The sequence below is a fragment of the Euwallacea fornicatus genome, chromosome 19 (assembly GCF_040115645.1).
Source record: "Euwallacea fornicatus isolate EFF26 chromosome 19, ASM4011564v1, whole genome shotgun sequence".
NCBI classification, from domain to species: domain Eukaryota; kingdom Metazoa; phylum Arthropoda; class Insecta; order Coleoptera; family Curculionidae; genus Euwallacea; species Euwallacea fornicatus.
Genome location: NC_089559.1, coordinates 3903124 through 3975212, shown reverse-complemented (window position 1 = coordinate 3975212; position 72089 = coordinate 3903124). Strand labels below are relative to the sequence as shown.

Here is a 72089-nt window from a genome sequence, read left to right as displayed (position 1 = left end):
TCGAGCGCTTTGCATTCGCGGAAATTTTAACGCCACGGATGCCGAGACGGACGCTAAATGGGCGGAGTACAAAAACACGAGAAAAACACTCCAGAAGGAGATCAAAAAACGCAAGAAAAACAACTGGATTGAGTTGTGCAAAAGGCTCGAAGAAGATATCTGGGGTGACGGTTATCAAATCGTCATGAGGCGACTCAAACCCGGAAATCGCTTCGAGCTGACAGCAGGAAAAAAGTTGGAAGTCGCCCGACATCTGTTTCCCAGAGGCAGCGGCTATATTCCAGACAAAGTAATGCCCGTCGTCTTTACACCTTTCTCGCGAGAGGAAATAAAGGCGGCCGTTGGCAAATTAAAGACCACAGCATCCCCCGGACCCGACGGAATGGGGGCGGAAGCGATCAAATTCAGTCACGAAGCCCACCCCGAAGTGTGGCTTCGAGTATTAAATCAGCTCCTGGAAAATCAGGAATTCCCAAATAGCTGGAAAATAGCCAAACTCATCCTTATTCTCAAACCGAATAAGGATTGCAATCAACTTGGGTCGTACAGGCCAATTTGTCTGATAAACGCAGCGGCCAAATTGCACGAACACCTCATCAAGAGTCGGCTTGAGGAGGAACTGACGGCAAAACATCCGCTGTCCGACATGCAATTTGGCTTCCAAAAGGGCCATGGAGCGCGTTCTAGTCGCGGCCCGCGAAGTCGATAATAGACGACGCGGAGAACGGTGGAGCGCATTAATCACCTTAGACGTGAAAAATGCGTTCAACAGCGCCTCATGGGTATTCATAATAAATGAATTGGTGCGGAGAAACGTCTCCGCATATCTCATAAATATAATAAAGGATTACTTTAAAAACAGAGTAATCAACACAGACAAAGAAACCAAGTTCAACATGGCGATGGGCATACCGCAAGGTTCGGTCCTTGGCCCGTTGCTGTGGAACGTGATGTACGACCCCATTTTGGAGGCGGGGCGAGCAGCGGCGGTTACGCCAATCGGCTACGCGGACGACATTGCACTAGTCGTTCGGGGCGCCGATAGGTCCGAGCTAATGATCGGAGCGGACGAGGCAATAAACCGTTGCGTGCAATGGCTGGCCGACAATTCGCTACGCATAGCTCCGGAAAAAACAGAAGCAGTCATCCTGAGCGGAAAAAGAGACAGGAGGGATTTATTCTTCCTGGCGGGGGACGTCCAGATATGGCCTCAAAAATCCATTAGATATTTGGGAGTCCAATTCGGACAAAACACGTACTTCGGCCAACACGTCGAAGACATCTGTTCTAAATCAATGGCCAAAATGGGGCAACTCCAAAGGATTATGCCGACGCTAAACGGACCCTCGTCCCAAAAAAGGCACCTACTTTATGGTGTCGTGCAATCAACGCTGCTCTATGCGGCCCCGATCTGGTCCGGGAAAATGATGAGAATAAAGAAATACGTGCACATGATGCTCAGCGCGCAACGAAAAGCACTGCTGAAAGTCATATGTGCGTATCGCACGGTATCGTACGAAGCCGTACAGGTACTAGCGGGAACCCCTCCTATCGACCTCCTGGCAGAGGAAAGAACTCACCTGGGGCAGCTCCCCAGGGTGACGGGAGCCGATAGAAGGGAGGCCAGAAAAAACACCATTCGAAAATGGCAAACGCGCTGGACGCATCTAAGCGACAAAGGACAGTGGACCAAGAAATTGATCCCTGACCTAGAAGCCTGGATAGCATGCAAGCACAAGCGGCTGAATTATTACTTAACTCAGGCGTTAAGCGGCCACGGAAGTTTCAGGTACTTCACGCACCGCATCGGGAAGACGGATCCGGAGTGCAGATTGTGCGGTGTCGAAGACACCGCGGAACACTGCATCTTCCGGTGCCCGGATTTCCAAGCACAAAGGACAGTGTTGCGGGAATGCGTGGAAGACCTGACTCCGGAGAGATTAATAGAACAAATGCTAACAAGTAAAGTAACTTGGGACCGCTGCGCGGAGGTCATCGTAGAAATGGTCAAAGAAAAAGAACGAGTGGAACGTCTAAGCGAGTAATCCCGCGGAAAACGCGCGACAAACTAACGGCAATTCTTTGCAAGGCAAGTTACTTGCCAAACCAGTATGATGAAGAAAAGACAGCGCCACACTCACATTACCGACATAGCCTAATCGGTAAATACATAACTCAAGTCACCCCAAAACCCCCACATCCCGGAACCATAAATAAAAATACCCCTGTTGTCTCGTTTAATTTCTACAACCTCCCCCCCTCAACTGCAAATAAAAGATACCTCCCTGCCTGAGTTTTAATTGCCACCCACTCTAATAAACTAACTCTTCTTCCCACAACTCACAACACAACACATCCACTCTCACAAAACACAACACAACACATACCCTCGCACTTCACGAAACAGCACACAGACACCCACACTAAAAAATACAACACAAACACGGGGATCGATAATAGAAATATTACAGATTCCTACACGCAACACAACACGGTATCGATAATAGAAATACTACAGATTCCTACACACAACACAAACACAGGGAACTAGCAAGAGAAGTTGATAGAGAGCATCACACAAACCACACAAAACCCCCCCCCCAAAAAAAAAAAAAACCCAGGCGCTGTCCCCTCTTCCAACTCTCACTCGGAGAAACTGGCCACATAAATCTAAGGACTCGAGTGATCGAGCTCCAAATTGCTTGCCAATCAAATGGGCAAAATAAATTACGCACCAAAAGCCAGATCAACAACACCGAAACTCTTCCTGACCCTCGAAGTATACCCCTCAAGGACAGTCCCGACCCACGAAGAGTAAATTAGATCAAGGAGGTTTTTAGTGGGTAAGCGTTCTAGAAACGAATCCCACACGTCCTCCACCTTAGATCGGATGGGTGTCTTTTGAAGATTTTCCTCGTTAAAAAAAATTAAAAAAAAAAAGGTATGTATTGGTTATATCTTTTGCACCAACTTTAACAAAAAATTAAGCAAGATAAGAAATGTTTATTTATATTTTATCAGAATTTATAAATTCTTGCCCTCCGGATTAATGTTATCTGAGGTGTTCTACCATTCTGACCACGCTAATATCGTATAGAAATGCCAAGAAGTGTCATTTCGTACTTTAACAGATGTCGAATAGTAACTTTGTTACAACAGGTTCTATCACAAAATGAAGTGGCAGAAAGTGTAGGAGTTAATCAAAGTGATGTTTCAAGAATTAATAAAAAGTTTCGCGAAACCAAATGATGTCAAGGATCAACCAGGAAGAGGTCGGAAAAAGCTTACCACTGCAATACAAGATCGTCAGTTGTCAATAATTGCTAGAAAAAACCCAACAAGCACAGCGAGTGCTTTATCTAGAGAGCTTGCATGGCTTGAGGGAGTTACTGTGTCGAGGCAAACTGTGTCACGTCCATTGAAGTCTATTAATTTACATTGCCGGAGACCTTTGCAAGTTCCAAAATTAACAGAACAGCAAAAACGTACAAGGTTACAATGGGTACGAGAAATGGTGGACCAAAATCAAAACTGGGAAAATGTCATGTTTTCAGATGAAACACGAATAGGCCTAATGTCGGATTCTCGACGTACCCGAGTCTGGAGGGCTCCAGGACGACAAGCCAGATTAGCTACAGCTCAGCCCCCTGTCCCATTTCAAGGGGGTAGTGTAATATTTTGGGCTTGCATAATGAGAGGTGCTCGAACACGATTAGTTGTTATCGACAGAACAATGACAGGACAAGTTTACATTCAGGAGGTATTAAACCCAATTGTCCGTTTATTCCGAGGGGCAGTTGGTGCAGATTTCGTCTTCTTTGATGATAACGCACCTCCACATCGAACAATGGAAGTGCAACACTTTTGTGACGAAGAAGGAATAACTCGATTACGATGGCCTCCCGCATCTCCGGATATGAGTGTGATCGAGCATGCTTGGGACTTTCTAAAAAGACGGATAAAGAAAAGATATAACCCTCCCTTAACGTTAATAGAATTGAGAATAGCAGCAATCGAAGAATGGGAACAAATTCCACAGGTCTACCTAGATAAACTAATTGGTAGCGTGCCAAACCGTCTTAGAGAGTCCACAAATGTCCGAGGAGGAAATACAGACTATTAGGACCAATATTTTTCCCTGTTCCTAATTGTTATACTTAGATTGTAATATTTAATTTTCAAATCTTATAAATCAATTTTCTATTATTTGTTAAATTTAGTTGTAATAAAAGTAAATAGTACAGAAATATCTTTTCCATGTGGTCGGAAGTAAGTCCTGATTAACTTTAGAAATAAATATTACTTGGAAAGTCTTTTGATTTTACCAAACATTCATATGCAATAATTTTGGACATATGTGTATGTCCAACCCTCCCATAAGATCGGCTAACGGATGGGCTAGGAAGGACGACGAAAAAGCCGAAGTGCTTGCTTCGCATCTGAGCGAGCTATTTAAGCCAAATGAGATGGATTCGGAGGACGAGGCGGAATTAAGAGCTGAAATAGACAACTTCCTGGTCAGTCCGTTGCCAATGGATCTCCCTATCGCCCACGCTACCCCAGCAAAAATCTACAACATTATCGCCAAGTTAAAAACTAAAAAGGCATCAGGTTATGACTGGATAACCCCCAAAATGCTCAAGGGACTTAAGCGTAAGGCAATTGTTTTCATCACCCAACTGTTCAACTGCATACTGAGAACCAGCTTCCACCCGACCCAATGGAAAACAGTGCACATAATTATGATCCAAAAACCGGGAAAGCCTGCAGATCAACCTTCATCCTATCGGCCAATTAGCTTGCTTCCGGTGCTGTCGAAGGTGTTCGTAAGGCTTCTCTTAAGGAGAATCAAGAACGAACTTGTTGAGAATGAAATCATCCCTGATCACCAATTTGTGTTCAGGGAGGGACACTCAATAGTTGAACAGATCCATCGGATTACCCATAAAATAAGTGAAGCACTTCAATTTAAACAGTACTGCTCGGGCGTGTTCTTGGACATTCAGCAGGCCTTTGACAGGGTTTGGCACGTGGGATTGCTGTATAAGATAAAACAGCTAATCCCAAAGTAATACCTGATACTGAAGGCCTACTTATCTGAACGAGGTTTCTACGTACAGGTCGGTGAGAGCCATTCTCGCTCATGTGGAATGCACGCTGGAGCTCCCCAAGGATCTGTCCTGGGGCCATTCCTCTACTCCTTGTTCACTACGGATGCGGTCCAGAGCGACAGTGGCATGTTGTCAACCTTTGCAGACGATACGACATTCCTAACCTGTGACCCAGACCCGCACATCGCAACTGTCAATACCCAGGAATACCTATATCACCTGGAGGAGTGGACGAGTAGATGGAAAGTTCGAGTAAACCAAGGCAAGTCAACCCCCATAACGTTCACTCTGAGAAGAGAAACCTGCCCACCGGTGAGCATCTTCAACCAGCCAATTCCGCAGGCTGATAGCGTGAGGTACCTGGGAATGCACCTTGATCGGAGGCTGACGTGGAGAAAGCACATACACACCAAAAGGGTCCAATTGAATAGAATTATCAGAAATTTGGCCTGACTCCTGGGCTACCGCTCTCAACTAGGACTAAGCAACAAAGTCCTAATCTATAAATGTATTGTCAAGCCAGTCTGGACTTATGGTATCCAGCTTTGGGGAACCGCTAGCAACTCGAATATAGAGCTTCTGCAGCGATTCCAGTCAAAGACTCTGCGCATGCTAGCGGGAGCTCCCTGGTACGTGAGCAATCTTACTTTGCATAACGACCTCAAAATGGAAACCGTGAGAGAGGAAATCCGGAGACAGGCCAGAAGGTACATGATCCGGCTAAACAATCATCCCAACCACCTCGCGCTGAATCTCTTAGACTCCTCTCGATATTCCAGTGGATTGAACAGATTCAACCCACTGGAACTTAGCGACAGGTTCGGCACCTAATGGGAGGAGGACCGAGATGTCGGTCACCCTTCAATCATTTATATTTTGTTTTGTTCTTTGTAAGTTCATATATAAAAGTTGCTGAATGTCCTTGTAATTAATATGTGAGAAATTGTAACATGATTAAAATAATTAAAAAAAAAAATGTGTATGTCGGAGATTTATTAGTTCTTAAGTTTAGAAATGTAAAATTTGAGTTAGCAATAAGGTTGAAGAGCAGACTGAGAGGTTTATCGTGGAGATAAAGCACTGTCGAACGAGGTCACTATTACCGACGCAATTAAGGGCCATGTGTGAAGTTGCGGTCCGTGGGAAAACCAGGATGAACAGGTACCATTCCCTTGAGTCAAGAGGACCACGGGGAAAGGGAACTGTGAAGAAGGCAGTAATTGAAAAGAAGGGAAAGGTAGCGGTCGAGTAGTAGTGAATTCGTTAGCCTTGCCTTACTATCAATTGACATAATAAAACATTATAATTATCAATGATGGAGAACATTCCTAATGTTACCCCGACATATACAGGGTGTCCTCGAATTACGTGGCCAAAATAATACCGCAGATTGTTTGAGTGAAAATAAGTCGATTTAACTAAACTTCCCTCAGTCCAAAAGTTGATAATTATGGAGCTACAGGGTGTTAAAGTTGAAAAAAAAATCACATTTTCTTTAATATCTTTCGATTTCTTTGAGTTAATTTCACGAAATTTCATATTTGAGGGTGTTTTAGGATACGAAATTCAAATTTATTAACGATTTAGTTGTTTCTTCTAGGCGGCGCCACAAGCGACCATTAGGACACATTTAAATCTCTGTAACTTTTTCGTGCCACGGTGTATATTATTTTGGTATTTAAAAACCTTTTTCCCTACCTTTTATACTTAGAAAAGGTATACTTTATTGACGTCGCTAGAAGCAACGGTTTTGGAGAAAAACGCATAATTCTAATGCGCTGCATATTTGCGTTGGCGCTTTTAAGTAAATAACTCAGTTGGCTATGTTTTTAATTGACATTTTAACACTTGAATTTGTTTCTCAAATGTCAGTGTTTTTATTTAGCCCTCAGTTTTTCTTGTCAGTTTCGCTTCTTGTTCCTGTAAATATCCATAAGTATGGCCAATAAATTCACTTATTCTGAAATGGTGGATATGCTGTTAGTTTATGGACTTTGCCGTTGTAATAGTCAAAAAAGTGTACGAGTTTACAAGGAAAAATATCCTTTCCGTAGAATTCCAAATCGGAAAACTTTTGTTAATATTGAAAGGCGTCTCCGCGAAAATGGCAAGTTTGAACCTAAGCATGCAGATTCTGGACGCGGACGAACAATAAGTTCAGTAGAAATGGAAGAAGAGGTTTTGGATGCTGTTCAAAGAAATCCAAAAGCCAGTACACGAGGTGTAGGACTGCAATTGGGAGTTTCGAAATCACTAGTTCATAAAGTTTTTCAAGAACAATTGTTGCACCCCTATCATATTCAAAAAGTTCAAGACCTACAATTGCCCGTGGATTCTGCTCAACGTTTAAATTTTTGTCGGTTTATAATCCACAAAAGAATCGAAAATCCAAATTTTAGTAAGAAAATTTTGTTCGCAGATGAAGCTGTTTTTACTAGATACGGTATTTTTAATATGCATAATGAACATGTTTATGCTTATGAAAATCCTCACGAGACAACAGTGACTCATTATCAGCATCGATTTAAAGTAAATGTCTGGGCTGGAATAGTAGATAATTTTATTGTTGGTCCCTTTGTAATGCCAGATACGCTGAATGGTGATAACTACTTGAACTTTTTAGTACAAACTCTACCTATCTTATTAGAAGATTTGCCTTTACTCCTTCGTCGTGATCTTTGGTTTATGCATGATGGCGCACCTCCTCATTTTACTTTAAATGTAAGGCAACATTTAAATGAGGAATACCCACAACGTTGGATTGGAAGAGGAGGTGATGCACCTGTTAATTGGCCGGCTCGATCACCAGACTTGACACCTTGTGATTTTTTTTTATGGGGTGCCTTGAAATCAAAAGTTTATGCATCTCCAGTTCATACGCGACAAGAATTGGAGGCAAGAATAATTCATGAAGTGGAATTATTGAAGAATACCCCTGAAATATTGTTTACAGTACAATGTAATTTCTTAAAAAGAATGAACTTCTGCATACAGGAAAATGGTAAACACTTTGAACATTTGTTATGATAGCAGATTAAATGAAAAAAAATTAAACCAACAATTTACATAAGTTAATTTAATTAATTAGTAAGTGTTATTCTCGCTTGTTGTTGTTTCTTTGTTAATTATTATTTTTGTTTTCTATTTAATAATATCTGATTTTGAAAACTTATTGTTATACCTTTACTAATAATTATTTTTGCAAAACTTAATTTTTTTTAACGGAAAATAATTTTAAGGTAATTTGCATGCATCATCAGGCTTAGATGCATTTTTCTCCAAAACCGTTGCTTCTAGCGACGTCAATAAAGTATACCTTTTCTAAGTATAAAAGGTAGGGAAAAAGGTTTTTAAATGCCAAAATAATATACACCGTGGCACGAAAAAGTTACAGAGATTTAAATGTGTCCTAATGGTCGCTTGTGGCGCCGCCTAGAAGAAACAACTAAATCGTTAATAAATTTGAATTTCGTATCCTAAAACACCCTCAAATATGAAATTTCGTGAAATTAACTCAAAGAAATCGAAAGATATTAAAGAAAATGTGATTTTTTTTTCAACTTTAACACCCTGTAACTCCATAATTATCAACTTTTGGACTGAGGGAAGTTTAGTTAAATCGACTTATTTTCACTCAAACAATCTGCGGTATTATTTTGGCCACGTAATTCGAGGACACCCTGTATATAAAAAATGAATCTTATACTAAGGTTTTTAAACTAATATAAAAATTATTAAAAATATAAACATATGAACCAATAAAATTAAGTTAAGCTGAAACAAGTATGAAATGCATCAAGAAAAAAGTACTTTAACGCATACGAAAACGTCGCTTTTTGATCATTCGTTAGTTGTAAACAACAACCAACAAGTAGCGACAGATTCAATGCGATCATTTTGAATTAGTTACTCCTTCACTAAAACAAAGTGAGAATTAAAGTTCATATAATGGCGCCAAAAAGGAGAGAATTGACTATTGAAGAAAAAAAGCGTTATTATTACATTTTATAAAGAAGGTAAATCCGCAAGAGAGATAGGAAAATTGATGTATAGACACCATTCAAAAGTGGCATATACTATAAATAAATATAAAGTTTTAAATACGATTCAAAATAAAAGACGATCCGGCAGACCTTTAAATCTCAACGTCAGAAATTAACGCTTTATTATGAGAACTATGAAAAAAAAACATTTGAAAGTTCGACAAAAATCGCTAGAGATTTGAAAACTGCAATAGGGACGCCTGTAACATCAAGAACAGTTAGAAACAGGTTAAGAAAGGAAGGTTTCAAGAGCTCGTATTGCAAGTCGTAAACCCTTAATTAATCAGGTGAATAGAAAAAAAGCGATTAGATTTCGCAAATGCTGATATGCACAAGTCATATGAATTTTGAAAAACCGTTATATTTTCCGACGAAAGCAAATTTAGCGTTTGGGGGTCAGATGGATGCAAACTAGTTTGGCGAAACGATGGAACAGCGTTAAATAAGGAAAATCTGCAACCTACTGTGTCTGAAAACAGTTCAGACCTTTCTGGAAATTCCAGATTTCTGCAATAAAGTATACTAGAAGTTAATAGACCCGGAGGACCAATAAACCCGCGTTATTATCAAAGCATAAAATTCAAAGTGTAGCAACAGTACAGTTTACTGCTGGCTAATAAATGTATCTGGAATTTCCCGAGAAGTCTTAGAACCATACAATGTCGACCGCATATGAGTCATTGTCCAAGATTCAACATCTGGGAATGCAAGAGGTACATATTGGTAACCGTAAATTCAGAAACCGACAAAGAGCTGGTTCCTGGTTCCTATAAAACCCAAGTTTATGGTCACTAAAAGAAATTGGACTGAGCGACTATGGGAATTTCCAACCGCCTTGTTGGACTAACGGTTCAACCCCCTCCTGTAGGGGTGACCAGGATCTGGGGACAGGGGGGAACCGAAGAGACCAAGTCAAGTCAGTTCCGTCTGTGTTTTCTGAGGAGACTCACTTGCAATCAACCCTCGCATCGCTCAGTGAATATACAGTGTACCAGCATAACTTACAGTGCATATACAAACAGGGTGTGGTTTCATCACTTAAGGGACTCAATTACGAAATCTTGCAACCCAATCAAACTAGTTATTTTTGGAAACAGCAGTGGCTAGTTATTCTTCAAACATCAACTAAGTACAGTCTTTAGATTGGATCAAAACGCATCAACAGTGCTAAGAGCTTGGAGAGATTGGTCTAACGAAGGGTCAGTAAATCGTCATCGTGGTAGTGGGCATCCAAGAATGACGAACCGTTTGAAACAATTCCGTCTCTTGGTGCTAACTGGGTAGCCACCCTCAATCGAAGGGTCTGCCTTAGTACGACGTATCGCAGAATTCGAAGTTTTGGACTAAATTCATATCGTCCTATGGGTGGATGAGTGGAGAAGAATCGCGTTCAGTGATGAGAGCCGATTTTGTTTATGGCGATCTGATGGACGGTTACGTGTTAGAAGGCGCAGAGGAGAGCGATTAAATTTGAACTTTTTGGAAAGACGTTATTCTGGTTTAACACCAGGTGTCATGGTTTGGGGTGCCATCCAGTATGGTAGTCGGTCTCCTCTTGTTTTCATTTATGATAGATTAAATGCTCAGAGGTACATTAACAGTGTCTTAGAACCAGTTCTTGTACCATACATGCACGACCATCCTGGAAGCACATTTCAACAGGATAATGTGCCACCACATGTAACCAACGATACTTTGAGTTATTTGGAAGCTGAAAATTTGAATACTTTGCCTTGGCCAGCTCGGTCTCCAGATTTGTCCCCAATAGAGCATGTATGGGATATAATAGGTCGGAGACTTTAACGTTTAGCTCGCCCTCCAGAGACCATAGATGAACTCCGCGAGCAGGTGCAGATTGCCTAGGATGCAATACTACAGGAAGATATTGACAATTTAATTTTAAGCGTGCCACGTCGCTTACAGGAATGTATTAATTTAAGAGGCGATAGCACCCATTATTATATTATTATTAAATTTTTTCACTTATTCGCAATAATTTTCTTTTGATATTTTGATCGTTTTTATCTATTACCCGATCCAACGTAATGCCAGAATTTCAAACGTGTACGATGTGTTTTTCTTGGTGTTGCGGTTTTTTTGAAAGTCAGTGTATAACCATTTAAATTTGTTAAAAATAGTTCATTTTTCCAATAGTGAATACACAGACATAGTTTTGGCAAATGGTACCTCTAGTGAAAATGCTGTTGAAGCTTGCAAGATTTACTTACAAAATTTCGAGGCGTCAAACTTCTAACGAACGCATTTTAAGGCATATTATTGAACATCTTCGGAAATATGACACATTTCAACCGGTGAACCCATAGAAGTTGAAGACGACATTTCGACAGGATTGTAAATCTCGAACAAGGAATTTTTGAAAATGGTGAACTCCAACCAAAAACTAATACGAGAAGATTGGCATTTCCATCCAGGACATCTCATTTGAAAATATGGCAAATATAAAAACAACAGCAACTGTATCCTTACTATGTACAGAAAATGCAATTTTTGAAACTCAAAGATTTGCCATGAAGACATCAATTCTGTGAATGGGATTTTGCTAAAAAGCATGAACAACCAAATCTCACATAATTTGTTTTCAACTAATGAACCTGGATTTAATAAAAAAGATATCTTCAACATGCACAATACACATATCTGAACAGAGGAAAACCTGCATATTATCCAACTAAATAATTTCCAAGAAAGATTTTGAATTAATGTATGGGTAGGCCCATAAATGGACCACTTGTCGAACCTCACGTAACGTCTAGACGGCTAAATTGGTAAACGTGTTTACAATTTTTATCAGATGTTTTGTCCAATTTATTAGAAAATTTTCCACTGAATATTCGACCCAACATATGGTTTCTTCTGGACTGGGCACCTTATCGTAACTCACGAGTAGTGTGAAATTGACCAAATGAAAAATTTCCGAGACGATGAATTGAACGAAATGGACCGCCAAATCTCCGGGCCTGAACCCATGCGACTTTTTTTTATGGGAGTTAATGAAAAGTGTAGTTTATGCGACTACAATAAATTCAATCGAAGAGTTGGAAGACTGTGAAGAACATGTTGCTATATCGCTTCGAAATAAATCAATAATGTTGGAAAGAGTGGCAGAATCATTTCTTCCGCAGTTGCAGTGTTGTTTTAAAAATAATGGTAGTTACTTTAAACACTTTTTATGAATAAATTAAGTTGAACATTTTCTGTATTTACTTAAGATGATCTTTTTTTATTATCACGAAACCCTATTCAACAATATTACAATATGAAGATACTTTATAAGTTAATCTTGTGTTTTAATTAAAAAACTAAATCACCAATAATCATAAACATTTCAGACGTTACTTATATTATAATACATTACAAAAACCTGCCAGCCTTTTTGCAATTGTTTTTGAAATGTATATGTACAGTGGCTCGCATTAATATTTGGATAATATGGTATTATATTTTTTAAAATATTAGGTTTTTTGCTAACTCATTATTAAGTAACATTATTTATTGTGTAAACATTAGTTACAACAATGTTTCTAGTATATATAAATACATTTTTGATCTTTTAAATTTAATTATATACAAAGATACTATCGAACAAAGAAAAGAAGACATAATTTTGCTATCGCAAAAATATTCGGACACATACCAGGAACATAATATTTGTAAACAAAATTTATACAGGGTGTTTGGTTTACCGATACACATCCGAAAGAGGGTGATAGGTAAGTTGATTGTAAACGTATTTGACCATATATACTATTATACAAAGTGTTACGCATTTTCAGATATCGCCATTTTTCCGAATTTTACCAAATTCGCTGTTTACTTCCGTCTAAGTTACAATAAAAATTTAATAGAACATTTGTTGTAACTCTATCGATTTTCGCATAAACTTGAGTATATATTTTATCGACATCGAACATGTAGTAGTATCTACATATGAAAAAAAATGTGATGCTTTAAAATTACAAAAATTAATTTCTCTAATATCAAACTTGACTTTGTAGGTAAATAAAGAGAAAGATGCAAATGGAAGAGTCGTTCAAATATCTTTAAAAACTTCTTTGATCATTGTTCTTTCGAATGATTAATTGTTTTAATAATCTTCACAATAGCAACGCATTGTTTAAATAATCGAAACGAACACACGCATATATGCAGAAACGTGCCTATATTGACTGGATTAAAGAAAAAAAAAGTTGCACTTATGCTGCTTCTGCGGAATAGATGTAATTTGAATATGGGATATCTACGAATATGTGCGCATTTTGCAGAATTTTTATTCGTGTTATAAAAGACACTTTCATATTGGCTTAGATAGTACTACTAACACTTTGTTTTTAATTTAGGCTAATGCTGTTTTTGTAAAACACGCCTTAATTAATAAGGAAAAATTATGAAAACGGAACAAAACGAAGCGAATAAAAAGAAATATCTTTCTGACTAAAATGCTTTATCCCCACGGACAACTTTGGGTTGGTGCAGGTTTGCAAGACATTCCAAGGCTTTTAGTGGGCACATTAGCCAGTTGCCGAAACAGCAGGACGGTTGTCTTTTTGAAGAATTTCCTTGTAAAAAGAGAAAACGATTAAACAAACGATATTCATTATAATGTAAAGAAAATTTCTAGTAATTTGAAAAAAAATTGTTATAGGCAACACTGCAAGTAACTTACAGCAAATACATCTATTTTATCTTAAATTTCCGCAGTTCTAGAAAAATTTTTTTACACGTAGCAACACTGTATTCAACAGGCTCTCGTGAAATTACAGATCTTTCCAAAAATTGTACAATTTACAGTAAAACTTTGGATTTTTTACAATTTTTCCGAAATTTTATATATTTTTATGATTTTGTCAGTTTGTAGAAAATCTCGTTTTCTTCACGTTTTTTCTAAATTTTCGATTTTTTTGATATTTCCGTAAACATTCTGTTTCTTTCACGTTTTTCCGGAATTTTTTGTTTTATTGATAATTTTCTAAATATTTGATTTTTTGGGAATTTTTAAGGTTTTTAACTTCAAATTACCATCGAAGCTCTCGATGTTTTTACGGTTCTTTTCAATTTCCACGCCTTCATTAAAACTTGCAAATATTCTCAGATTTTTTTAAATGTCTGTTTTGGAAAAAACCCAACATAAATCAGTGGCATTGCTGGGTTCTAATTAGGCCTTAAAGACGTTGGGACAATTCCAATATACATCTGCTGCATCACACCCCGAGATGCAGCATTTACCCCTACGTGCCTATACCCGGCCACAGTGATGGCACTGGTTCCTTGATTTATCGCTCTTTTAATTTATGGGGGGCACCAATAAAAATACCAAAGGAACCAGCGAGCCACATCTGGGCTTTGACCGTGGAGATCTTTGGGAAAAAGCTTCCCACGAACCAGGGGGTGGTGTCGGCTGACATTGGTCAAGGGCATATCGTGATGATTTCCCTCCAGCCCTACCATCCCTTAGAGACAAAAAATCCAACAGATCTTAAAATCATTATCTCAAAACAGTGTTCGCGAACGCTCTCTCTCCCGTTTCTCGAACACTTCCCGATCCGTAAACGTAAAACTCTCTGTCTCATAACTTTATCAAAAAAACCAGTGTTTGCGAACGGAAACGACCCTCTTGCTCTCAACTCTAATTCTGTTATACTCTAAATATTCACAGTCGGTCAGTCAACTCTCTCTCCCGTTTTCTCATATACTTCCCAGGTCCGTGAACGCGGAACTCTGTCTCAAACCTCTGTCCCGTAACTCATATGTAAAATACCTCTCTAACCGTACTTATAAACCTTCTCAGATCTCGGGCAACCCAGTATCTACTGTAAATCTGTAGTGTATATAAAGTTATAAAACTGTAGTGTGTACAATAGAGTGATATTTGTAGTGTGAAGTAAATTCATTAGTTCGTGCTACGGCTATACGGAGTGATACAATCGAGGCTTCTGTACGCAGCCTCTGCTTGGGGTCAAGTTAGGAGTGTCCGAAAGTACAGAAACATGATGCTGAGCGTCCAACGCAAGGCACTGTTGAGAATCGTGTGCGCGTACCGCACGGTATCACTGGACGCAATTCTGGTACTGGCCGGCGTACCCCCCATCGACCTATTAATAGAAGAGAGAATTGAGCTGCATGGCAAACCACAAGTGACCGAAGCGGACACGAAGGAGGTGCGTAAAACCACCATCGACAAGTGGCAGGCTCGATGGACGCGCCTCCAGGACAAAGCACAATGGACGAAACGCCTAATCCCGGACCTACAAGGGTGGATCGACTATAAACATCGACGGCTAAACCACCACCTGAGCCAAGCATTCAGCGGACACAGATGCTTCTGACACTTCACGCACCGCTTGGGCAAGACAGAGATGAACTGTGATATCTGCAATGTCGACGACATAGCAGAGCACGTCATTTTCACTTATTTTCACTTGTCCCAAGTACGACGATCTGAGACAGAATCTGTTCGAGTGCGTGAAAGACGGTCGACAAAATCCGCAGAAGCAATTAACACCGTAAACACTTATCGACAAGATGCTCCAGAGTGCCGATAAGTGGGACGCAGCCACCGAAGCGATCATGAGCATGATCAAACGGAAGGAAATTCAAGAACGGACAAAGGTCCAATCAAAACCGAAGGCCTACACAAACAGCGAGGAGGACTCTCCATCAAGCGAAGAGGACTCCCAATAGACGACAGCGCAACATAGCTGTCTGAATTCAATTCAGACGTTTGGGAAAATTCCTAATTTGTGTAACAAGGGTACATAAAGACAAATCATAAGGTCGGGTAAAGGGCTTAACGTGACTCAAGTACTAGGTCTGTTTGATTTATTGCCCACAATAAAGGAATCTTCCAAAATACTCCACTCCAACGGGCGATAGGTGATAGCCAACATCTGGTGTTTGCAATCAAGTGAAGCAAAACATACCAGATGTCAACAAGGAATAAATCTTAAGTTATCCTTGAGTAACACCCGAACTAAGGGTGGAGCGGGGAAAAAAGTAGGTTGACGGGAAGAAGAGACGCTGAACGAAGACCAGACCGTGAGGTGACCGCACTTGAAAAAGAAAGAACTTCAGTTGCAACCCCAGAGAAGTGAGGCACAATCAACTATGTGTTAATTTAAGAACTTAGTACATAAATAAAGATAAAGTAATTAAATATTTCAATTGAGTACAATTCAGTTTTCTCTCGGCCTGACAAAAACCGAGAGTGGTCCTTTGGAACACAACAAAAATACCCAAGAACCAGCCGCGGAAGCAAGACCCACTGATTAGCACCATTGTCCAGGGGATTTTCAAGATCTCTCTGGTACATATTGGTCCTTCGAGCCGGATCGCCCAGAACACCAGGAGCTTATCCTGATTCCTACAGCTTCCAGTACATAAAGGTGAAAGGTGTGTGATAGTGAAGGTGCAGTGGAAAACTAAGTGCTAGTGAAAACAGGAAAGTGTGAAGACCCTTTAACGTAAGTCGATTCTGTTTATTTCAACGACTATCCATTCAACATGGCTCCCAAGGGATCTACTGAAGAATGAATTCGCAGAACTGTAGCTAAGGGTAAACTCACTAGGTTACAAACCTGGTTAAGAAACGACTTGCCAGTTGATTTAGGTCAGTACACTGTTCGACAGACCGAGCTCTCAGATACTTATAAAACATATTCACTCATTCAAGAGGAACTAAAACTCTTAGATTTCGACAAATATTGTGAGGATAGAGATTGTGTTGAAGAGCAATATTTTAGTTTAGCTGCGACATTGACAAACGCAATTAACCAATTTCGAACTGAAGGTACATCACAGGCAGACAACCCTCAGACAGAAAATGTCTCGTCAGGTGCTATTAGTAGTTCAATTAAGCTACCGGAGTTAAGAATACCCACATTTGATGGCACTATAAGTAACTGGCAAGGCTTTTCTGAACTTTTCAACACGTTGATTACAAATGATCAACATCTATCTGATGTCAAAAAGTTAATATATTTAAGGTCATCGCTCAAGGATGAACCCGCTCGCTTGTTGGAAAGTTTAGAAATGGTGGGTTCAAACTTTGAGATTGCTCAGAGGATACTGCGGGATAGGTATGAAAACAAGAATCTAATCGTGAATTCGTACATTAAAAACGTGCTGAACGTACCAACAGTAACAAGATCAAACGCTCAAAACTTGTGGGAATTTGTGACCCAAGTAAGGTGCAATATCGGAGCTCTAGCAAATTTCAATGTAAGCGAAAGGTTAGCAGATCTGATTTTCATACAAATTCTAACTCAAAAATTAGACTTCCACCTCAAGCGTTCTTTCGAGAGTGAGAGAGACAATTCGGAATACCCCACATTGACGGAATTTATCGATTTCTTAGAAAAGAAATGCAAGGTCCTTGAGAGTTTATCAACTAGTGACAAGACTTCCAAACCTAGGGAGTCACATTATCCATCGCATCACATTTCTTTAGATAATCGAGATCAAGCAAATCATTTTAAATGTTTTTTGTGCAAAACTCAAACCCATAGAATCTACGCCTGTTCGAAATTCCTCAGTCTCTCACCGGAAGAACGCAGCAAGGTCGTAAAAAATGGAAGGGCCTGCAACAACTTGCCACGGGTCATTGGTCAATTAATTGCAAGTCTGCGTCGACTTGTAAAACTTGTCATAAAAAACATAACACTCTTTTGCACCTGCCCGATAGCTCAGTCGAACAGACTAACCCTTCAAATCTAGCACGAGCGAGAGATCACTCTCAGTCCTCACACGTCTCTCGTAGTAAGGAGCACCCCACACATTCTATAACCACAGTTTCACAACAAGGTCAATCGCACACCTGCATTGATAATCACCAACCACCCGCAAGTCTTTCAGTGTCTTCACAAAGTCATGAGGTTTTATTAGGTACAGCCATTGTCATGCTGTACGACAGTCATAAACGACCAGTTGAGGCACGCTGCCTATTGGACTCGGGAAGCCAATTGTCGTTTGTGACCGAAGGGTTAGTAAAACGACTAAACCTTTCTACCCAAGTCAAACCCTTACAGATTACAGGAATATCACAAAACTCCTCAATCACAAAGGAAATCATAGACCTTTATTTCTATTCTCGATTAGATAGATCACAACAATTCAAAACGACTTGTGCAGTCTTAAAGAAGATAACTTGTCAACAACCTCAATTCCCGATAAATCCACACTTGATCCCCGTCCCTCACAACATACAGTTGGCAGACCCTACATACTACAATCCTGCTGAAATTGAGATACTGTTAGGGGCTGACATCTACTACAATCTTATTACTGATGGCAACATTAAGCTGGGTGCTCAGCTACCAGTGTTACAAAACACCCGTCTGGGGTACATAATTGCGGGAAGAGTTGAGCAAACAGTCAAGATAAATTCAAATTGTTGTACTCTTCACTAATCTAACAACAACAAGGTTAGCTTCACTTCATTGTAACTACTCAAAATTAAATAATTTAATTAAGGCATTTTGGGAAATTGAGGAAGTAAAAACACAACTCCCAACAAATAAATTCCTCACACCCGAAAATCAAAGGATTCAGCAATTGTTCGAAAGCACAACCAAAATACTACCAAATGGGAGATATCAAGTCGACCTGCCATTAAAGAATAGTAAAGAATATCAAAGGCTTGGGGATTCGTTTACTCAAGCCAAGCGTCGTTTTCTTCATACGGAACGAAGACTTAACAAAGATCAGGATCTGTTTAAAAAATATCAAAATTTCATAAATGAGTATGTATCTTTAGGGCATGCCAACTATATTCCTTTCTCGTCAGTTACCAATCCTCCTACAAATAGGTTTTTTTTACCACACCATTGTGTCATACGAAATGACAGCGCTACAACAAAACTAATAGTGGTATTTGATGGGTCCATGAAAAGTACAACAGGGGTGTGTCTAAACGATCTAACACGCAAGGGTTACCCAATACAACCGGATCTGTTTGATATTCTAATCAAGTTCAGAACATTTCGATATGTGTTCACGGAAGACATTGAAAAAAATGTTCAGACAGATCCTTGTCAATCCTAATCACCGATTTCTACGAACAATTCTTTGGCGTGACTCCCCAGAGGAACCTCTAAAATTTATCGAACTAGCGACCGTGACGTATGGAACTAACTGCGCACCGTTTTTGAGCACCAGGTGTCTCCAAGACATAGCAACAAAAAATCAAGAGCAGTACCCATTCGCAAGCAAGGCTCTTCTAAATCATTGTTATGTCGATGATATATTGTTCGGCAGTAACAACTTAAACAATCTCCTAGAGGCTCACTCCCAACTCACAAGTTGTCTAAAAACCGCACATATGACACTACACAAATGGAGTTCCAACTCTACCGAATTCTTAAAGATTATAGCGGAAGAAAATCCTAACCCCAATTATGTATTAATGCCTGAGGGCTCATCAAATAAGGTGTTGGGTTTAAGTTGGAACCCAAATATAGATAGCTTCAGCATAATCATACCAGGAATACGGATCAAGGAAAAATATACAAAGAGAGAAATTTTAGCAACTATTGCGTCCATTTACGACCCAATTGGAATAATCAACCCAATAGTAGTGTCCGCCAAGCTTATAATGCAGGAGATTTGGAAGAATAACTGCGATTGGGATGACACCTTGATTCAACCCACTTTTGCAAAATGGAAGGCTTTTTTGAGCACAATATCAGCACTTTCATCCCTATCTATTCCTCGGCATGTATTTCGTAATGATCTAACGCAAAGAGTCGAAATACACGGATTTTCTGATGCCAGCATGAAGGCCTATGGAGCATGCATATACAAATGAGCTTTCTATCGAAATGGGAAGATATCTTGCAATTTGTTAAGTGCGAAAAGTCGAGTAGCGCCCCTAAAGGTGAGCACCCTCCCTAAATTAGAACTCATGGGTGCCGTGTTACTGTCAGACTTAACAGAAAGGATTTTGTCAATTATAAGGCAGCTAATGCCACGAATTGATTCCATTAATCTATGGACTGATTCAGAAATCGTTCTTGCATGGTTACAATCAAGCCCAGCGCGGTGGACAACATTCGTGGCCAACAGAGTGTCTCACATACAACAAAGCACTTCTAAGGCACAGTGGCGCCATGTCTGTTCAAAGGAAAACCCAGCAGATATCTTATCAAGAGGATCCGTCCCGTTTGAACTCCTAAAGTCACACTTGTGGTGGAATGGACCGCCTTTCTTGTGTGAGCACAACATCAATTTAGATAAATACAATTACGTAACGCAAAACTCACAACCAATACCAGAGGAGCGAAAAGTTGCCGCACACCTCGTCCAGAACTCAAGACATGAGTTATATGAGACATTTGCAAAATTTTCCAGCTTCACTAAGGCACAACGCGTTCTTGCATATTGTTGGAGATTCATCAGAAATGCAAGGGGGGAGAAAAAACCTAACTCAGTGATCCTAGAAGTAGAAGAATTAAGGGTTGCAGAGCAAACCTTAATAAAGGCCATTCAAGCTCAGCATTTCATTACTGAAATTGAGCGATTAAAAGGTAACCATCCCATCTCTAAAGGGCTAATTCAAAAATTAGCCCCATTTCTTTGTGAAGACCAATTGCTTCGAGTCGGTGGCAGATTATCAAACGCTCCTGTATCGTACAATCAAAAACACCCAATAGTCTTGCCATCCAAATGTCATTTAGTCAGATTACTCTTAGAAAGGGAACATGTAAGATTGTTGCATTCCGGACCTCAAACTGTACTGTCCAATATAAGATTGAGATATTGGCCGCTTGACTGTCTGCGGGAAGTTAAAAGAGTCATACACCGTTGCCTCACATGTTTTAAACTAAGGGCCACTGCCGCTAATCAATTAATGGCTCATCTCCCAAAGGAAAGATTACAAGTCACCCGTCCATTTCCTAATGTCGGAGTGGACTATGGCGGTCCTTATTCAATCAAATCTTCAAGGTTAAGAAAAGCTAGCATTACTAAAGCGTATATTGCAATTTTTGTTTGTCTCTCCACACGCGCAGTTTACTTAGAATTAGTGTCAGAGCTCAGTACTCAAGCATTTTTGTTAACGCTGAAAAGATTTATCTCTAGACGGGGCATCCCGACCACTATATTTAGTGACAATGCAAAGAACTTCCTAGGCGCTCGAAATCAACTCAAATCACTGTACGATTTTTTAAAATTAAAAGCAAACAAGGACTCAATACAGACCTTTACTAGTAAGACTCGGATCTCTTGGAAGTTCATACTGCCTAGGTCTCCCCACCATGGTGGAATATGGGAAGCAGCTATAAAAAGTGCCAAGTACCACCTAATTAGAATTATGGGAAATATGGCCTTAACCTTTGAGGAGATGAGCACCATTCTCACTCAAATCGAGGCAGTTATGAATTGACGTCCGCTCTGTCAATTATCTGACGACCCATGTGACCTGAACTGCTTGACTCCTGGGCATTTCTTAATAGGTTCAAACTTAATGTCATATCCAGAACCAGACCTTGAGGCTGTTTCGCAAAACCGGCTTTCAATTTACAAGAAATGCACTTGGGTTCAACAGCAATTTTGGAAATGCTGGAGTAAAAGTGTTCTAACCAACTTCAAATCAGACCTAAATGGTCAAAGGCAACAAAAAATATTGAGATCAATGACATCGTACTTTTAAAGGATGAACAAACTCATCCATTAAGATGGCCCTTGGCAAGAGTTGTTGAGGTATTTACAGGCAAGGACAACTTGGTACGAGTTATTAAGGTCAAAACTCAAGGAGGGGAGTACACTAGAGCAATCACAAAAGTATGTAGCCTGCCACCTAGCCCGTAAGTTAAACAACCATATATATCATACGTCAGTCATAATGTAATATCAATAGCAATAAGTTTGGACTTCATTATTTAAATTAAGATTATTGTACATTCGTCCAAGGGGGGGAGTATGTCTGAATTCAATTCAGACGTTTGGGAAAATTCCTAATTTGTGTAACAAAGGTACATAAAGACAAATCATAAGGTCGGGTAAAGCGATTAACGTGACTCAAGTACTCGGTCTGTTTGATTTATTGCCCACAATAAAGGAATCTTCCAAAATACTCCACTCCAACGGGCGATAGGTGATAGCCAACATCTGGTGGTTGCAAGCAAGTGAAGCAAAACATACCAGATGTCAACAAGGAATAAATCTTAAGTTATCCTTGAGTAACACCCGAACGAAGGGTGGAGCGGGGAAAAAAGTAGGTTGACGGGAAGAAGAGACGCTGAACGAAGACCAGACAGTGAGGTGACCGCACTTGAAAAAGAAAGAACTTCAGTTGCAACACCAGAGAAGTGAGGCACAATCAACCGTGTGTTAATTTAAGAACTTAGTACATAAATAAAGATAAAGTAATTAAATATTTCAATTGAGTACAATTCAGTTTTCTCTCGGCCTGACAAAAACCGAGAGTGGTCCTTCGGAACACAACAAAAATACCCAAGAACCAGCCGCGGAAGCAAGACCCACTGATTAGCACCATTGTCCAGGGGATTTTCAAGATCTCTCTGGTACAATAGCGTATCACACTGTCAAGACACTGATGAGACGTCCCTCGGGACAGTACCGGGTCTTGGCAGTTAACAAAAGAGAACGGGTTTTTTTTAGTGGGTAGGCACTCGGGGACCGTCGGTTAACGCCGGAGAGTGTTCCTCGGGTGAATCCCACACTACCCGGCCGCCAGAACAACATGTTGAGTGTCTTTTGAAGATTTTTCTCCTCGGGAAAAAAAAAGTTTGTGCTACGGAGTTTGTTTTCCCCGAACCCTTGGACCCCATATATCTCAATTGACGAAGCAGCGTCTGGTCCTTCGATTCGTAACAACTTTCACCAGCGAAACGGAGATACCTCCTCGGGTGCTTTGTGAGGCAGTCGATTCTGTTAGGCAGAGACTTAAACCCCCCAGACCTAAACAGTCTGTCCAAACTATCGACTTTTTAGTTGTCTTAGCATTTCAGTCGAAACTTCCACACTGCTTCATGTGATTTCAAAATTCACAGTTTTATTGAAATTTCTAGAAATTTTCGATTTTTTTTATTTTCTGGAGCAATAATTGCTTACCAATTGGAGGAAGCAGTGGAAATCCGGCTGTGGGGTATTAGAACAAAGGCGACTATCAGGACTTTAACTTCGTCATCTTTGTCCAGTGAGGTTTCATTTTGGAGCCCATCTAACGCAGAGAATTTCGTACACCATCACGTTAAACAGGATGGAACTTAAAGGGTTACCTTACAGTTTTATCACTTTTATTAAAGTCACGGCTCTCCTGAGATGCGTTTGCATGTACATTCTCTTCATTGTCCTGTAGATCACTCGCTGGTGTGTAATCGGTAATCGGCTAGTAATTAACAGAATTTCTCCTATCCTTATCTTTATAACTCAACGTAATTATCTAAAAATTCCACATATCACGTAAACCGTTTCGATAATAAACCACATTCAACAGCCTCACCAGCTTTTAGAGATTAATTGATTTCCGGCTAAAATTGTGATCATATCTGGTTCCAGAGCGGTTGTTCTTTATTCATTTTACTTAAAAATTGCTCATTCAAGTAAATACCCCTCTAATATTCTTTGACTTAGATTTTTTTCAGAAGCACCTAGAGAGATTCTAAACACCCCAAAGAAAGAGTGAAGATGCGAGGAGAGCGCAGCTTGGCTGTAAGAGATCTTGATCATTTTTAAAGTAAACAAAAAAAATTCTGAATCTTAATAAGGTGGGTTGATACGCAGTGTTTAGGCCAAGGGCTTTTAGTCACTGCCTAACAGAAACGACTGCCTCACAAGGCACCCGAAGAGGTATCTCCTATTTTGCTGGTGTGAGTTATTGCGATTCGAAGGACCAGACGCTGATGCGTCAATTGATTGTAAACGGGGTTCAAGGGTTCGGGGAAGACAAACTCCGTAGCACGAATTAAGTAATTTACTTTATACTATAGATATCACTCTAAGTTACACTACGATTTACAACTTTATATACACTTTTTATACATATATTTACAGAGTCGGTATTGGGTCGCCCGAGATCTGAGAATGATACGTATAAAGGTTGAAGGGTGTCTTGTAAAAGAGTTATGGAGTAGAGATTGAGGTAAAGTTGTGAGAGAGGTTTGATGGTGTTCCGCTTCAGGGATCGAGCAGTGTCCAAGAAACAGGAGAGAGAAAGAGAGAGAGAGAGGGAGAGAGAGAGAGGGAGAGAGAGGGGGAGAGAGAGAGAGAGAGAGAGAAAGAGAGATTTCGCGAGCACTGGTTTAGAGTTAAGTTATATGAGAGAGATTTTGAGGGAGTCCGCGTTCAAGGATCGAGAGTGTCCACAAAACGGGAAGAAGCTTTTGCGAGTATTGTCGTTGAGAGAGTCCTTTTTTTGGGAGTCCTATGGGAGACCAATCCCAACTGACACCGCCCCCTAGTTCTGTGGAAAGTTTTTTTTTCTAAGAATCTTCACGGTCAAAACCCAGATGTGGCTCTCTGGTTCCCTTGACAGATTTATCTGGTGCCCCCCATAAATCGGGACAACGATAATTCAAGGAACCAGTGCCATCACGGTGGCCGGGTTTAAACACGTGAGGGTAAGTGCTGCATCGCGGGGTGCAATGCAGCAGATGTATTAGGGATTGTTCCAACGTCTTTAGGGCCTAATTGGTACCCAGCAATAACGCTGATTTATGTTGGGTTTTTTCCCAACACGCAGCATGAAGTAGATTTGTATAACGACGCCCCAAGTTCTGATCATCACGCTTGAGACATCCCTCAAATAGGGTTACTCAAATTCTTTGCCCATTATTGGGTGATTTCACATTTGAGTATAATAATCATCCACATATGCAAGCGATATACAGGGTGTCTGTAAAAGGTCTTTACAACGCTCTACCACAGATTCTTCAGATCAAAACAAGACGATTTAGCCATATTTAGTCTAGTCCAAAAGTTGATAATAACAGCGCTAGAGGGCGTCAAAGTTGAAAATTAAAAATCAATTTTTTAACATATTTTCCATACTGTACAACATAAAAACGTGAAAGTTGGTGTAGGGGAGTTTTTCAAGACGCCGAATTCATATCTGCTAATAAATTGCACTTACCTGGTAGAGGGCGCCACTTACGGCCCACCGCATGTATTAAATTGATTGAAACTTTTTTGCTTCCTGGTATAAATGATTTTCGAATACAGTAGTGTATTTGGTCATCGTTTATAAATAAAAAAGGTATACCTTGTTGATGTTGCTACGAGGAGCCGTTTACGAGATAAGTGCATTTTAGTAATTCAGGTGTAAGATTTTAGATTAAACAACTTATTTACTACAAAAAGGTACTCTTGATAAGACCTTTAATAATTCGCAGTAGTTTTACAAGAAAACTTAATTACCAAATCATGAATACAAAGAAATAAGAATATCACAAAAACTGTTCAAAGAGTCCACCATTTGCACGTATACAAAGGTTTAACGTCGTTTTAACGTATACGGTCGTTTAACATAAGGGGAACTGTTATGAGTCCTTCTAAATCTGGGAGACCTCAAAAAACAACAAGAGTCGACAATCGGAGGATAGTTGCAGCTTCGAGAGAAAATCCCAACAAAACAGCCGTTGATATCTGCAATGAAAATAGGGAGCTTGGGGTGTCAACTAGCACTATTCAACGTCGTCTTACAGAGAAGAATCTTTTTGGACGAAGACCAGAGAAAAAGCCCTTTATATCAGCAAAAAATCGAGCAGCCCGATTACACTTTGCAAGGGAACACTTGAACTGGTCGACTGATAAGTGGAAAACGGTACTCTTTTCCAATGAGAGTAAGTTTAATTTATTTTCTTCGGATGGGACTCGGTTCGTACGACGTCCTGTTAATGAAAGATATAACCCAAAGTATACCAAAAGTACAATTAAGTTTGGGGGAGGCGGATTGATGGTGTGGAGGTCATTTTTCGGATTTGGAATGGGACCTATCGTAAAAATAGAAGGCATAATGCATCGATTCCGTTATCTAGAGATTATTAGAGATGTGATGTTTCCATATGCCGAGGACAACATGTCATTAAGATGGATCTTTCAACATGACAATGATCCAAAGCATACCGCAAAAATAATTAAACTTTTTTTTTAACTAATAACGTAAATGTTATGAAGTGGCCACCTCAGAGTCCCGATCTCAACCCTATAGAAAATCTATGGGACATGGTAGATAGGAAAATACAAGAGGAACATCCAGCCAAATTCAACAACAGGGAAGAACTGTTTATAGCGGTTGAAAACGCTTGGCACTCTATTGAGCCTGAAACAATAAATAAATTATTGGATTCCATGAAAAAATGTAGTGATGTTTTAAGTAATAGAGGGTTTGCAACAAAATATTCATAAACAACGCTATAGTTTTGATTTAACTTATTTGTTTCTCTACTTTTGACCGCATCATTTCTAAAATCCTTTTTATTTTATCAAAAATATTTTATTATTTATTGATATAACTAACCTAAAAAAATGAGTCACCTGTCTCTATAACAATAAATACCTGCATTCAATTTATGCAGTGTTTAAAAAAGCTATAAGGTGAAAAATAAATATTTCTCTACTTTTGACCGCTACTGTATATTTTTTTATTTGTTCTAAGGTGATTAACAAGAATTATTTTCAAATTATAATATTTCAGTAAATTATCGGATAACTTATCAGATACTTTCTTTTATCAATAGGTAAACAGATAAAAGTTGTTAATGGGGGTATTTTTCGAATCTAGTGATAAACAAGTTATGTTTGAAGTTTTAAGTTAGCTAGAATGGTAAGTTCCTTTAATTTTGTATACATATTAAGAGCCTATAAAAAACGGTAAGTTATTGTAATAAGTTTCAAGGGTACATGTATTATTTAAGGAGTCATTACACACTATATTCGTTGTTTTTTTTTATTCTTTTTTTATAGACTAAATATGAAATATAAATGTTAGTGGACAACTTGTTTACTGAAGAATGTTAGGTATGACCATATTCTTGCTCTTTACTCTATGACCCATATCTAGGATGAAAACACTGCTCTGAGGATTTACTCATTTTATTCTTGGATTCTTGGAGCTTGAAATTTAGAAACTAGAAACTTCACACCAAATTTAACTATTCCCGTTACGTCATCGTTATCCTGTATTTGACGCTCCGCTTTTCCGAGGTCTTTTTTCCATTAATTGCATGGATCACAGACCATAAATACTAAAAAATATTGAAATTGAAGAGTATCGGGTTTTATACTAAAATAAGTTAATTAAGACATTAATTAATGCATGAGTCTAAAATTGTAGGATTCCAGCATTATCATAGGCACTATCGTGTTTAAACATAAGCAATCCAGGGACGAATATAAGCTTGGTGTATAGACGGAAAAAAGGGAACGTTAGCTTAATATAGTTAGGGCAAGATGGCGAAGGTTTCTATCAATTAAAAAATAAAATAAAAATTCCGGACATGCAATAATATATTTCCGATATCCGATAAATGCGCAATAAAATTCAGCTTTTATAGAAGAAACAGAAAACTAATTTCCATGATCTCTCAATTACTTATTGAGGTTTTCAAAACGTACTCGAACAAATGTTTAGCAATAAAAACTCCTAAGTACAGCAATATAAGTGAATCTACATAAAATTTTTAATGAATCGTTTAAATTGTTACTTGCGACAATTAAATTCCTTAATATCTTAAAATGTTTGTGGGATATCCTAAATATCTTGATGTGGATAACAATCAATAACTAGTGATCCTTTACGTATAGATTCTTATCCATTTAAATTTTAAATTCTTAATATTTCCAACATTTTAAGTAAAGTTTTATGTGTTTTAAAAACTTAAAATTAATTAACTAATTAAAAAGACTAAATTTTCTGATTATTATTGACTTTACCATTATTTCTCTTTGAGAATTAGTTGCTTTTTCATATAACCCTAAAATACATATAGGAACATCCCTGTAAAACATTGGTATACTAATCTTGGACTTATATGAAAAATTCCTGTTGCATACCAGATGCCAATTACTGAAAACTGTTTTTTTTTAATTATTGAATTATAACAGAATTTCCATCTTTTACTGCCCAACTTGTAACATTACGATTAAAGAATAAAAGTTCGACAAGGACTGTTAAAAGACGCATTGACTTATTGCTATAGATTGCGTAAATTGTCAATTTTTAAAGAAAGAAGTTGTATTTTATAAGCACTCCTTAAAATCTAAAGAGAAACTAAATTTAATTTATACTAAAAAGAAAGGATGTGTTCAGTAACTTATAAAGTTAGTTTGGCAAATTTTCAAAACTCCACTGTTTTGAAAATATACTTTGCACAGCATCTATAGAGTATCTTTTAGAAACTTTCTAGTTTACTCAGTAAATGCTGCATTGATGTTTACCCACTGAATGGCTGTAAATCTATTTGTAATCGAGTAAGCAATGACAACAGAATCTGTTAATGTAATAATTTCCGCGCTATTAAATCAAACCTCAAAAAGTATACTCAAGGTTCCCGGTAATTCGGCGTGTTCTTTTAGGTAGGTGATAGGGCATGCAGTAAAAAATAAATTGGACCTATACAGGATGTAACTTAAGTGATGTCATAAATTTTAAGGGATGATCCCTTATCATATTTTATGAAAAAATGTTCATATAAACATGTGTCCTAACTTGCATCATTTTCGAGGTACTGGGTGTCAAAGTTTTATTAAAAAATTGAGATTATGTTAATTATTCAAAAAGTTTTGCTCCGATTTTGATAAAATTTGGTATGTGTGTTAGCATTAATAAGGGGCTACTTTTGATGTTATTACATTTTAAATAATAATTCCAGTGGCGTCGTAAATAGTCATCTGATTGGTATTTATGGTGTGATTATTGTACGACACCACTTTTTCTGAATTTGATATTTGTATCAGACTAAACATGTAAAGCACTCCGGGTTACGCATACGTAACAATACCATATATGTATTAACCTCTTACATTATTTCTTGTACTATTTTCTCATGGAAACCTAAGGACGATATTAGAACTTAATTAGAATGTATATTTACGTAGAAACACAATTCCTTTGTATAACTAACCCATCAAATTGTAATTAGCTGAGACTCAAAGTCTCAGTACTGTTTAAGGTTCAAACTACCCTTATTAATGTACTTTAGCAAAGTCCACGTAGATATCATATATATAAATAGGGCAGTCAAGCAGTTAAGAAAAAGTCCCGCAGAAACCTTCAGACTGATCCTAAAAGAAACACTTACATAAAAGGGTCTTTACGCCTCGCTCCCGCTCTTGTATTATCGAGAAGTTAATAAAGTGTTATATTTTTGACTCGCGTATAGTTATTCCAACCCGGCACATTACAAACAATTGAAAATACAACTTTCTTATCCTTAGATTTTTTTGTAGCTCGTTTAATTTTCGGTATCTTTAAGATATAAGATGAAAATAAGTTTGAATAATTATTAAAAACTCGATTTTTTAATAAAACTTTCACACCCTCTATCTCGAAAATCATGCAAGTTAAGGCACATGTTTATATGAACATTTTTTCTTAAAATATGACAATAAGTCACCCCTTAAAATTAATGACATCACTTAAGTTACACCCTATATATACAAAATGACATTTTAAAAACTTGCAACGGCTATATGTCAAGAATGAAAAAATATTTCTAAAGTTCCTCGAAGCCGTTTATATAATAAATCGGGGAAACCAGAATTATGTATCTGTTTTGAATTGAAAGAAATTTGCCTTTCGAATCTTAGGACTGTAGAGAATAAAAAACGTTTCTTTCTGCACTTTGGATTATACATGTATATATATATATATATATATATTATACATATATATATGTATAATGATGCACCGTTCACTATTAATGGTGGTGATTATGGAATCGTCGCAGTGTGTTCTAACCGTAGCGGTGGTCTTGCAATAAAAATAAAATCTCTTCCTTAAAATCTTAAAACTACATTCAGGTATCGGCACCCATAGGCGTACTTCAGGAAAAACCCTCCCTTTACAAGAGGGTGCCCTTAATTTCGTCGTTGGTGGTGCAAAGGCCATCAAAGACACTTGAGCAAAATCTTTGTCCCTTTCGAGGAACCATCATTATTAAGACAAAGATTTCCCACATTAGGTCGTTTTGAAGTGGTGCCACGTGCTTAACATTCATAGGCGTTGCCTCTGGGTGCGCGGTAACTATGATAAACTAAATAATGCTAATTACTAACAACAACTTTAAGCTCAATCCTGAACAGTATCTATGAATCCACCCACGTCTACCCTCCAAGCCCTAGTCACCCCAACTTCATAACTTTAAATGGCAACTCCTTGCACGTAATTCCTAATTTTAACGCTCTTTAAAAATGCTTTACGATCGTATTAACTAACACCTCACTTGATCAAACATTTACCAAATTATTACATAACTAAAAATAGCAAATTGGTTATAAATAATTAACTATCGTCCGTCCTAGTCCATAGTGACTTAGTATAAATTTGTCGATTTTAAGGAACTACCGTCCCTACTACGCCCCCTTACAGCGATTTCACGAAGCTGAAAATATTTTCCAGAGATTTCTCATAGTCACATTAGTAATAAATATTTTTGTCCGAAATTGCTACTTGCTCTACTTACCGAGATACAGCCGCCGTCCAACGAAAACCGGACAGGCTGTATATACAGTGGTGGAAAAAAGTATGGAATATTTAGTAAATGTTTATTAACTGTTATTAAAAGTAAATTAAACATTTTACATTGTAGTATAAAATATTCTTTAGTTTATTATCTTTGAATGCGTACAAATTTTTATATTGTTACTATCAATGTTTATCATTTTTTGCCTATTTAAATTTTTGGCCCGGAAAAAAGTATGAAATATTTTTCTGTTTTTCGTCTTATTTGGTTTCAGTTCACTGCAGATCTTAACAACTTATTGTTTATTTTTCAAATATGGCTAAAAGCCAATGTTTCGCCCCTCAATTTATGGCAAGAGTTGTAGAACTCTATCAAAGTGGTCGTACTGAAAGTGAAGTGGCAAGAACTTTAAAAATCAGTCAGTGCCGTTTCGAAAATAATTAATAAATTTCGAACTCGGGGAGACGTTCAAAATCGTAGGAAGTCAGGTCGTCCTAAAAAAACTACCACGATGATCGATAAAGCAATCAAACGCATCTCTATGAAAGATCCCCGAAAAACCTCGAGGCAAATTACTGAAGAAATCACCTCTCAATTCAATTTGGAATTAACAAGTAGAACTGTGAGATATCGCCTAATAGATGTAGGACTTCTTGGTAGAGTTGCAATTAAAAAACCATTGCGTTCAAAGAAGAACAGATTATCACGATTAAAATTTGCAAAGTCCCATTTATCGTGGGCTCAAGAAAAATGGAACACTATCCATTGGAGTGACGAGAGTAAGTTTAATTTGTTCGATTCTGATGGTAGAGTATACGTCAGACGTCCACTTGGCCAAAGGTACAATGTAAAATACCTAACGCCTACTGTCAAACATGGTGGTGGGAGCGTAATGGTTTGAGGATGTTTTACGCGATGCAAAACTGGACCTGTGGTTCCTGTAGAGGGCAAAATAGATCGTTATCAATATCGACCAATCTTGGAGGATAATATGTTGCCTATTGCCGAAGAAGAAATGCCACTTCGTTGGATCTTTCAGCAAGATAACGATCCCAAGCTTAGTTCTAAAGTTGTAAAGGAGCGGTTTTTGAGTCATCATGTAGTCGTACTGGATTGGCCCTCTCAGTCCCCTGACCTCAATCCAATTGAGCATCTGTGGGAAATATTAGACAGGCGAATTGAATCAAAACCTATTAGCAATAAAGTCGAACTTCTTCCAACCATCCAGGAGGAGTGGCACCAAATTCCTGTGGAGACGTTGCAGAAGCTTGTAGATTCTATGCCAGCACGTTGTCAGGCAGTAATCGATGCAAAAGGTTTTGCCACAAAATATTAATTTTGTGACTGTTTCGATCTTTGTTTAGAAATAAAATGAAAATATTCCATACTTTTTTCCAAGCAATTTTCATTCTTACTCTATAAAAATATAATACTTATTCAATTGCAATAATTTTTATTGTGAATTTATTTGTGAATGTTAAATATATTTCAGGCACATTTGAATTAAATGATATACAACCCTAGCAATAATAAATAGCAAGATAATAAATATTCCATACTTTTTTCCACCACTGTAGTTACTATTATTTTCAGGCAAATGATATTCCAAGTGATACTGATTCATCGTCTGATGAATCTTCAACTAGGCGTCAAATTCTGACTGCTGTAGACCAAGGCAACTTTGAACTACTGAAAAAACTATTTGATAAAAGCAATAAAAGTCAAATGGTCAATATCATCGATCAAGGTGATTACAATAATTCCTTACTGCACATCGCCATAAAAAGGAGGAAGAGAAAAATTCTCCATGAGCAAAACACTAAAATCATTCAGTTCCTGGTAGAAAAAGGTGCCGATATTCGTACTAAAAATATAAGAAATGAAACCGCTTTGGACTTGTATAAGCGCCGTTTCGGGAATGTCGATGGTGACAAGGAGTGGGACAAGATCTTCAGATTATTGTGTCCAATACCACCATCTAAAATGGTACGTATCAATATTTCAAACAATTTAAATAGCAGTAAATCGAATGTCATTGCAGCCTCGATAGTTAATTTACATCACTTATCGTTATATTCAGTTATGTTAATTTGAGTATTACTCCGGGTCTACAACTATAGGATTTGGCGAATCTCGAATAGCGAACTATCAACATTTGGTAAAAGTTAACTTTACAAAAATGACAATAAGTAAAAATGTAGAATATTTCACTAAAAATGGACGAACTAGCAGTGAGTCACTTCAACTAAAATTATTATGCTATCCTGGTGTCTAACATAAAAAAAGAGTTTATTTGGACTAACGCGTATTGCTCACTGCATCTACTCAACATGTCGACCACACAGAGAACTTCATGAAAAACGGCACAGACTGTGAAATTCCGAAATTGTTATTGGGCAACCAGTTATAATAAAGCAACTAAATAGATATAATTCGTAGCGTTCTGTAATTTGACAACTGAAGATAATTTTTAAACGTATTTAAGTTCAAAAAAACAAATGTCATGTTAAAAAAAAAATTATAGTTGCTAGAAAAATTACAACGTAAAGATCTCACTCTTATGTAATGCCCTGACATCTGTGCAATGAAGAAAAATGGAATGAGAACAGAACTCAATCCTCGACCTACCACTACCTGCCGAATCATGGATACCGCGTTAAGTACCATAGTTGTGGTTTATTTTTCTCCTGATTTATGATTTGCGACTCGTAAAACAAATAAAGGACAGCAGTAAATCAGGATGGAATATATCCTATTGACCCACGCAAGTGGCTGAAGACCCAGAGGGTGGCAACGATAAGAGGATAGTTCAAAAGCGTTAAGGTGGTGAGCTTCTTCGCTTCAATTGTGTTGAGTATGTGGTACGGTAACGATCGGTCGTAGCTTTTTCTCGTGGTATCCACGCGCTGTGTTAGTGAATCTGCGATTAGTGAGTGAGTGCTAAGAAGTGTGATTCGGATTCGTGTGCATGCTTTTTTCAAAGCATAAATCACGGAAAAATGGGAGTGCAATTGCGAAAAACGCAGCGGTAATTAAGAAAAAGAAAATCGTTTATAAAAAAAATCGACCACGTGATGTATGTCTTTCTAAAGACAAATCCACGTGTAACCCAAAACATATTAACTTGCGGCGTATATGAGTGCGTGTCGCGAAGTGTTTCGAACTGTGAGGTGAATAAACAAAAAACTGACCAAGGAGTGCCCAAATCCAAGGAGGACCGAGGAATGGATCTCCAAACAAAGGGGGGGATATCAGAGACCGAAGAGACCATGAGATGTGAAGAAATTAAGAAGAATCCTGAGGCCTTACTGATCTTAAAAAAACACTTGTTCGGTGCCAATAAGGCATTGATCAAACGAGTGGAGCTGTTAGGAAAAATGCTCCAGGACCAGTCCGAGATGCTAAAAATCATCAAGGAATCGGTCCAAAACAACGAGGACGTCAGAAGGAAGAAAAAAAGGACCATCCAGAAAGATGAAGAATCGGAAGAATACGAGAACGAGGACATGGAAAAGGAGATGGATTTCAAGAAAATCCAAAAAGAACAGGCCAAAGAAAAACATAATAAGAAGATAAGCGCAAATAGACTGGCTGACACCAACCTGGGCCCGAGTAAACCGCACGGTACCGGAGCCAGCCTAACTAAACTGGCCGATACCACCACAGGACCGAGTAGGCTGGCCAGCACCAGCCAAGACTAGACTAACAAAGTACAGAAGATCCCGCCGATCGTAATAAACAACGCTAACGATTGGACAACAGTGAGGCTGAGGACCAGGAAAACTGACTACAGCAAGGTCAAAATGACTGGTCAAGGACTGGCCATAACCACCAACTCAGCCGACTCTTTGGGCTCATAACTTGCTGTCACTTCGTTGTGAGAGTCGAGCCCCAGGGACGTAAGCCAGGACTATTCCAGTGTCACAGATCCCAGAAGTTCAGAGATACTCAGAACTTCTGCACTGCCCCGGCCAAATGTGTGAAATGCGGAGGAAATCACCATAGCGGACAATGCACATAAGCCAGGAAGGTCCCGGGTAAATGCGCAAACAGAGGCGACGTATATCCAGCCAATAATCGAGACCACAAAAATGTTCCGCAACAGCGAAAATCGCAGCAAAAGGTTCAGAAAACCCAGGAACGAAAGAAGACAGTGAAGAATGCACCTGGCCCACCACCCCACAGACCAGTAATGAGTTACAGAAGAGTAACTAAAGGAAAAGTCCAGTCGAAAAAGGACGCTCAAAGAGAGCCTGTCGATTTTCAACAGACTCTTAAACAAATGCAGATGTACTCCGCGATGAGTGCTTTCTCTGCCAATATTCCAAAATTTCAGAATTAATGAATCCATTCCCTTAAATGACGGCACTACAGATAATATCGTGGAACATCAACGGTAGTAATGGATGTAAAAGTGAACTGGACGAGCTGCTTGAACGCCTAAACATCGATGTAGTTGCAATACCAGAGACAAGGCTTCTACCCACGAACGACTTCACAATCCCGGAACATCAAACTCACAGGAAAAACAACGACATCCTGGGATCAGCAATACTGGAAAAAATCAACATCCAGCACGCTCAGTTACCACCGATCCAGGCGGAACACATGGACGCCATTGCAGTGGAAATCAATACTGACAAGGGAAGATTAAGGATTACATCCTGCTATCTTCCTTCGGGCAAAGAATCCCTGCAAGATGATCTGGACAACATAATTGTTCAAAAGCAAACGGGGACTTAACGCAAAATCTCCCTATTGATACAGCGGAACTACCAACCACAACGGTAGACAACTAAAGAGGTTCCTAGAAAAAAAGGGAAAACATCCATGTTATGGCCACTAAAGAGCCCACGCACATAGCAAATGTGGGAAGAAATGACGACACTTGATATCATGACTACTAGGGACTTAGCCATGGCAGCTGAAATCGAAGTGATTAACGAGGGATCATCGGACCACAATCTCATACTAATGGTCGTCGATGACTACAAACCAAAAAAGGATACAATCGTCACTACCAGAATAAATTGGTAGCTGTTTAATAAAATATTATATTACAGCAAAATATATTCGTAATCGATAAATTGAAAAGCAAAGAAAATATCGAAATGACCGTTTCAACGTTCGAAACGGACATAAAATCAGCTATGGAAGCCAGTTCAAAAACGATAAAGAAACCGCGGATACGAAACTACTTAGCAGGTATCCCGAAAACAACAAGATGACTTATCCAAGAAAAGAGACAAGCAAAGAAAAAGGCATTCAGGACCAATGACCCGGCAGGCAAAAATACCTTGAACCAACTAAACAGGAGGGTCAAGGTAGCACTGCAGGAAGTAAGGGAACAACATTGGCAAAAACATTAGAAATCGTTAGATCCGCAAAATAGGAACCTCTGAAAAACACTTAAAGCCATAAAATCCAAGCGAAAACTGATCCCGCCCATCCACGGGGAAGGAGGAATACACTGCTCCAGACAAAGCAGAAGCGTTTGCGGACTGTCCAGAAAGACAGTTTAAGGAAAACAAATCCAATGACAGGAAAGCTAAAGACTGGAAAATTGTCAGTAATAAGAAGAATTCAAAGTTTATACGAGAACCAAGAAGAAGAAACTATAAGACACACCACACCGAATGAAATCAAAAGCATCCTGAAATTGCTCAAAGCCCAGGAGGCACCGGGATGCGACCATATCGGAAATCGAGCCTTGAAGAACCTACCAATAAGAGATCGTTACATTAGGAAATATCACTAATGCGGTCTTGAGGCTAAGACATTTTCCGAAAAACTGGAAGAATGCAGATATCATTCTGTTCCCGAAGTCAGAGAAAAACCACCTTTTCCTGCAAAACTACAGACCCATTATCCCGTTACCGTTAATGAGAAAAATAGTGGAAAAAATGATCCCGAAGAGACTCAAAGAGAGTGAAGAAAACCTCCAAATCATTCCACCAGAAAAATTTGTATTCAGGAAACAACATTCTAGTGAAATCCAAGTTCTGAGAATGATCAAGTACGTAACCGACGGCTTCAACCAAAAACAAGCCACAAGAGTAGCTATTAGATATCGAAAAGGCATTCGATAGAGTATGGCATAGAGGACTACTGGTGAGACTGTTGGAGTACCTGTTGTCAAGCTAATCGGATACTTCCTTGCCAATAGGCAATTCCATTTTAAATTAAACAGATCCCACTCAAGTTACAGGACTATAGAAGGAGGAGTACCTCAAGGAGCGGTACTATCGCCATTTCTGTATAGTGTTTATGTTTCAGATCTCCTGAAAACGGATCGTACGCAATTAGGACTTTATGCAAACAACATGGCAATTATGGGTAGATCTTGGAATGGAAAATTGCTAGTTAAATACCTGCAAGACGAAATCACGGCGTTGGAAAGATAGTTTTCAAGATAGAAAATTAAAAACAACACTGAAAAGACCCAGGCCATCGTTAAAAAAAAAAACAAAAAATAAAAGCAGAAGATAAAATCAAAATTAAAAACAAGCAAGTATCGTGGACCAAACAAGTCACGTATTTGGGAATGGACATGGATGAAGAACTTAAGTGGTAACAACAAGCAAAGAAAACAAGGAACAAGGAAAAATTGACACAGGTAAAACCGTACCCTATGATAAATGGAACGTCCAAATTGCCTCTCAAAAGCAAGACCACGCTCATTAAGATCGTCATTTAACCTCAGCTAACATATGCATTAACAGCATGGGGTTATGCAGCCAGAACGCACCTAAAGAGTCTTGAAGCAATGGAAAACATTGCCTGAGAACGACTGCCGGAGCACCCTGGTTCGTTAGCAACGAAATCATCAAAAATTATTGTCTAAAAACAGTTCAGCTTTTCTGGGAATTCAGGATTTCTGCAAAAAATTATTTTAAGGGCTAATACCTTGGGAACCAAAATTCTCGCGGTATTATCAAGACCTAAAATTCAAAGGGTAGTCTTAAAGAGAATCTTAAACTCGTACAATATCGGACGCACATGGGCCATTGTCCAAGGTTCAACATCTGGAGTTGCAAGAACTACATATGGTAATTGTAAATCAGAGACCAACAAAGAGCTGGTTCCCGATTCCCATCTAACCCAAATTTATGGTCCCTAAAATAAATGGAAGGACATAAATTGAACTGACCGACGATGGAATTTTTCAACCACTTTGTTGCACCACGATTCAACCCCCTCCTGCAGAGGTGACCGAGATCTGGCGACAAGGGGGAACGAGAAAAAAGGAAGAAAGGTTCAGTCCCATCGGTGCTTTCTCAGAAGAATCATCTGCAATCAACCCGCGCATCGCTCAGGGCATGTACAGTGTACCATCATCGTTAACAGTGCATGTATAAGCAGGGGTGGGTTCATGATTCAAGGGACTCAATTACTACCTCTCGCAACCCTACAAAACTAGTTGTTCTTGGAATCACCAATGGCTAGTTAGTTTTAAACCATTAACTAAGTACCGTCTCCTACAAACTGTATTGCATGGAACTACTAGTGATATTAATTACGCAATAAAGCATTAAAACAACCAAACACGAGTGCTTAAATCCGTTTTCTCTCGATCTGAAAAAAAAAATTGAGAGTGGTCCTTCGGTGTAAACTAAAATTGAACCAGCTGCGGAAGCAGATACCACTAAGTTACAACCGCGTCCTGGAGAGGTACAACAGCTTCTTCGGCGACAATGATTTAAATTATAGAACAATGACAGACGTCATTAAAGACCCTGCAACAAAGACTTTTCGAGACACCGAGGAACATCCAAACGAGCTGATATAAAGGGCAATGGACTACAATACGGTATACTTCATTCAACTACTGGGCAACAGTTGAGAAGCAGAACTCACCGACATAAGACCGCAGAAGCCAAAAACTCTGAAAAAAAGGAGATAAACTACCAAGGAACTATCGCAATAATGTAATAACAACACCTGAATACCTTCTGGTGCTTCAAACTTACTAATGCGAGCTATAGATCCTCAAAAAGCAATACAGCCGACGACAAAGAAAAACACAAAAGGCAAGAAGAAGGCAAAAGAAAACTCGGCGAAGTCGGCGGGAAAACTGACGCAAAAATTCCGGGAAACATTTAGAATTCCCGAACGAGAAAATACCGAAATCAGAGCACAAAGGGATAGTCACGTTTGACTCTGCTTATAGGAAAAGCATCAACAGCAGCGGCTCAAAAGAGCGATTGAGATTTTGAGCATGGGCTCGAAAAATGCTCTAAAAAAACACAGGGATTTTTTAATGGGTTAAAACCACACACAGACTGGTAGTACGGACTCCGGTACCGTTTTACCGACAAGATTTTTTACTCCGAGGTTCCCCCCTCTCCCAAAAAAAAAGATGATGAACTTTTCACGAATTCGTGGGGAAAAAACCAAAACAGGCACTTGCATTTCGGGAGAAGAACACCACCCCCCGTGGAGCGGCAGGTAGAAGAGTTTCCCGTCTCGTCGCGTTAACAACCTCCCAATTTTTCCGATATCAAAGACAAAATAAACTTCAATAACTTCTGACGCATCTAGTTGCATATCGAAATCTGAATACAGGCATTATAGTCAATAATCTAATTATTAATCGACCCCTATACAACAACTAGCATGTGATTAAATATAATGTCGTACGTTAAACAGGCTTTCTGTACCGTAATTGGATTACTTCGTGAGTGCCTAGTGAGGCAGTCACTACTGTTAGGCAGGAACATAAAAAGCCATGACCTAAACAATAGTTGTTAGAAAAAAACTGACATCCGTTTTTGACAGAATATTAATATGAAATATATAATTTATTGTCAAATTACTGAACGTTGTCAATCGTTTTGTTTTCATATCAAAAAAACGACATCGATGGCGACAATGTAACAGCTATTTTAGTTTTTCACACAGCTCTCTCTACATACAGGGTGAGTCGGGAGGATCGTGCCAAACTTCAGGAGCGTGTTGTACATAAAAAATAAATGTAAAAAAACTCAAATGTTATCCGATTTTCGTTTGTTTACAAGTTATAGCGTAAATAAAATTAAAACATGAAATTTTAAAAATGTATAAATTTCATAAGAAATTCCATAAATTAATACGTTGGATTGGTCGTGGTGGCCCTATTAGTTGGCCTCCAAGATCTCCAGACCTCACACCACTAGACTATTGTTTGTGGGGTTGGTTTAAAACTGAAGTGTACAGAGTAAAAGTGAACACTCAAGATGCACTAATTCAACGCATTAGAAATGCTGCAGCTGCCATTAAAGAAAGACATGAAACAATCAGGAGCGCAACGAATGCTCTTCATAGACGAAGCCGAAAATGTTTAGAAGTTAATGGCAATATTTTTGAACATTTATTATGATATCCAAACGTTAATTTATGGAATTTCTTATGAAATTTATAAATTTTTTAAATTTTATGTTTTAATTTTATTTACGCTATAACTTGTAAACAAACGAAAATCGGATAACAACATTTGAGTTTTTTTACATTTATTTTTCATGTACAACACGCTCCTGAAGTTTGGCACGATCGTCCCGACTCACCCTGTATAACGGATGATTCAAAACCTGAGTCCTAAAATGCACCCCTTTTGTGTTGGAGTCATCGAAAGTAATACGAAAAAAAAATCAATTATATCAAATTGACGAATTGTGATGACGGTTGCGGATCAGATTTCATGAAAATTTACAAACCCTTGTTTTTATAAACGCTCCATTAATTCTTTGCTTCAAGATTTATATAATTCTAATTTTAAAAATATTTTAGGGGATCTACACTTGGCATAGCCCACATATTGTTTCTGCCGAGAAACTCTAAATTTAACTTTTATTATCTCGGGAGCAATGGAAAAATTCAAAATTTTGATATATTTTGTTTTTTTGATACAACTAGCCGTTTGCAAGAAAGTCTTTGTTAAAGGAAAAGAGGTTGGCGAGTTGTGACCGGTGTGACTTTTGATATTTTTAGTTATATTCATTTTTGGATTTGTTTTTCACTTTTTTCAAACAAATTACCTTAATCGTTTATAGTAAATGTTGGAATTGTCCTCCCCCTGACGCTATTCAACTGTCCATTGTTTTTTTCATACATTATCGTGCACGTTTTAAAATTATCGCAGTGTTCGTTATAATTTGAAAAATATGAATAAGGTGTTGACGAGGAACTTGGACCGAAGGCACTGGCCCTGCCTCGTAAACTGAACTTTTAAATATCCGCACAAAAAAGTCCAGTAGGGTGCAATCGGGGGAACGTGGGAGTCACGTTATTGTACTGGCTCTACCAATCCATCCATTTGGGAACAACAAATTTAAATGATGGCGAACGTTTATTCGAAAATGAAGAGTGCCTAAATCACATATTTTCACGAACTTTTAAGGTTATTGACCAATAAACCAGACAAATTGTTCTATAAAAAGTTTAGGTACATACCACCATTTAAAGTTTATGGAAAAAAGGGACCAACTAGTTCATTTCCAACAATTCCTGTCCATACGTTTAGGCTGAACTATTTCTTATGGCGGGATTGTCTTGTCTTATGTGAATTTCTCGAAAGAATCCGAGAAAAAAAAATTGGGATCTCTCGCACTCTTCCGATATACCCACCTGGCAAACCGCAGGCGCTACGGAAAGTCTCAAGGAAGCAAACTTTAAACTCCTTGAATGTGATACAGATATAAACTGTATACCTGCAAAACACGCCAGACAGTTGATTGAGACATATTTAAATTTCGTGCAATTTGCGAAGTGCATAAACTAAGATTCTTATCGATAACGGTCAAAGTCTATTCCTCTATCGCTTAATTGCGAATATCTTGAGGTCTATTCGATGGACTTTGAAATCTGCCATATTCCTGCAGTTGCCGATGAGAATTTTTGAAACATCGAAAATTGGGGAGGCGATAGTTAAGAAATCTCAGTGCGTGCAATCTTCAAGGTGTAAGTGCGCCATCATAAGCCCGATCACAAGCATAATGTACAGTAGTGGCCAAAAGTAGATAGACAAACAGAATGTTTCAATTAAATCGTGCATATGTTAATTGATCAGTTTCCTATGCATGTACAGTCAGCGGCAGAAGTGAGTACACACTTAAAAGTTGTACAATTTATCTCGTAGTAAAAAATATTTAAAAAACCTTATTTAAAGTTATGAATACGGTAGAATGTTCGTTCTATTGTCTTCATAATTACCACTTAACCCTCCATTAGTCGCTATGGGTCTGACAGACCCATAGTGTTTTTATTTGCTAATTGCTCGAAAACTATTGGAGCCACATTATTGTCGCTTCTTGACATCTCAAAGGGATATTTTAAGAATAGTTTACTTTAGTTTTATACCCTGGTAAGTGTTTTATTGCGCTATAAATTCTTGAGATGTGTTGATTGGCGCCGTCTTGGGGGTGCCATACCCATTTCTACTAGCCGCGTTACAGTTGTACGAAGTCCTTTGGTCGAGAGTTCTTTGTTTTGTTCGCTTATTTTAGTTAAATTTGTGTTAGTGTTTACAAAGATGGACAAAAAACGTTTCAATTTGAATAGCACTGATGATATTGAAGAACTAAGTCGTCTGGTGTTTGAAGAAATGGAGAAAAGCGTAACCATTGCCGACGAAAATTTTGACGAATCAAATGATTCAGAAATGGAAGATTATGTTGAAGAGAGGCTTGTAGATTCTGATACTGATCACGAAATTGACAGTCAAGAAGAAGGTGATGAAGAGGATTCTGACTGCGACGCTGATTATTATTCTGGTAAGTCAATATTTTATTGTAACAAGTTCGGTAACTCATCAAAAGACATTTAGCTAGAGACGGTACAAAGTGGAGAAAAAGAGCTTGGAAACAGACTCAAACACGACTCCATAACGTTTTGGTAAAATTGCCTGGCGTCGTCGGAACACAAGCAAAATGTGCCAACACTGAACTGGATTGTTGGAAGCTATTTTTTGACAATAACATACTTGCTATTATTGTCGAAAACACCAATATATATATCGACAGTATACGGAAAAAATTTGTAAGGGAACGAAATTGTAAACCAACCGATGTAATAGAAATGCAAGCTTTTTTTGCACTATTATATCTAGCAGGAGTATTCCGTGGAAATCATCAAAACATTTTGGATTTTTGAGCAAGTGATGGGCTAGGAATTGACCTTTTTAGAATGACTATGTCAGAAAGACGATTTCGTTTTCTTATAAGGAGCATTTGATTCGATGATAGATCTATACGAAGACAAAGGAAAGAAACTGACAAACTGGCAGCCATACGACAAATATTCACCCTATTCGACGAAAATTGCAAATCGCATTTTGTTCTCGGTCAAAATGTAACTGTAGATGAAATGCTTCCTGCTTTTCGTGGACGTTGCGGCTTTCGACAGTATATACCGTCAAAACCTTCAAAATATGGTATAAAAATTTTTAGTTTATGCGATGCAAAACTATTTTATATCGCATTTATGGAGATATATTGCGGTCTACAACCAGAAGGACCGTTCAGAACAGATAATTCTTACGAAAAAGTTGTCTTAAGACTTGCTGAATCAATTTATGGTAGTGGAAGAAACATTACGGCAGACAATTGGTTCACGAGTCTGAAGCTAGTGAAAGCACTTGAAGAAAAAAAGCTGTCGTACGTGGGAACTGCACGAAAAAACAGAAGAGAATTACCGCCGAATTTTATTACACCAAAAAGTCGCCTACAATATAGCAGTGTGTTTGGTTTTTCCAAAAACGAAACTCTTGTTTCTTATTGTCCAAAGAGAGGTAGAATAGATGTGTTGCTATCAAGTCTACATGTTTCCTGTGAAGAAGTGGCCGATGATACTACGAAAAAACCCGAAATAATAGATTTTTACAATAGTACTAAATCGGGTGTGGATATTGCAGATAAACTCTGCGCCACATATAATGTGGCCAGATCTACCAAAAGGTGGCCAATGGTAATTTTCTATCACATGTTGAATGTGGCAGCGACTAACTCACGACTAATTTTTTTGGGGAATGGAAATGAGTATATTTTTCGGCGGGAATATATAAAAAAATTAGTTTTTAGTTTGTTGAAAGAACAACTAGAAAGAAGGTCACAAATTCCAAATTTGCCACCCGAATTAAAAATGTCATTAGCAAAATATAGGCCCGAAACGTCAGCTAGAGAGGAACAACCTCAAGCTGCCACATTAACAAGAAAAAGAAAACGATGTGAACCGTGCTATAAAAAAACACAAAAAGATGCAAAGACAAAGTATGTGTGCGAAAAATGTAATGTCTATTTGTGTTTGAGTCGACACGTAAGAACAATTTGTCAAAATTGTTTAGAAGAAGAAATCATAATACAAACAGAAGATAGTGAGTAATTTTCGTTTTTTTTAAGCAATATAATTTAAAAAAAAGTACCTAAATAAATTTTAACTAGTTAAAACTGTTTTTTATTTTTCTTAATTTGTTTAAATATAGTTGTAAATTATGCTTTTTAAAGCACTGTGTATATCACAAACACGGAAGTTATCGTTGATCATTGGATTGTATTTTAAGCGCATTACAATTACAAAAAATAAGATATTTATTAACACGGGTCTCTCAGACCCATAGCGACTAAGGACGTCTCATCAGCTGACGCGCCTAACGGAGGGTTAAAAACATGTTTATATACAATTGGCAACAAGGTAGACTTTGGGGAATCACAGGACTCCATAAAATACGATGCAAAAATGAGTACACAGTCTGTTTATTAGAGATCAGTTAAAACTAAGTGGCATGCAGTGAAGAAGTAATCCGTACAATTTGTTAATTGTTTGGCTGTTAATACAATATCCAATAAGTAACAACATGGCAAAACGTAATGAAAATCATAAAAGAACTGAAATATCAGAAGATTTACGCAAACTTATAGTAACATTGCGGTGAGAGGGAAAGTCTTTTCGGAAAATTGGAATTATAGTGAAGAATCATTACAGAACTATAAAAAAAATTTGGGATAAGTATGAAGCTACGGGTAGTGTGCGCAATAAACCTCGTTCTGGACGTCCACGAAAATTAACACTTCTTGATATACGCGATATAACAAGGAGGGTTAAAAAAAATCCTAAAACCAGTGCAGTTCAATTAGCCGCGGATATATCAGAACAGAAGGGGACTTCTATAAAGGTTAATACTATTCGGCGAGCACTCAATTCGCAAGGTTTCCATGGTCGTATACCCCGTAAAAAGCCAGCTATTAGTGCTAAAAATCGAACCATGAGAGGGGCCTTTGCAAAAAAATACTTATCCGAACCACTAGAATTTTGGAACACGATTCTTTTTACAGATGAAAGTAAGTTTGAGATATTTGGTCAAAAAAAGAGGTCAAAAATATGGCGAACGAAAAATTCTGAGCTGGATGGTTCCGTAATGGTTTGGGGTGCAATGGCAGCCTCTGGTGTGGGGCAGTTGGTTTTTATTGACAAAATAATGGATAAAACAATATACAGTAGTGGCCAAAAGTAGATGAACACGTATTATTCACTGCATTTTTAATAATTCATACCACAAGTCTCTATAAATTTTAATATAATTTTTCCACCAAATAACTAATAGAGTGCCTTTCCTAAAGAAGTAAATAAATGATGGATTTTTTATCATTTATTGTTAATATACATAGAAATGCAAAAATAGCTCTGATCAAAAGTAGATGAACAAAAACTTTTAAATATTTGTGATATTTATCGATTCGGTTTTGAACGTTAGTATCTTGGTGGACGATACTAGTAAGCCACTAGAATAATTCATTAAAATGCCACGAGGTGTTTATGTGTCTGAAGACTTAAAAATAAGAGTGGTAGCTGCGAATAATGCTGGAGTGAGTCAAGCACAAATTGCAAGGCAATTTCAGCTAAAAAGATCCACTGTCTGCATGATAATTAAGAGGTGCAATCAAAGGGGAGATACCACAATTAAGAATAAGTCGGGACGTCCTAGAAAAACTGACCAAAGACTAAATAGGGCCATTAAGAAGATGTCTATGCATGATCCCTTTCTTTCATCTAATCAAATAAAGACCAAAATAGAAGAAATTGGTTTGCCTTCTGTCAGTTCTAGGACAATAAGACATAGACTAGTAGAGGCTAATTTGTTTGCCAGAAGACCGGCCAAAAAGCCTCTGCTGTCAAAGAAGAACGTTAAGGCCCGATTACAGTTTGCAAAGGAGCATCAAAATTGGACTGTAGCGCAGTGGAAAAGGGTTTGTTTTAGTGATGAATCTAAATTTAATATGTTTTCATCTGATGGCAATGTGTATGTAAGACGTCCTCCTAACACTCGTTTATTGCCTAAATATACCAGACCAACCGTAAAGCGTGGAGGAGGATCGGTGTTAGTTTGGGGATGTTTTTCTGGGTACGGTATCGGTCCACTTTATAGGATCGAGGGAATAATGGACCGATTTATCTACAGGGACATATTAAAAACTCACATGTTACCCTATATCGAGGAAGTTTTGCCGGTCACGTTTATTTTTCAGCATGATAACGACACCAAACATGCGTCAAATATAGTTAAGAAGTTTTTAGAAGATGAAATAGTACCTGTTATGACATGGCCTTCGCAGTCACCGGATCTTAATCCAATAGAAAATTTATGGGAGATCCTAAACAACAAAATTAGGACAAAAACCTACTCGAATAAGGACCAATTATTCATAGCATTACAAGAAGCATGGGCGAGCATGGATCCATCTGTTATTGAACATCTCATATCGTCAATGCCCAAGAGATGCAATGAAGTAATAAAAAATAAAGGATATTACACAAAATACTGACTAATAATACTGTCTCAATGGTTTAGTTAATAAGAGTTTATAATATTTGAAATTATGTTTATTTTGTTCATCTACTTTTGGCCAGAGCTATTTTTGCATTTCTATGTATATTAACAATATATGATAAAAAATCCATCATTTATTTATTTCTTTAGGAAAGGCACTCTATTAGTTATTTGGTGGAAAAATTATATTAAAATTTATAGAGACTTGTGGTATGAATTATTAAAAATGCAGTGAATAATACGTGTTCATCTACTTTTGGCCACTACTGTATATGAATATCCTAAAAGCCAATTTACAGTCCAGTATTGTCAAATTAGGTTTACAGGGGTCATGGGTATTTCAGCAAGATAATGACCCCAAGCACACTGTCCATGTGGTCAAGGAATGGTTGTTCTACAACGTTTCAAAACAACTCGATACTCCACCCCAGACTCCAGATCTCAATCCCATTTTAGAATCTGTGGGAAATATTGGACAGGAAGGTGCGTTCTAAACAAATTACAAGCGCAACTTCTCTCAAAACTGCACTACTTGAAGCATGGGATACAATTTTGCCTACTGTTACACAAAATTTAATTAATTCTATGCCCAAACGATTAAGAGCTATCATCAAGGCCAATGGTGGACCAACAAAGTATTGATTTTTATCGTTAATGTTAACAAAATACATTGGAACACGCCGATTTGTAATATTGTGTACTGACTTTTGCCTCCATTTTAAAGCTCTTTTATAAGGCAATCATCTATAAATCGATTTGTAATCCATTTAGGTAATTATAATTATTACCATGTTTTTATGTAACCACATATGTACCTATATTTAATGTTAATAAAATCTTTTTCATTATTTAGTTTATCTTAAATACATTATTCTTTCAATTTCTATGGTGTGCACTCACTTTTGCCGCTGACTGTATGTTATTTGTCGCAAAACACGTTATAAGAAATAATAAACAAATGTTGGTAAAGTTACTTTATTGTCAATAAAAAAATAAATCTTTGGATTTCACCTGGTCAAAAGTAGATAGACGTGGTAAAAACAGTTGAATTTACTTTAAATTCTTAAGATATCAAAAAACTAGTAGTAAAATTTGCATTTGGTTTATAGTCTACAACATGCCTCGTGGTGCAAAATTGTCCACTGATTTAAAAGAACGAATTGTTAAAGCTTTTAATGAGGGTGAACGGCAAGTGCAAATCTCCCGCAGGTTCGATGTTAAAAAAGGCACTATTTGGGCTATAATAAAAAGATATCAAAGAATTGGATCAATTAACCCAAAACTAAAAACTGGACGACCAAGGAAGCTAAGTAAAAGAGATGTACGGAAAAAAAAGATTATTTGTTCGAAAGATCCATTCGTGTCTTCTGAGAAAATTCGATCTCAGCTGAAAGTTTTCGGAGTTTCTGTGTCTTCAAGGACTGTAAGACGAAGACTAGTCGAAAAGAAATTATTTGCACGCAGGCCAGCAAAAAAACCACTTCTCAGTAAGAAAAGTCGGAAGGCCCGAATGGAATTTGCCAAACAACATATTCATTGGCTGAAACAGGATTGGAAATTAGTTTGCTGGAGCGATGAATCTAAGTTCAATTTGTTTTTATTCCGATGGCATTCAATACGTTAGATGTCCCACTGGACAGCTGATCAGCGATTAAACCCTAAATACACCAGACCCACGGTTAAGCATGGAGGAGAATCGGTAATGATATGGGGATGTTTCAGCGGTTTTGGTATTGGCCCACTACATAGAATAAATGAAATCATGGACAGATTTCTGTACCGGGATGTACTTCAGAATGTTATGTTACTTTATGTTGAAGACAATTTACCCTTAAGATTCCATTTTCAACACGACAACGACCCCAAACATTCCTCAAAGTTAGTTAAACGGTTTCTTGAAGAAGAAAAAGTACCGATTTTGAAGTGGCCTTCCCAATAGCCCGATCTGAATCCCATGGAAAACCTGTGGCAAATTGTTGACCAAGGATTGAGAGATAAAAATTATTCAAATTGCGATGAACTGTTTATTAAAATACAAGAAAAATGGCAAAATATTGATCCATCAATATTAAATAAATTGATTGAATCAATGCCGCGTCGATGTCAGGCAGTCATTGACAATAATGGATATTTTACCAAATATTAGTGCCTTGGGAAAGGTCCTAATTGATTTTTCAAATAATTTGAAGGAGATTGTTATGTTTTTATTTTCATTTTTAAATTGTCTATTTACTTTTGACTAGGTGAATTCCAAAGATTTATTTTTTTATTGACAATAAAGTAACTTTACCAACATTTGTTTATTACTTCTTATAACGTGTTTTGCGACAAATAACATACATGCATAGGAAACCGATCAATTAACATATACACGATTTAATTGAAACATTCTGTTTGTCTATCTGCTTTTGGCCACTACTGTACGTCAGCGAGACATGCAAATGAATATGGTTAATTTTTTATTTGATATTTAAATTAAAAAAAACTACCCTGATGATTTAACGCTTTTGAAAAATAAACAACAGGGAGTGAAGTTTCAATTAAATCACAGTGCCAACAACAATTACATACACTAAAACACCAAGGAAGAAACGTCAAAAAATAGAATAAATAGGAAGAAGTCGCAGCAGTGATAACCCATCAAGTTTATTTATTCGTCATTTTAATAACGATACTCTTTCGTTCAACAACGGTCTTCTTGCAAACGGTTAGTTGTATAAAAAAAAGAGGACATCAAAGTTTTTCTGTGGACATATGAAATATGGGCCGTGCAAAGTGTCCATCCCCCTCCAATCTTTCTGAAATTGAGTTTACAGAATTTTTTAAACCAAAAATGAATACAGCGCCTAAGAAAACAAGGGCTTGCAAATTTTCATAGAATTTGATACGTAACTGTGGTCACAATTTTACATAACGCTTTCTTTTCGCCCAACTTTCCATGACTCCAGCTCTGGAGGGATGTATTTTAACATACAGGGTTATGGACAGAAATAGCCTTTTTCTGAATTACCATGTATAGTGTAAAAGACTACGTCGCTCTAGGCAAATGATGGACGTTGATCATATAAAATCACCATTCCTAGCTACAAAAATTAGACCGAATCAAAGAGGCCAACATAAATATTCGACAAACAGAGATTAATAGTGATTTATTCAATCTCGCGAGTGTAGATTCCATTTTTTTATGATGAAAAATATTTTACTATTGTCAATACTATAATTGTTGTTTTCCTTGACATTATAATACATACAGTATTGGCCATAAATATAGCAACTTTTTATAAATTCATTTTTTTAACATCCCTTTACTCTTTCGAGATCATTTGTTTATATTTGTTAGAACAGATATTGATAACAAAGTCGATGTTTACACTTTCATAGGCCAAATTACATTCTTTGAAATTTTAAAAATTTTTTTCAATTGTTGACTATTCAAAAAGATAGCAACTTCTGTTTTTTGAACAATATATTTTACTTCAGTTGTAAAGTTCCGTTTGATTAGTACTGTGTTGCATTCTACAATATTTCTTATAATGGGTCGAGATAAAACAATATCAAAGGATTTAAGAAAAATTGTGATTGAGAGATTTGATAATGGCGAAAAACCTATCGAAATTAGTCGAAGTTTGGGCAACAATAAGTCGATAATTTCTCGAATTATTGCACAATATAAGACTAAAGACATCATTGGTCCGAGACCAATTCCTGGGAGACCTAAAACGACACCAGAAAAAACCAATCACTCGATTGTTAGGATTTCGAAACAAAGTCCATTTCTGTCATCAACTAAAATTCTTGGCCAAATAAAAGGAAAAGGGGCAAAGATGTTAGTGCAAGAACTGTGCGAAGAAAATTAGTAGATGCAAGACTGTTTAGTAGAAGGCCAGCTAAAAAACCATTTTTATCCAAAAAGAATGTGAAGGCCCGATTGCATTTTGCTGAACTACACGTTGAGTGGAAGCCTGAACAATGGAGAAAAGTGGTTTTTAGTGATGAATCGAAGTTCAACTTGTCCAGAAGTGATGGTGTAAATAATATTAGACGTCCTGTGGGAAAAAGGTTAAACAAAAAGTATATTGTACCAACGGTTAAGCATGGCGGCGGTGCGGTGATGGTCTGGGGATGTTTCTCCGGTCAGGAAATGGGTTCCCTTCACAGAATTGTTGGAAAAATAGATAGATTTATGTATAAAGACATTTTAACTGAACATCTAATACCATACATGGATGAAAAAATGCCCCCGAGACCGTATTTTCAACAAGATAATGATCCCAAGCATTCGTCGAAGCTAGTCAAGAAATGGTTTGAAGATAAAAAAAATGCTGTTCTGCCGTGGCCATCTCAAAGCCCCGACTTAAATCCAATTGAGAACATGTAGGAGTTTGTTGACGCGAAAATTCGTGACAAAAATTATACAAATGTGAATGATTTATTCCTTGCATTACAAAAAACTTGGGGAGAAATTAGTGAAGACTACATTAATAAATTAATTCTTTCCATGGCTGAGAGATGTAAGCCTGTAATTAAACAAAAGGGTTACTATACTAAGTACTAACTAAATATAGAGTTTATTTTTGTTTTGTACAATTTTTCTTTAAATAAATCTAGGGAATTGTAAAAGTTGCTATCTTTTTGACCAACGAAAAATGAAACTTTTTTTTTTAATTTTTATATGATCTTTTTATTATATTTTCTTTAAGTATTCTAAATAGAATGTTGAGTGATCAGTTAAAAAAATATTTATATGATTCTTTATCTGATATTTCCAGTTTTATTTCAGTTTTTTAAAATTTGCTATATTTATGGCCAATACTGTATTCATCAAAACATTTCGATTTGTTAAGGCCAATGTTTGAAATGGCAGAAATGACGCTCATGACAAAAATGAGTGCTAAAATTGTCAAATTAAGCTAAATTTGAGTTCTACGCTTATGTTGTTAACATTAACTCACCTAAAAAAATTGAATTTTTTTCCAAATTTAAATCAATAATGTCATTTTTTATATATTTTTCTAGTTTCCCCGTTAGTTGTGTTTGTTGTAGTGTCATTTCTTAACATTTAACTAATAGAAAATTATTCCTACGTCTAACTCTCTGGTGAAACATTTTCTTACTTTCACCACGATTATTTTCAGTTTTCGACAATAACGAAGAGTGACTCATCATCGCTAGTGCATTTAGATAGAGACGTGGAAATTTACAAAGGAAACCCAACATATGAAGCAAACGGTGCGCTGAAGTTAAGCGCACACGGGATCGTTTTCCAATTGCAGTTATTAATGTTGTTTCTCCTAAAGGCAATGAAAAATTACAAGGATGTAACTTTAGGTACGGAAATCGTGTCTGCGGGAAAATTTGACGATGTTACTTTGAGATACCGAAAGAACTCATCAAAAAGTATATGTTGGAGATTCCTCCAGGCAAAGCATTTGCGGAATGCGAAAATTGGGGTAGACGATTTGTTCACTACCGTCAATGACAATAACAACAATACAAAACACCGTGATAACAATTACAAAAATAAAACCACACAAGAAAACAAACATCAACAAGATGTTAAGAGTGACAGAGACACAAATAAAAATGACAATAAGAACAAAAAAAAGAAACGTGAGGATTTCTCACTTTACAAATATTTTAATTCTTTTTGTACGACATTAGACAAAACTTGTTATAAAAATGTTATATTGGAGGAGTTTACTATTTGTACCAACGCGGACTTTAGTGATAAGTTAGTTAGCGAAACGTACTTTGAGGAAGATGTAGATTTTAAAAATGATGTTATTTTGTATTTAGGGAAAGGAGAAATGCAGAAATTTAAATTAAATAATATCAGTAAAGAGATCATTCAGAAAGAGGTCAATGAATCAAAATCAAAATACTCCGATTATTTAACTGCTTTTATTGAAAAATTTAGATTAGTTGTGAAGTATCCTGATCAGCGAGGTATGAGCCGCGTTAATGTCGATGAATTGAGAATATATTTTGGTTTATTGGACTCTAAATTCGCTTTTCACTCTCTAAAATATTACATGCTAAATTGGTTTATGAACTTCAACGCTAATAAAAGTAAATTCCTACGTGGTGAAGATGGAGTGGAGTTTCTGAAAATAATTAAAGCTAACGCTAGTCACTCTATAACGGGGTGGGAATCAAAAAAATACATAGATGAACTTACGGGATTGAATATTCAGTTCACTGATACGACACTATCAAAATTCTTAACTGAAAATATACAGCGAGAAGAAACCTCTCAACTAATATGCATATCTACGAACTCCCCCTTATTGACTTCCATCAAAATGAATCAGTATGCGCAAAACAATGAAAATTATAAAACCGAAGATAGTAAAATATTTTTGCCTTTTTCGAAAATTCTTCAATCTGAAGGGCTTCGCGACGTCATTCTTAATTCATTCGCCAATGAAGACATTTTTAATTTAATCATTCTGAACTGCGAATTAGCAAATGAATTTAATACAGATGCAATAACTAAAATTTGTGAGAAATTGTCAAAGAGTTTAAAAAAGTCGAAAGATGTGAAGTCGAAGATTTCAAAAAAAATTATTCTTATTGATGCACACCAAAATCAAATTATAAATGAATTTATTAAATATTTTAAAAATAGTAAAATAAAATTTGAAATTACCGTTGATGAAACTTCTTTTGCCCATCTTAGCGAACAATCAAAAGACAGATTATTACAAAAATGCGTTTGTTTTAAAGGAAGTAAGATCCCTTTTCGTGAATTAATTAATATGGAATGCGCTAATTCAGTAATTGACAGCAAAACTTTGCTAAAATTACTTACGAACAATGAAGTTAAGTTAGATGATTATAGTTCAGTAAAGGAAGAAGAAATTTATATTAATCGCACATTAAGACCTCAAACTGTAGATAAATTGATTCTAAGCAACAAAATGTTCTTATCTTCTAACTGTGTCGTTATATCAAATGCCTCAATAGATGACTTGAAAAAATTAGATGCCAATTTCGATAACGAATCTCTATTTGATTACAACCAACTGAAAAAAGGAATTAGGTTTTTGGACCAAACTACATATTTTTTAAAGCTACTTAGGAGATATAGTGAACAAAATATGTCAAAGGACCATAATATGTTTTGGCTAGAAAACACTGCAGGTCATCTAGTGTTAAAACAATTTACAAGTATCGCTCCAGTAAAGGTCTTTATTAACGATATAAATAATGAAACGAACGATATTAAAATTAAAGAGGAAGAAATAACGGAGTGGCACAAATTAATGGAAAATAAAGTGAATATCATTGCAGCAGAACCAGGAATGGGAAAATCTTCCGTCATGTCCAACATTGGCAAAAACTTGAAATCCGCATATCCCGAAATATGGGTGAAACGAGTGAACCTTAATGATTATGCGGCATCTCCTAAAAGGCTTCCAGGACCAACAAAACTCAACTTGGAAAATATAAATTTTACAGAAGAAGATACGGACCAGGCAATTGAATTTATAACAGAAATGTTGTTTAGTAGTGGGACGGATGATGAACTGCTGCAGAAGAAGTTATTCCAACATGTTTTAAAAGAAGGTAGAGGTGAACACGGAGGCCTAAACCTAAAAATTATTTTTTTATTTGATGGGTTTGACGAGATCAGTCCTACGCACAAATATAAAACCTTAATACTGTTGAAAGCACTTAAGAACAGTAACATGACGCAAATGTGGGTGAGTACGAGAATTAATGAAGTACGAAGTTTAGAGGAGAATTTGGGAGTGGCTGCATTATATCTGAATGTATTTAATAACGAAGAAAAAGAACAATATTTTAGGAAATTTCAACAATGTAACTCACATGGATACAATATGGACTTTTATTATGGCACGATAATGTATTGGAATAATCTGCCAGACACGGACACTCTTTTTGGAAAAGATCCTCTTCAAGATTCGGACATCCGCTTAAATTTGAATTCGAAATTTATTAACAATCCACTACATTTCAATATGGTACTGAATGTTATCTTCAACAGCAAAGTCGACAATAGTTCGATTCTTAACATGGGATCTTTATATGACATTTTTGTTTCAGCAAAATTCAATACGTTCTATGACCAAAAAGCATGCTCAGCAACTGGTGTGCCTGCATCTGACGATGTACTTCGTAGAGATGTCGCTTGTTTAATTTCAATTCATGCACATTTAGCATTTGAAACTTTGTTTCCTGATTCAGTACTTGAGCCTTTAGAATTAGATGAGACGAAAATTGCCGAAATCGCCAGAATTGGGTTTATCTCAGTATCAGCTGACGGCCGTATACAATTTGTTCACTTGAGTTTTGCTGAGTACTACGCAGTCGAATATTTTATGAAAAATTCTGTTCACGACAATATTCAATCGCTGGTTTACGACGTGTTGCTAAAAGGCAGATACGATAATATCTTGACATTTATAAACGCAAAAGATAAAAAAGGTGTCTTGATAAATAACTGCAAAAGTTTAAAGTTAAAAGTTCAAATACAACCTGTTAGAATTTTGAAGCAAATAATGCTACAAAAACATGAGAATATATTCAAGAATACTTTCTCATTACTACTAAATAATAACTTATTAATGACACAATTAAACCAATTAAAAAAAAAAGGTTTGTCATTTGATGTTAACAATTATACGTATGAAGATATTATTTTAGCTATAATACTGCTAGCGTATTCTGATCCTGAATTTTTCAAATCAACTTTCGACCTATTATCACAAATAGTAACTTCCAATGAAGTAAATTTTAAAAAAGAACAAGAAACTATAAACCATAATATAACACGTATTTTCAAAGTAAATCATGTAAGTTTATGTATACTTTTAAAAATTTTTTTTTTATGTTATGAAGGTCAGGATATAACTAATTTTTTGAACTATATATTTTCGATTTATTCAGAAAATACGAATATTGAATTCTTTCTCGAATCTTTGAAACGTATTTGTACAGATTATAATTTCATACCTCTACATATTGCAGTTTCAAGGAATCGATTCCAATTTATAGAGCAATTTTTCAATTGGATTAAACGTAAAGCTCAAAATGCTGATATTCCTTACGATTTAACGCCATTCTTACACTTCGTTGACGAAAACAATAAATCATTCCTTTACACAGCAGCTTTCGAGCTAACACTCATTAATTTGTTTGATGAACCTTTGATGTCATTAGAAACATTGTCAAAATATCTGATTGAAAATTTTAGCAGTTCGGCATTGCAAGAACTCCTCAAAATATATACTACAGATGGACGATCAGTGTTTCATATCAACCATTTGCATGGCAGTCTCATAAAAAATTTGCTTTTAATATTCACAGAAAGCTTTGCCCTTAATACTGGAATGGAAGTCATTTGTAAAGCGGACATAAATGGAGATACTCCATTTCATCTATTACCCCAAAAATCATCTCAGATTTTATTGAAAATTATTCTCAGTCACTTTGAACCTGCCAGTGTGTTTAACATTTTTTCTCTCTCAAATTCTGAAGGTAAAACAGTTTTCAATACATTGATGTTCCATAAGGCTGTGAAAATACTATTTCAATATATTGCTGAAAACCGAACCTCCTTTTTGTTGAACGTAAAACACCTCGTATCTTACTTTGACGTAAATTACACATTTCATTATGATGATGCCCTTTATAACAACGAAACGAAATTCTTAATTAAAGTCAAGCAATTATATGGAAATAAATTGGCAAAGGAACTATTGTCCATGACAAATATCACAGGAAATCCGATTCTACATAACAGGTGTAGGTTCGGTGACGCAACAGAAATACTAAATTTAGCCGTTGAAGTTATGACTGCCGATGAGTTTAAGTCGATCCTGTCGAGGAGAGATCAAAAAGGAAACAACGTACTCATTTACCTCATCCCTTGGATCCAAAGAAATAGAAATATACGTGTGCTGGAAAAATATGTTGGAAACGACTTTATAGAGGAATTGCTACGTAACGAAAACTTATGGAGAAACGTGATTCTTCAGTAGTGCACTTGTGGCAAAATTGACTTTCAGTTATATCACGACATCTACAGTGTTATTCAAATTCGACGCTCATCGTTGAGATCTCAGTAACCATAAGAGATACGAGGTGGGTTAAATTGGGGCGAAGTTGTACAATTTGGAGCTCAATAAAATGCCCTTTCAAAATTTGGAAAATTCCGATTACTTCCGGAGATATCCGTAAAAAACCGAAATTTTGAAAAAGCGTTTCTTTTCTTTTCTGATGTTATTTGAAAAGATAATTAAAAACGAATGGCACACTATAATTGCCACACATCATTTCATTAAAATTCAAAAAAAGTGGCTGATCGATATTGCTGATAGTATAACGAGTATAACTTTAAAACGGGCCTAAAACGAATTAATCCCAAGAAAGGTTTCCGTATGCACCAGTTTTAATTTTTGAAGCAACTTATTAATTATTTTGTTTAAAAATCTCCATCTTTACCAACTTTTATATCTTGCTTGACCAAAATATTAAGACAGATCTAATTTTATTGTTTAAGTTACGTACTATTTGTGCTTCTTTAATCAAATTAATTGATTTAAGCCTTAATTTGTTACGTCACAATAACTGTTCTGTGCAACTTTGTGTAAATTGTTATTTCCTCCAATCAGACCCACTTGTACCACTAAATTGTTTTGGTGTTATAGCTGTAGCATTAAAACAGTATTGTGAATAACTTATTTGTCATTTTTTTTAATTAGGTGTATACCTATGACTCCGCGTTTTTATATCTAGTTCTATTTTCTTTGAAAAAATATTTTTTTATTTAAGGAATTTTATTTCATTTTTTGCTCCGTATTACCAGCTTTCTATTTATATATTATATGATAATTGCTAAATGACCTTTTAAAACTTTTCAATTAAGGTTTAAATATGTCCAATTTTGTGCCGAATAAACATCATTTGCGGAAAGCTTTGCTCTTCCTTTTCCATCTTAAGAAAAACGCCACTGCCGCTCACCAAATGCTCGTTGAGGCTTGTGGCAAATGGCAATGATGCTGCATCTATAAGAACTTACCAACAACGGTTTCAGCGCTTCAAATCAGGTGATTTCGACCTCAACAAGGAGTGTGGTAAGCCATCGAAAAAATTTGAAGACGAAGAACTGCAGGCTTCGTTGGACGAAGACGCCGCGCAAACGCGAGAACAGCTCGCATCTTCCTTTAACGTCACGCAGAAAACGCTTTCGGTTCGTCTTCACGCTATGGGAAAAATTCAAAAGGAAGGAAAATTGATGCCTTATGAATTGACGGAAAAGAACAAAGAGCAACGAAAAACGACGTGTGAGATCTTGTTTGAACGTTTTCAAAGAAAGTCTTTTCTACATCGTATCGTGACCGGAGATGAAAAATGGCTTTACTTCGACAACCCAAAGAGGAAAAAATCATGGGTGAGCCGACAACTTCGACCGCAAAGCCAAATATCCACGGGAAGAAGGTATTGCTCTGCATTTGGTGGGACCAGCGCAACATACTGTATTACGAGCTTCTCCAACTGGCGAAACAGTCACTGCCAATCGTCACGTCCAACTAGTGCAGTTGCGTAATCAATTCACAGTAAAGAGGCCAGAATGGGCGGATCGTCACGACAAAGTCATACTGCTTCATGGCAACGCAAGACCTCATGTCGCTCAACCAGTCAAAAACTCCTTGAAGGATTTCAAATGGGAAGTCTTACCGCACCCGCCATACTCGCCAGATATTGCCCCGTCGGATTATCACCTTTTCCGTTCGATGGCTCACGGTTTGGCAGAGCAGCGCTTCCAGAATCGCCAAGAAGTCCAAGAATGGCTTAATGAATGGATCGCTTCAAAACCGACGAATTTTTTTTTACGATGAAATCCATAAGCTGCCTATTCTCTGGGAAAATGTTGTCATTGACGATGGAAATTATTTTTAATAAACATTGTTAATAAATTTATACAGTTTCAAGCAGTTGAAAATGCGTAAAAAAACGCGCAGTCATAGGTATACACCCATTACATTGATATAGTCACCTCCATAATGGGTATTTTGCTCAAAATCTTACGATTTTGATTATTAAAACTAAAGGTTCTGGAGAAATTCATGAGATTTTTAATACTCAATAATAGTGTATTTCATGTTTAAATTTAATGCGTTAATAAATTTATATTTTAGTTGTCGTTGCCAGCTAACTTATTTCAGACCCAAAAAACAAGGATTATTTCAACCTCCGATTGTTGAAACTAAAGAAACTAAAAAGTAAGTTATTAAGGAAATGTACTGGCCTGAACTACCCATTCACAAAGGGCAACAAGACATCGGTCTATTGTTTCAAAATTGAAGACATCATGGCCGATGACTGGCGCTAAGAGATCAATGAGCAAATTTAATGTGGACATGCGAAATTGAAATATCTTCGAACTATCTAACAAGTACAGAGTCCACCATTTCAACAGCGGCTCTAACACGTATACTCAATCACACGAGTTTTGAAATACTTTAGATTGCTCGTGCGAAAGGGGTCCGCTACAATAACGAATGATTTATTAATTGACAAAATTATTAACACAAAAGTTGTTAATGCACTATTAATCGTACATTTTTAAGAGGAAAAGAAATAGGGTGCATGTAAAGGGCATCACCATGCAATTACCTGTGCGATATAATGTGTGTTAGAACGTGTAACAAACGAGCAATTTTGCTCGGCGTAACTAGTTCTTTTTAAGAGCTTTTATGGAAAAATGGACAGTACATACAGTCGTGGTCATATAAATAGCACAATTTTAACTTTAGGTCCAACTGAGCAATAAACACTTCTTATCTGCAAATGTCGATAAAATTTCGGTTTTTTGTGAACAAAGGACAACATTTTTAAGAAAGGTCTTAACTTGTCCCTATACATATTCGATTATTTTCAAATTCAATTGTTTAGTGTGTAATGTAAATAGCACGTTTTCTAAGATCGCTGAAAAATATCACGTAAATGAACAATTTGTTTCTGAAAATATGATATTTATTTGTTTCCTTATATTCGATTATTTAATTCAAAATTTTTAGTGGGTAAAAGTAAGCATTGTGGTGTAGAAAGAAGAAATCTCATCGTTCGTTTGAAAAATGAAGGTCCCAGTATTTCAGAGATTGCTAATAATATAAAATGTTTTCGAAAACTTGTTTACAATGCCCTTAAGTTATTTGCATTTACCAATAGTACTGAAAACAAAATTAGAACGCCTAGAAGTCGCAAACCCTCAGCAGCAATGGATAGATTAATCACCAGAAAAAGCAAGTCTGATCTTTTCAAAAAAAGCTAGGCAAATTAAACAAGAAATTTTGAATGAACCTGATGACAATTTATCTGTTAGAACTATTAGAAGGAGATTAAATGAAATTAATCTAAGAGGATGCATAGCGAGAAAAAAGCCACTAGTATCCAAACGAAATCTAAAGAATAGATTAAAATATGCGCACGATCATGTGAATAAAGACATTAAATTTTGGAAAAATATTCTGTGGAGTGACGAATCAAAGTTCAATCGGTTCGGTAATGACGGAAAAATATTTGTACGGCGCCCTCCAGGCCAAAGCCTCAATAAAAAATACACTATCAAAACCATAAAACACGGCGGAGGAAGTGTAATGGTCTGGGGAGCTTTCTCGTGGAATGATGTTGGTCCAATACATAAAATGGACGGTATAATGGACCGATTTATGTATAAAGATATCCTTTCCACTACCATGGAGCCTTATGCAGGTGAGTATATGCCCCTAACATACAAATTCATGCACGACAACGACCCTAAACATTCGTCAAAACTTGTAAAAGACTGGATTAGGGATAACATGGTAGGTGTTTTAGATTGGCCATCACAAAATCCAGACTTGAACCCTATAGAAAACTTAGGGAGCCGCATAAAACGGGATCTACAAAATAAAAATCCTACAAATTTAAAGGAATTGTGGAATAATATTCAAGATGCTTGGAATATTCCAGATAGTTTTTGCAGAAAGTTAGTGGAATCTATGCCATCAAGATTAAATGCGGTTATACGAAATAAAGGCTATCCCACAAAATACTGACTTATAACATGAAAATTTGGTTTAATGTGAAATGTGCTATTTAAATGTCCCATCAAATATCATAAACTTTAGAATAATCTTTTGTTTTGCATTTGTATTAGGTCCTTTTTTGTTTATATTTTTCATATTAACAAAATAAATCAGGAGACAAACAGTCACAATTGATAAATTAATATAAATTTGGAAATATTGAAAATTTAAAAGTGTGCTATTTATATGACCGCGACTGTATCTCTTTGAGCCATAATTCGGTGGCAGCGATCTTGGCGTTCTGTAATTCTTCGAGATCGCCCAGTACCTCTACTTTTGCCTATTTCTTTTTTTGGAGGCATGTCTGACATCTCACTAGAATGTTTACACTACGGTTTAATCTAGTGGCGATTTCTCTAAATGGCCAACCAGCCTCTTGTACACCTACTATTCGACCTCTTTCAAACTCGCTCAATTGACGAAAATTTCGGTGCATTCTGTGTCTAGGCATATTTAATTAATCTAAAAGCACTTTCTAAGCACACTATACGCCAATAAATGATATTTCGCAGTCATATTGTTGATATTTTATTGCAACTTTTATAGTAAAAAAAACTTATAGTTCGTGACAACTCGTAAATACACTCAATCAAACTTATATGGAATCACCCAGTATTTTACAGAAAGGTGTTTTTACTGATTTGTTTTTGCATTCAAATAAAAAATGTTGTATTTATTGATAAACAACGTTTAGTTCAATAACATATTAATGTTAGTACATCGGTAGTATAAACTTTATTAATTTAGAAGTCACGTCTCAGGTTTTCTCATTTAAATTTTTCATTTTAAACTACCTTAAAATGGCTTTTGTGGGATTATCTGATGTACAGAGAGGAAGAATAATTGCGTTAGTGAAGCTGAGTATGCCTCAAAAAATTATTATCCGTACAGTTGGTGTTTGGCAAGGGGTGGTTTCAAAAACTTATTCAAGTTGCTTAGAATTAGAAACATTGCAAAACAGGCCAAGAAGAAGTCGCCACCACGTTACTACAGATCAACAAGACAGATTTTTAGTGCAAATAACTAGAAGAAATTCAACGGTAACAATTCCAGAGTTTTAAAGGCAATTTCTACAAGAGACAGGGATACGCGCATTCGTGGAAACAATTAGAAAACGACTTTGAGCAAGAGAATTATTTAGTCGAAGGCCCCTAAAAGTCCCCGAATTGACGATACCATATAAACGCGATAAATTAAATTGTTGTTTGCAGCACCAAAATTGGACAATGGACAAATGGAAAAACATCCTGTTTTCGGACGAAACTAGGATTGGTCTTAGATCTGATGATCGGCGATTCCATGTTTTAAGAAGCCATGGAAGGCAAGCCGGACACAAAAACGGCCCGATCTGTCCCGAAACATAAAGGGGGAACAATAATGTTTTGGAGAGGCATAATGATAAGAGAAAAAACTCCCTTAATTCCCATTCGACCCACCTTAACTGGACAGAGTTACGTAGAATTGGCGCTCCAACCAATAATAATAACTTGTAGAGGTGCTGTTGGAGTTAATTTTCTATTTATACAGGACAATGTCCCACTGCATACAGTATCAGTCATAAGTAAAGCAACAAATAAAAATTATAGGTCCCTAGAAAATGGACAGTCTTCTTAGGAATGATATATGTACATATATTTTGATTCTGCACTTGTAAATATACTAAATAATGTACAAAACTCAGTTGATTTTCCTTATCTGCTCGATAATTTTCTATATTCCTTTGAAGACATTCCAAAAGTAAAGCAACAAAATCGTATTTTCACTCTCTATTAGTGACAAGTGAATTTCTGAATCTGTATCCCGGTTATTTTTATTTAATTTAGCGGTACATAATGCCTTTTGGTCGCAGTTTGTCAGTAGATATCCGAAATTTGATTATTTCTAAGTGGCAGTCGGGAATGAAACAAATAACTATTGCAAATCAATTGCAACTGAATCGAAGCATTGTCTCTCGTACAATCAAACATTTTTCAAGTCGAGGAACTGTTGTGAATAAACCAAAATCTGGACGGTCAAGAAAAACCAGCCAAAGAATGGACCAAAAAATTGAAAGTGCGTCCCGGGAAGATCCGTATGGTTCTGCAATGGATATAAAAAAAAAGTTGGAGCTTGACGATGTTTCTGTTAGTACTGTTCGAAGACGTCTAACAGAACGCAAACTATTTGGAAGAAAACCGGCCAAAAAATCATTTATTTCTGCGAAAAATAGACGACTCCGACTGAAATTTGCTGAAGAGCATATTAATTGGACAGTGGCAAAATGGAAAACAGTGCTTTTTTCGGACGAAAGCAAGTTTAACTTGCATTCAAGTGATGGTATTTGCTGGGTACGTCGTCCTGTTAACAAGAAGTTTGATCCCAAATACATTCGGGGCACCATAAAACATGGAAGAGGAAATGTGATGGTGTGAGGATGTTTTTCGGGAACTGGAGTAGGTCCACTGATTAAAATTGATGGGATAATAGACCGATTTCAATATTTACGTATCATAAGAGACACAATGGTGCCATTCGCTGAAGAAAATTTGTCATTGTCGTGGGAATTTCAAGACGACAACGACTCTAAGCATACTGCTAAGGTAATAAAACAATTTTTTGCAGACCGTAGCATTCGTGTAATGAAATGGCCTGCCCAGAGCCCAGATTTAAACCCCATCGAGAATCTCTGGGAAATCATTGGCCGGAAAGTAAGACAGAAAAGCCCACAAAAATATCAAAATTGTGACCAGCTCTTTGACGTCATTGTTCGAGTTTGAAATTCCATACCAAAATTAACCCTTATGACATTATTGGAATCTATGAGTCGTAGATGTGCTGAAGTGATAAAAAATAAAGGCTATGCTACAAAATATTAAATATAATCTAAATATAAATGCATTTAGTTATATGTTGCTCTACTTTTGAAACCTTTTTAAGAAATATTTTATAATTTAAACTAGAACTCTTACTTTTTTTAATTTTGTTAATTATTATTATTGTTTAATAATATTCGTTCAACTCAGTAATAAAATTTTGAGAACCGTTTAACCTCTTTTAAGGATATCGATATAATTTTATTTGTTGCTTTATTTTTGACTGATACTGTAACTGTAGAATCTCGAAAAATACCTTGAAAACGGAGGGTATCGGAGTTTTAATATGGCTTACTTATTCTTTAGACCTAAATCCCGTAGAACATTTATGGGACAAGATTAAAAGAAAAGTTAGGGCTCGTCGACACAATTTGGGAAATACAGAACAACTGATGCAAGTAGTTCTAGAAGAATGGAGAAATCTTCCTCAAGAAAAAATTGACAACCTTTTAAGAAGCATGCCCCGTCACATTAGTTCTTACATTGAAGTTAGGAGTGGAAATACAGATAACTAAAATACCCAAAAAATCTATAATTTCATTTATAATTTGAATTTCTTATAAATCTTGCTTTTACAAAATGAGAGACCCTTAGTTTGTTTTCGTTATTACATACAGATTTTTTTTTCTTTGAGTTCTTGCAATATAAATATTTTTTGAACCTAATCTTTAAATTTTTACCACATAATTTTCACCAAAAATAATTTTTTGCAAAATACTCGATGATTCCATTTAAGTTTGATTAAGTGTACATCGACGAATATGGCTGAAAAATTAATAATCTCTTTGTGGTCCCATATACAAACATGCATACCAGAAATGATTTAAATAAAACCATTTTTACGGGGTTCTTTTCTATGTCACGCAGTATATACATGATATCACTCTTTTTTGTGCCCGAGGAGGTGGAAACCTTCAAAAAGACAACCGGCCGTTCCGGGTCAAGTAGTCAATTCGAAAAAATCCTTCATCCCCTTCGGATGTGCTTAAATTCGATCCTTAACTCAAAAAACATCGCCCAAAAACCACCGAAATAAAAAATAAGCGACAACGCGGTCGCTGCACCTAATTAGGTCGCTACCTAACTAGGTCCGCACCGGAAAATCGGCGCGTCGAATGCGCATCGGCGCAATCAAAAGTGCAAATAAAACAAACAAAGTGCATAAAGACATTAAAAAACTCATCCCGCTAAAATCCCAAGTGTATCGGTGGAGGTCCCACCCTGAACGCTACAGAACATCAACACAAAATATGGGTAAGCCTGAACAACCAGATGTTAAAATGAAAACCAAAAACCACTCTGTTAATGCGGAAAATTACAAAGCTAAATTAGCAAAGTCGACAGACATGATCGCGCTTGAATTAGAGAACAAATCACTTAGAGAACAATTAAATCAGTTAAATGAAAGCATGGCCACTCTCACTCGGCAAAATGATGAACTGCTTCTACAGTTCGAACACACACACACACACACACACACACACACACACACACACACACACACAAAAAAGTACCTTCAAATTATGTAAGTACTAAAAGAAAATAATCGATAATAAATTATCGAGACCACAAAATCTAGCCTGGGAATAAAAGTCTTCCCAGACACGTCAGAAGACTATCGCAAAACAACTGCCATATTAAAGGAACACAAAATTGAGTACCATACTTATTTCCTTCCTGAAGATAGCAAACTCAACATAATAATAAAAGGACTAGACGCAAACATAAACATACATGACGTCAAGGACGACATCACTGATAAAGGTTACGAAGTAATCGAATACCATCGACTCCGTAACTCTAGAAATCAAATAACCCCACATGTCAAAATACTGCTCCCCAAAACGCAAGACAACATTTACAATGAAAAATACATATGTTACATGATGGTAATAATTGAAGCCCAACAACACACTAGCCTCCCACCACAGTGCAAAAACTGCCAAAAGTTTGTACATGCATTAATAAATTGCAATGCCTCCCCCAGATGCCATAAATGCACCTTCAATCATTATCATCTAGACTGCCCAAACAAAAATAATAATACGCTAAAATGCGCAAACTGCAACGGACCCCACGCTGCGAATAATACCAAATGCCCCAGAAACCGCTCGAGAAACCGCCCCGCCCCCACTCCCAAGGTACCAGAACCCCCAAAAGTAAGGTACCTTGACCCAAATAAAACAAAAACCTATGACTGGAGCAAACGTACACAGTCACTACAACAGCAAACACAGCACCCCAACCCCACCTCCACAAACACAGCAAATCCCCCAAAATCATTAAATCCCCCTAAAATAACTACAGAACCAAACAAAACTGAAATTTGCTCACCCAATAGCAATCTCATTACACTACTCACGCTTTCACCAGATGAAATGAAAGCGAGAGTTGAACTACTGCCTAAACTGATAAGGAACAATCCCATCCTCAACATCCTAAATCAATAAACCGCACAAACCCACCAATCAATTAAACCGATACAGTAGGTCAAAAAAATATTCATACACCCAGGCGAATGACGTTTATTTACATTTTTTTCTTAACTTAAAAACAATTGAGATAAAAAAATAATTAATCCACACAAATAAGGCACTATTACACTGATTTCTAAAAAAAAATTATCAAAAAACTGTTTCTTTGTACTGTACACTGTGTGTGTACTGTGTACAAGAAAATCAAAGGAAAATGTCTTCAGGTGTTAAGGGTGTTCCTTCGATAAATGAAACACGACAAAGACAATTTGTTTTATGTAAAAATGGACTGTATTAACTATGCACTTATCTCAAAAGAATGTAAGAATCTTGGTCTAAGTAACGAAGAATAGGGAGAATGCTTATTGGGCGGGTTACACGATATGATGCGGATCACATCCCGTCACCGACGTAGCTTTCACCCGACGAGACCACAGGAAGAGCAGAAAAAGAGAGCGAAAATTGCTCCGATTATCCCTTAAGTACTAACCCCGAAGAATTCCAACCAGGGGCGCACCACCACCAAGAACCATTATAAGCTATGGCTACAACGAATCCCATAACTCGTGGCCATCTGGGGAATATCTATACTAATCGCTTTTCTGGGAATATTGCGGGTCCAACAAATTGACCATCAAAGCAATAGTCCCTATAGAGAAAGATTCTTCGACTAGTAGCACATTCCCCAACCAAAGCGTATCCTTAGCTTTGGCCTGATGGGCCATGTGGTCTGGCACCCAGATGGTATTCTCCGAATAAGTATCGCAGTACATAGGCGTAACTTAAGGGAGTAAATGACAGTATACAATAAACCTAACATTAACAACAATAAAAAATAAATAGAAAACAAAAACCAATAACTTAGAGTCCCTAACATCAGGTATGCCCAAAAAAGTATTCATACACTACCGAAAATGAACATTTCTAACTTCAAACACTAATACAATGAAATCATTAATATTTTGTGGGATAACCCTTAACATCAATCAGAGCTTGCAAACGACGATTCATTGATTCCACCAAATTACAAATATTACTTTCAGGTATTTTGGACCATTCATTTAAAATAATATTTTTTAGTTGTTCTTTACTTGAAATTTCCATTTTCCTAATCTGCCTTTCCAAATGTTCCCCATAAATGCTCAATAGGATTGAGATCGGGAGATTGGGGAGGTGTTTTTAATAAATGAGGAGTGCTATATAGAAACCATTCCTGAACTAATTTCGATTAATGCTTCGGATCATTATCTTGCTGGAAGTAGAATCCTTCACCTAGTCCAAGCTTTTCAGCACTGTTTTTTAAATTGGCCTCCAAGATATCTTTATACATGAATCTATCTATTTTTCCTTCAATAAAAGCCAAATTATCCACACCATTTGCTGCCATACATCCCCAGATCATTATGTTTCCACCGCCATGTTTAACTGTCGCTTTCAAATTGCACTTCTTCAATCTTTCACCAGGTTTTCTCCATACCATCTTGGCACCATCTGATCCGAATATGTTGAATTTACTCTCATCAGAGAATCACTTGTTTCCAAAACTCCATTGGCTTATTAACATGTTCTAAAGCGAACGCAACTCTTTTCTTTCTATTCACTTTATTTATCCACGGCTTTTTGGCTGCTCTTCGCCCATGGAATCCCATTCTCCTTATGTGATACCTAATAGTTTCAGGATGGATTTATTGTCCAGTGGTCTCTTCTAGTTGTGAAACGAGGTATGGTGCGCTTACACTGGGATTCTTTTTAATTTGATGGAGAATGTAGTTCTCATTTCGTTGAGTTATTTTTTTTGGCCTTCCACAACGTCTTAAATTTGCCACCGACCCAGTTGATTTATATTTTTGTATTATGTACTGAATAGTAGGATAGCTTATTCCAACAGATTTTCCTATTTGTCTATAAGATTTTCCTTCCTGATGATATTTGATTATTAACTTTTTGATATCTTCACTAATTTCTTTTCCTCTTCGGCCCATAGTTATTATTTTTAAATCCACTTTGCACTAACTTGGTTTATAATGAACTAGTAAATACTTATCGCAAATAAATGGAATTTATATACAGGAAACTTAATAAAAAAAGGACCAGAATGTTTGTGTATGAATACTTTTTTGGGCATACCTGAAGACATTTTCCTTTGATTTTCTTGTACAAAGAAACAGTTTTTTGATCATTTTTTTTTAGAAATCAGTGTAATAGTGCCTTATTTATGTGGATTAATTATTTTTTTATCTCAATTGTGTTTAAGTTAAGAAAAAAATGTAAATAAACGTCATTCGCCTGGGTGTATGAATACTTTTTTGACCTACTGTATATAGAAATGGCTAACCTAGTAATACCCAAAGCCATCACTATATTGAGCTGGAATGCCAACTCAGTCTACCCCAAAAGACACGAGTTGGCCAACTTAATTACCGAAGAAAAATACGACCTAATACTAATACAAGAGACATTCCTAAGACCGGCCACTAACTTCAACATAAAAAATTACACAACATACAGAAACGACAGGACAACAGGCAAAGGCAGAGGCATTGCAATTTTAATCAAAAACAGAATCAAACACACACTAATACCAACACCACAAAACAACACTTTCGAAATGACATCAGTTAAAATCCACTTAACTACTGGCTCCATAGACGTACACTCGATTTACAAACCCCCTAATAATAAAATTAACATTGATGATTTAAATAAAATATTCAACACCAACAACTCAATAATAGTAGCAGGCGATTTAAATGCCAAAAACAGAGTGTGGGGCTGTAGGACTAGTAATTCGGCTGGAATAAACTTATACAGATACACAACAGACAATAACATTTGCATACTCGCGCCACTGGAGCCAACTCATTTCCATCACGAAACAGCAGACATTCTCGACATAACACTACACAGAAACATACAAACAGACATAAGTGTTCAAAACGTTGATGAACTAAGCTCAGATCACTCCCCTATCCTCATCACTGTTGGTACAAATCCAACAGATATCCCGCAACTCCAAAAAGCAGTTAATTGGGGGGACTACAGAAGCCTATTGGAAACCAACCCCCTCCAACTTCTAACTATACAAAACAAAACTCAATTACACGAAGCAGTAACCCATTTCTCACAAAAGCTCCAACAAACAATAAATCAAACCACCAAAGAATTCCCCCGTCCCCCCCACAACTTATATTCCCTACCCATCGAAATTAGAAACCTAATCAAAGAACGAAATAGATTAAAAAGACTTGCAAAAATTACCCTAGACCCAAACATTAAAAATCAAGCAAACAGACTTACTAACCAAATTAAATTCAATATAAAAAAACATAAAAACGAAAAATGGGAGAATTTACTGCTCGAACTAAACACCGAAAACAATTCCCTTTGGGACATGAAAAAGGCGCTGACTCGAAATTCACAACCATCTGTACACCATAAACCCATTCATGGGCCCAACGGTCTGGTATTCGGCGACGAGGATAAAGCCAATACTTTTGCCGTTACCCTTGAAGAACAATTTAGCCCCAATAAAAGTCCTCAATACAGTAAAACTTTCGAACAGACGGTCGTGAAATACGTTTCAGACCTAACAAAAAATCATGTACCCATTCCTATCCCTAACACAAACAAGGACGAAGTTAAAAGCATAATTAAATCCCTAAAAAATAAAAAAGCCCCCGGACTCGACTCAATAAACAATAGAGCACTAAAAAACCTACCCGACAATTACCTAGACCACCTAACACTCCTAATTAATAAATCACTCGACTTAAATTACTTCCCTAATCCCTGGAAAACAGCCAACGTAATATTAATCCCAAAACCAAATAAGGATCAGTTGTTCCCCCAAAACTGGAAACCCATAAGCTTAATTTCCTCTCCATCCAAAATCTTAGAAAGAGTATTTCTTGAAAGATTACTCCCCACTACCAAAAACCTCATCCCCAAAGAGCAGTTCGGATTCGTTAGACAACACAGCACCGAACTACAAATAGCCCGCATAACTGAAGACATCACTACCGGACTTCAAAAAAACAAAACAACAGGACTAGTTATGCTGGACATAGAAAAGGCCTTTGACAAAGTTTGGCACGAGGGGTTAATCTACAAATTACACAATCGTTATAACATACAACACAACTACACACAATTCTTACAAACATATCTAAACAACAGAAAGTTCTATGTCACATACGGAAACCACAAAACCAACACAAAAACAATTGCTGCAGGGGTCCCCCAAGGTTCAGTCTTGGGGCCCCACTTGTATAATTTATACACTGCGGACATACCCAAAACCCCTCATGTCAATCTTTCAATTTACGCCGATGGCACATGTTGCTACTCGACACACAAAAACGCTGCCTGGATCAAATTAAGATTGCAAAGACAATTACAAAAACTTGAGGACTGGACCGACAAATGGAAAATTAAAATCAACTCTAACAAGACCGAAGCAATCTTAATAACACGCAAAAGACACAGACCAAAAATACAACTAAAAATCAATAACCAAATGATTGATTGGAAAGACACAGTTGATTACCTAGGAGTTACTCTAAATAAAAAACTTAACTGGAGAAAACACATCAAAAACCAAATACAAAAAGCTAATCATAAAAGGGCCTTATTGTACCCTATTTTAAACAGAAAATCTAAACTAACCCTAGGCAATAAACTGCTCATTTACAAACAATACATTAGACCCACACTAACGTACGCCTGTGTTGCTTGGAGCCAGGCCAGCAACACAACCATACGTAAAGTACAAACCCTACAAAACAAAATACTCAGACAAATCACCAATGCTCCATGGTACATACGCAACACCGACATTAGACAAGACACAAACACTGAAACAATCAAAAAATACATTCAAATTAGACACCAAAAATTCTTTGAAAAAATAACAGAACACCGCAACACAATAATACAAGGAACATTCACACCCGAACCCAACCATAAAGCAATTAGACACAAAAACCTGAAAACACCCATACAATTAGACCCATAAAACCACAAACACAATACAAACACACTTCGTACCACGCTTACGGCTTAAAGAACGTGCAAGGGTATTGAACAAAATCGCAATGAACGATCAGTCGAAAATGCACACACACAAGCACAAACCGCGCACATATGCACGCACACGCATACACACATGCGAACGCGTGCATATGTAAGTCACGCAAAAATGACAAAAGGGTGTAAGAGTGCACGACTTCACTGTCACCATTAAAAAATCAACCAGCATCGTCGGGTCGGATAGTGTGGGATTCGAGCCTACGCCCGCCTACCCACTAAAACCAGCCCCTCCCTTCTTATGGCCCCGGTATCACCTGGTAGGCATTCCTTCGGGGCGCCCAGTCGTAAGAGCTACTCTCTATGCTTCCGTCTTTCTCCTTCTGTACCGTTCCCGCTCACACTTCTTGCGCATGATCTTCTCGACCATGCATTCAAACGCTCTCAACTTACACTCACTCTCTATGAGTTCATAACCGATCATGCCTCGGTCCAGGTTGAGTTCCGCTCCTCTGGCCTCAGTCCGATCGGTCTCCCACTCCTGACATCCCCAGATTGTGTGCTCTGGGGAGTCCGCAACTCCTGGCTCCTCACAGAACCAGCAGCCGTCATTCTCTTCAACCTTTATTCTGTACAAGTATTTCCCGAACACTCCGTGTCCGGTAAACACCTGCGTTAGTTCGTACCCGGTCTTCGTCCATTTGCATTCGACCCATCGTCTAATGCTCGGAACGAAGACCTTCACCCATCCATCATACACACCCCACTCACTCATCACTCTCTCTCCGGCCTCCCTCCTAAAACCTTTACCTCTGTTGAAATAAATAATATTCCAAATGCTATTTCAATAGTCGTTCGCTTTCGTTTTTACGTTTAGTTTATGAAAACAGCAAGCGATATACCGAGAGTCTAATAATGTAAACAGTCAATTTATGCTTATGTAAAACGATAATCGTTGTTTAGAAAATGGAGTAAGTCAGTCGCCCTCGTGCCTCTCGAGATTTCGGTCGTTGTCTCTTCCTTTACCATTCAT

General features: G+C 37.1%; 2 protein-coding genes across 3 annotated transcripts; both read left to right on the top strand.

The window, feature by feature from the left end:
• Positions 1–26908: 26908 nt before the first annotated feature.
• LOC136345307 (repetitive organellar protein-like) lies at positions 26909–58805 on the top strand. 2 transcript variants are annotated; one of them, XM_066293463.1, is made up of 4 exons: positions 26909–26951; positions 32404–32796; positions 51742–54312; positions 54677–54895. In XM_066293463.1, the coding sequence occupies exons 1-4, from the start codon at positions 26949–26951 to the stop codon at positions 54767–54769; spliced, it is 3060 nt and encodes a 1019-aa protein (XP_066149560.1). In that variant the 5' UTR covers positions 26909–26948; the 3' UTR covers positions 54770–54895. The 2 variants fall into 2 exon arrangements, with proteins under 2 accessions (XP_066149560.1, XP_066149559.1); XM_066293462.1 differs by having other exon boundaries at positions 51742–58805.
• Positions 42251–44163, top strand: LOC136345441 (piggyBac transposable element-derived protein 4-like). Its single transcript, XM_066293766.1, has 4 exons — positions 42251–42557; positions 42611–42904; positions 42953–42977; positions 43029–44163. The coding sequence occupies exons 1-4, from the start codon at positions 42317–42319 to the stop codon at positions 44161–44163; spliced, it is 1695 nt and encodes a 564-aa protein (XP_066149863.1). The 5' UTR covers positions 42251–42316.
• Positions 58806–72089: the final 13284 nt, after the last annotated feature.

Bases quoted from the DNA above. Each gene is read 5' to 3' on its own strand.
- LOC136345307 (XM_066293462.1), top strand. The intron at 32,797-51,741 runs GTACGTATCAAT...GATTATTTTCAG, and splicing joins CAATACCACCATCTAAAATG to TTTTCGACAATAACGAAGAG.
- LOC136345441 (XM_066293766.1), top strand. From the start codon at position 42,317: ATGGACAAAAAACGTTTCAATTTGAATAGCACTGATGATATTGAAGAA. The intron at 42,558-42,610 runs GTAAGTCAATAT...AAAGACATTTAG, and splicing joins CGACGCTGATTATTATTCTG to CTAGAGACGGTACAAAGTGG. The intron at 42,905-42,952 runs GTGGAAATCATC...GTGATGGGCTAG, and splicing joins ATATCTAGCAGGAGTATTCC to GAATTGACCTTTTTAGAATG.